General features: G+C 39.6%; 2 protein-coding genes across 2 annotated transcripts in view; one reads left to right on the top strand and one right to left on the bottom strand.

The window, feature by feature from the left end:
- Window positions 1-34,448: 34,448 nt before the first annotated feature.
- On the bottom strand, window positions 34,449-67,912 carry hsf2bp (heat shock transcription factor 2 binding protein). The gene is made up of 8 exons (XM_056476774.1): window positions 67,862-67,912; window positions 67,342-67,489; window positions 66,452-66,552; window positions 65,871-66,020; window positions 46,808-46,949; window positions 46,581-46,698; window positions 44,894-44,997; window positions 34,449-34,690 (listed from the first exon to the last, which is right to left on the bottom strand). Exons 1-8 carry the CDS (start codon window positions 67,910-67,912, stop codon window positions 34,449-34,451), a joined length of 1,056 nt encoding a protein of 351 aa, XP_056332749.1.
- Window positions 67,913-70,265: 2,353 nt separating this feature from the next.
- LOC130220959 (ankyrin repeat domain-containing protein 10-like) overlaps window positions 70,266-72,089 on the top strand; it is a 26,645-nt gene continuing 24,821 nt past the window's right edge. Inside the window, exons 1-2 of the mRNA XM_056453245.1 lie at window positions 70,266-70,596; window positions 71,984-72,089. The exon at window positions 71,984-72,089 is cut by the window's right edge and continues 47 nt beyond it. Coding sequence (XP_056309220.1) covers window positions 70,399-70,596; window positions 71,984-72,089 — 304 coding nt within the window. The 5' untranslated portion in view covers window positions 70,266-70,398. The remainder of the gene's footprint in view (window positions 70,597-71,983) is intronic.

The following is a 72,089-nucleotide window of genomic DNA, read 5'->3' as shown; positions in this document are numbered from 1 at the left end:
ACTTTAACAACTCTGCTGTCCTGTGTTTCACGGAAACCTGGCTAAACGAAGCCATTCCGGACAGCGCATAAAACTTACCGGACTTTCAGCTGTACAGAGCAGATCGCGATACGGAGTCAACGGGCAAACGCGCGGTGGTGGGACATGCTTTACATCAACAGAAGGTGGTGTACGCATGTAACTGTGTTAAAGAAGATGTGCTGTCCTGATGTGGAAGTGCTTTTCATTAACTGCAAGCCGTTTTATTCACCAAGAGAGTTTTCCTCGTTCATTCTCGTCTGTGTTTACATTCCACCGCAAGCACACGTGAGTACTGCGCTGCAACAGCTGGCTGATCTGATCACAGAGACAGAACTACAACACCCGGACTCTGTTTTTATCATACTTGGGGACTTTAATCAGGCAAAACTCACACATGAGCTGCCTAAATTCAAACAGCACATTACATGCCCCACCAGAGGCAATAAGATTCTGGACCATTGCTACACCACAATAAAGGATGCATATCGCTCCGTCGCCAGAGCAGCTCTAGGACTCTCCGATCACTGCCTGGTTCATCTTATATCAACTTACAGGCAAAAACTTAAAACTACTAAGCCAGTATTAAGGACTGTCAAGAGATGGACCAACGACACAGAGCAGGTCTTACAAGCCTGTTTTGAATGCACTGACTGGAATGTTTTTGAAGCTGCAGCCACAGATCTGGACGAGCTCACAGAGACTGTAACATCATACATCAGTTTCTGTGAGGAGTTATGCATCCCTACCAGGACCTACTTGTCATTTTACAATGATAAACCATGGTTCACACCAAAACTCAGACAGCTTCGTCAGGCCAAAGAGGATGCTTACAGGAGTGTTGACAGGATCTTGTACAATCAGGCCAGGAACACATTGTCAAAGGAGATTGGTGTGGCTAAGAAAAGCTATGCCAAAAAGCTGCAAAACCAGTTTTCAGCTAACGACCCTGCATCAGTGTGGTAAGGCTTTAAAGATTTCACTAATTACAAGACACCGTCCCCCAGTATCGACAGCAATAAACATATTGCAAACGAGCTGAATATGTTCTACTGTAGATTTGACACCTCTGACCAGACACCTCACACCCGCCTGGACCATCTCCCTACACAGCCATCAACACCACATCAACACAGCCTGGACCATCTCCCTACACAGCCATCAACACCACATCAACACAGCCTGGACCATCTCCCTACACGGCCATCAATACCACATCAACACAGCCCGGACCATCTCCCTACACAGCCATCAACATCTCCAGCCATCTTCCTCTCCCCCCCTGCACTTCAGATCAGTGAGGATAATGTTCGTCAGATCTTCAGTAAACAGAAGAGAAGGAAAGCACCAGGTCCAGATGGTGTCTCACAGCCTGTCTGAGAACCTGCGCTGACCAGCTGGCTCCCATTTTCTCACATATCTTCAATAGATCACTGGAACAGCGCAAAATTCCATCCTGCTTTAAGCGCTCTACTATCATCCCAATCCCGAAGAAGCCAAAGATCACAGGACTCAATGACTACAGACCTGTGGCCTTAACATCTGTGGCCATGAAGTCATTCGAAAGACTGGTGCTATTGGTTTGCCTATAGAGCAAACCGGTCTGTGGATGATGCAGTCAACATGGGACTGCATTATACCCTACAACATCTGGACAAACCAGGGAACTACGCAAGGATTCTGTTTGTGGACTTCAGTTCTGCCTTTAACACCATCGTCCCATCACTGCTTGAGTACAAACTGGCCCAGCTCTCTGTTCCTAGCTCTGTCTGTCAATGGATCACCAGCTTTCAGACAGATAGACAGCAGCTAGTCAGAATGGGCAAAATCACATCCGACAGCCGCACCATCAGCACTGGTGCCCCCCAGGGATGTGTTCTTTCTCCACTGCTCTTCTCCCTGTACACCAACGACTGCACTGCAAAAGACCCCTTCATCAAACTCATTAAGTTTGCAGACGACACTACTGTTATCGGCCTCATCCAGAACGGTGACGAGTCTGCATACAGACAGGAAGTGGAGCGGCTGGCGTTATGGTGCAGATACAACAACCTGGATGTGAACACGCTCAAAACAGTGGAGATGATAGTGGACTTCAGGAGAAACCCCCCTGCTCTCCCCCCACTCACCATCATGAACAGCACTGTGGCTGCAGTAGAGTCATTCAGGTTCCTGGGCACCACCATCTCTCAGGATTTGAAGTGGGACATTCATATTAGGGGTGTCACGATTCTCCAAATCCTCGATTCGATTACATTTTCGATTCTAAAGTCACGATACGATTCGATTCTCGATTTTTAACAAAAAAATTTTTTTAAAGCACAAGCTATGCCATTTTAAGACGTATATGCAATATAATAACATCTGACCTTTGTTCACAATGTACCACACACAACATTGTCAAATATAAAATGTTTATTAACAATATAATGTAACAATAACTTATATCTGCAGTCAATTGGAAACTTAAACAAAATAACATGCCATCTAAAATTTCTTTTGTAACTGATGACACTTTTTGTAACTTTCTTCACAGATGACATTCAAGTTCACGAAAAAAAGCTGTTTCAAATTCTAGTTAAAGAGGAATATAAAAGAGAACTGTCAAAATAAAAGTAAAATACTGTCAAAAATATTAACTATTTACATTTCTGTGGGCAGATTTTTTTTTTTAAAGTTTCATGTTCTTCTTTAAGAAAATGAGAATGTCCACATTTTCTGAGGAGAGGACTGCTCTTTGAGATGTCACAATGTCCCCAGCTGTTGAGAATACTCTTTCACTTGCCACACTTGTTGCTTGTACAGCAAGATAATGTTTGGCAAGCTTGGACAAATTTGGGTACAGGTACTCATTATCTTTCCACCATTTCAGTGGATTTGAATCCACAGAAATTACTCTAACCATTTTGTATAGCTGAATTTCGTCTTTTACAACATCAGGCCATGGTTTGGTTTCTGATGATGATGCAGTGGAGGCTGTGTTGAAAAAAATCACCAAACAGTTCACTGAGTGCTGTTCTCTTTGTTGGGGGGCTGCCTTCACTGGTTGCTACAGTGTCTGTATCCTCTGCAGGGTTTTGGCTGGATCCTTCTCCTGAGGCATGAGACTGAAAGAGTCACACACAAAACACTGTTGTTTAAAATAATAAACAGGCAGAAATTATATTTAAGTGAAAACAACAAACAGAAAGGATTTGTGATTAGTCATATTAATGAAATATAATGAAGGTTAAAATATGTAAATTCAAAAAACAAACTACTTTAACTTAATCACATTAGCATCGCATACCTGTGTGGAGTGCTCTTTCAAGATTTTCTCCTCCAGACAATTGAAGATCTCATTCCGAGATATGTCATCCAGGTGGGGTAGAGTTTTAGGATCCAATGCAGTGCTCTCATTCAGGAACTGCTGAAGACTTGGGTCTGAATACCTCTCTTCAAAATTTGCCTCTATAGCAGATTTAACATCCTTTACAATTGTTGAATCTGTGTCACTGTGTTTCAAAGATGTCAGGATGGTGTGTTGTAGGGGCATGACCATAGACACAGTGGGCTGCTGTTCGGAACTCATCAAGGTTGTAACTGTTTTCAGGGGCTTCAGTACCTGACATACATCTTCCAGAACAGTCACATCTTGATCAGAGAGTGTAATAAGGTCCTTAGCATTTTTTAATGTCTTTTTCTGCAAGTGCAGAATAGATAGCAGTTTGTTGCTCTAAATAGCGTGTGATCATGTCATAGCTGGAGTTCCACCTTGTAATGACATCTTGAATTAGCTTGTGAGGAGGAAGCTGAAGCATGTTTTGTTTTGACTTTAAGACGGCTGCTGCACCGGTGCTTCTGTGGAAAAAAGTGACCACCCTCCTGAGTCTGCCCAAAACACTGGAAATCTGGTTTACTCCCAAACCCTTCTGGGAGGCCAGATTCACAGTGTGAGCAAAACATCCAATATGTGGAGACAATCCAGCTGTATGTGAGGCATTAACAATGTTCCTTGCATTATCAGTTGTCACAGGAATTGTTGCATTTTGTCTGTTCAACTTCCATTCCAGTACCACTTCCCTCAGCACTTCTGCTAAATGTTCACTTGTGTGAGCTTCATATATGGGGCGAGTTTGAAGTACTGGATTTTGAATTTCCCAGTCATCATTAATGTAATGAGCTATGACAGTCATGAAGCTCTGTGTTGCTCTAGAGGTCCAGCAATCTGTAGTCAAGGCTACTAAATGTGCACTGCTAAGACCTTTAATAACGTTCTGCTTCACATTATTGTACATGGTGGGCATCACCGTAGCTGTGAGATGCGTTCTACATGGTATTTCGTAGCGCGGTTCTAGCACGTTAATTAAATGCTGAAAACCAGAGTTTTCTATCACTGAATAAGGTCGCATGTCCGCGGCTATAAATACTCCTATCGCGCTTGTAATTGCCTTTGCACGTGTTGAGTTGCTTGGAAGTTTTATTCCAAATGAAGACGGGAGAGTAGTTTGTGTTACACTTGTCGGTTTAACAGATACATCTATGTTTTTGTGGTGCCTGCGGAGATGCCCGGCCATGTTAGTCGTGCTGCCGGTGGAATAATGTGGTATATGCACATTGCAGAGCTTGCAAACTGTGTTTTTTCTGTCGACAACACGAACGTTGTCAACATAACTCACTGGAAATCCAAAATACTTCCACACCGGCGACTTCAGTGAAAGAGGAGGGGGTTCAATTTCTTTCGATGGGTCTCCTGCGTCTGCAGTTGCCATGCTGTCTCGTGGCTGTTGTAGCTGTTAGGTTGACGCGCATGCGGGAGTTTTTTTCCACTTGGCAAGTCAAGCTGCTGCTGACGTGACATAGGGGCGGGGCAGCATCGACGATTCCATTTTTTGATTTGATAATCCAGATTAAGCATGAATTTCGATCGATTTCGATTAAAAATCGAAATCGTGACACCCTTAATTCATATAGACTCTATTGTGAAGAAAGCCCAGCAGAGACTGTACTTCCTTCGTCAGCTGAGGAAGTTCAACCTGCCACAGAAGCTGCTCGTACAGTTCTACTCAGCTGTCATCCAATCCATCCTCTGCACTTCAATCACTGTCTGGTTCGGCTCAGCTGCCAAAACCGACCTCCGTAGACTACAGCGAATAGTCCGGACTGCTGAACGAATCACTGGCACAACCCTTCCTACACTTCCAGAACTGTACTCTTCCAGAGTGAGTAAAAGGGCTCGCAAAATCACTCTGGACCCCTCACACCCAGCACACTACCTGTTCGAACTGTTACCGTCTGGTCGGCGCTTCAGAGCACCAAGCACAAAAACAGCCCGACACAGGAAAAGTTTCTTTCCTCAGGCTGTCTACCTTATGAACAGTTAAATATTCCCCTACTGTGCAATAAATATGTGCAATACTTTATCATACGCACTTGTACACAGCACCTTATATCAATATACAATGCAATACCTTCTACATTCGCACTTGTACACTTATAACCTGTATATTTATAACAATCTGTACATACAACTCAACATCCAGGTTTCTTGACTAACCGCATCTGTTTAATGTTTATCTTTTTTATTTTTCATATTTATTTTGTGTTGTCACTTGTCACTTTATGTACACTGGAAGCTTCTGTAGCCAAAACAAATTCCTTGTGTGTGTGAAGCACACTTGGCAATAAAACTGATTCTGATTCTGATGTTGTGGTCCGCCATTTCGCTTACCGGAACCAGGAAGTGTGAAAAATGCCTATTGTCCTCATCTTCATACCCAGATCCTGCCATCATGTCCCATTCACTAACCGGCTCATGCCAACCGCCTCCTTCTTTCCACTTTCCGTCTCGATCCAGCTTGTCTTTCTGAATCTTCAGTTCAAATAAAGTCCAGATAACCAATCTTTAATTTAAGAAAAAAAAAAACTACAGTTTTTGAGCCCGAAACCATGCGTTTTCCGTCCCGCAAGACGTCTACTCGGACATCCACATGTGACGTCCCACCCCGCCAGTATGGTCTTCTCCCGGGCAATCAAAAAGTTTTAAAACGTCACAATCTTCATAAGCTCACCACTGCTGTCACAACTCGCCTTTTTTCTCTCCCCTCACTCTCTGTGCCTGCCCGCGTTCGTCACACACACACACACGCACACACGCACTCGCACACACACACCGGAGAAAGTAATGGCGGCGCCCATGTCAAATTTCAAAATTAAAGTTCTCTCATAATCGAATTTGTAGATCCCCTACATTATCTATACCTTTTAGTTATTCAGTAGCTTTTATATATGTTGTATGTGCGAAGTCCAAATACTGTTATATAATTTCTATATGGGGCATTGTGTTTCTTTGTCAGTTTCATGTTTTGTAACATAGAAATAAAATGTATAATAAATAATATTCTACAAACTTAACAAATAACAATTTTTTATGATTGTAAAACCTCTACAACATACTGTCTTCTGAAAACTCAAAAGCCTACATTATTTATGCATTTATAAATAATACTGTATAAATACAAAAAATTTGCTTGCTTTATTTTTTTAGATTAATGAAGAAAACGTTCACAATATTTTCCCACAAAAGAGGAGCGATTTAATATGGCAGATTTTGATAAAGAGAATGGGTGCCATACAGCAAATATTTTCAATGTTATATGTTCAGTATTATTATTAGGCAATATTACTAATTTCTACACTTTTGTTGCATTAGACCTCACATCAAATCAGAGACTAGACTAGAGCTGTTGTCCTCTGCTGCTGGTCTATTTGTATGAAAAAGAAGACGAGCTTATCAACGAGTACAATGTAAGTGTCTTAAACCAGCTAAAATACTTAGTTTTCAGAAAACGGCATTTTATATTTTTGCATTTTTTTTTACAAAAATACAGCTCAATAACTACATTGTTGAATGCACTCTTGCTTGTATGAACAAGGTTTTTTTCATAAACCTGTTTGTAGGAGCCATACATTGTATATTGGCGATTGGCCACAAGGTGTCATTACGAGAGTATATAACTGTGGCTTCACTGCATGGAGGAAGAGAGCGTTGGTAGGAAGCACACAGTTTTTGACCGTAACTCAACGTAACGTAACAACTTAAAGTAACAGAGAAGTATGCATTATAGAGTAAGGAAAATTGGTGAAGGAATTCTGTTGATTGGAAAATTAAGACATTTTTATTTGCATCTATTTTGCCTATGGACTTTACGCGTAAAAAACTTGCTCTACCAACAATAGCAGCAATGGAATGCTGCTACAAAAAAATCAAAAACTTTGCTTCGTGGGACAGTTGAGATGCTGCTGGAGTGGACAGCAAGGCATGATGTTTTGACGAACAAGGGCGATGACAACGTTCGTTTGGTTTAAGGCTTTCTTTGCTGCACATGAGAACAGCGTTTCTTCAACACTTGAATAAGTTCGTTTGGAACTGCTTTCTTCAGGTTTCCTGCATTAAGGTAAATCTACACTGCGTTCATCTCTTCATGTCTGATAAACAGCACAATAGGTATGTTTGTTGCAACAACATAGTCATCATTATGGCCATATGGAAACTATATGTGCGCACAATAAGGTTTTAAGCGTAAATCCAATGCATTGGTTGCTCATGACTGACTGAACTTTTCTTATGTGTGTTTATTGGTTTTTTACAATTTGCTAAATGGAAAATGAAATTAATATGAATGTTGAAATGATGAATGTGACTAATCAAGGTTTAACTTCAGTTGAAAACAAGTCTGAAAGGGAAAAAAATAAACAGCTAAAGCTTTAGTTGGAAAACTAAACACTTTACAGAAGTTAAGAAAAGTAAAGCTAAACAAAGCACAAAAGCTAAAAGAAACAATTAACAAGTTAATGTGTGATGACAATAAATACAAACCTGAGGTACGTTTGGTCTTTGAGGATTTTAAGAGGTTGTGTTCAGAGACTAAAAACACTCATGAGTCACTTTTGGTTATTTTACAGGTTGAAGAGTTTGAAAAACATGATATCTGGTTTAAAGCAAAAATGATATCAAACAATGAGTTTTTGGACCGTACAAATAAATGGTTATCAGATAAACCAGAAGGTCACAAAATATCTGAAGTGGATAATCCAGAGAGTGATTTTGGTCATGGACATAGTGTGTCAAATGTATCACATGCTACCTCCAAACACAGTAAACGCAGTGCACGCAGCAACAGTAGTTCATCCATATCATCAGCATGTATTCAAGCAGAGGCAGAAAAGGCTGCACTCATGGCACGTGCTGCTGCATTAAAGGCTAAGCATGATATTGAAGTCCAGGAGGAAGAACAGAGAAGAAAAAAAGAGCAGTTGGACTTGGATGCTCAAATAGAGCTTCCACAGCAAGAATCGTGTTGCAGAAATTTGATCATCAAAGTAAATGTTCAAGCAGCACAAGTTGATCTTCTAAGAAGAGTAAAAAGGTTGTGGTCACAGTAAATTATTCTTCTCAAACAACATATTTAAACCCCAATGCAAATGATTATGTCCCGGTAAATTCAATGCCACTGGATTTGGAAGGATACACTGGTGTTTCTGCATCCCAAGCTGCAATACAGGATTACAGGAATGGATGGATCGATCAACAAATATCACAAACATCGGAACATGCTAATGGTAACTGTTCTGCTCAAACACATGGTTCCATAATTCAGCATGCTACAAATACGTTACCTGCACTGGGTGAGCATTTGCTTGAATTTCTGAAAAAACAAGAGGAATTAACAGCGCATCTTGTTCAACAGCAAGCAAGTACTTGTATTCTACCAAAGAAGGAAATTACTACATTTGATGGTGACCCATTGTAGTATATTCCATTCATTAGAGCATTTGAGCATGGCATTGAGCAAAAAAACAACCAATGTAAAGGATCAGTTGTATTTCCTTGAGCAGTTCACAAAGGGGCAGCCTAAAGATCTGGTTCGCAGTTGCCAATATATGTCTTCAGAAAAGGGCTATGCAATGACCAAGAAGTTGCTGAAAGATAATTGTGGTAATGAGTTTAAGGTATCTACAGCCTATATGGAGAAACCCCTGGGGTGTTTTAATACAATGGATGAGCTCTCATATATGCAAGAACTTAACATGCCTAGCAACATGGAATCAGTTGTTATGAAGCTGCTTTACAAACTGAGGGAGCAATAGAGAGCTAAAGCCTGTGAGATAATGTAGTATGTTCATGGCAGGCCAAAGTTCTGTGACATTGTTGAATTTATTGAAAAACAGGTTAAGATAGCATCTGATCCTGTTTTTTGGTGACATTCAAGACAAGCATGGTGCAAGTAAACTTTAGGTTTAAACACACAAACCTTTTACAAGAAGTATTTTTGGCACTGACATTGGACAAGTCCAGTGATGCTTTAGCACAACCATAATCTTGTCATGTGTCTAAATCTAATGGAGACTGTTTGTTTTGCAAAAATCAACATCTATTGGAAAAGTGCTTTGCATTAAAGAAAAGAACACAACAAGACAAGATTGAATTCCTGAAGGCCAAGGAAATTTGTTTTGGCTGTTTAAAAACTGGGCATATGAGTGAAGAATGTGAGAATCGACTGAAATGTGACATTTGTGAAGAAACACACCCCACAATGCTCCATATAATGCTCCATATAGCGGGTGACATCACTGTCACTGGATGGTAGCCTCGCTGCATGTGTTTGGAGTTTAGACTCGCAATTTGCATTTTTATCATAAAATACCTCCTCATTCGCTAAATATTTGTCTCTCCTACTTTGGGTGAACAATCCCTTAACACACGCGGTTCGCCCAGGCGTCGTTCACGCCGACACCCGGCTACCACGGCCCCTGGGTGCAGCCGCGTAAGGTGCTTGCTGGGTCCCGGGGCAGAATGTCTCCTCCTCCGGTGTTCGAGATGCCCACAGAGAACCGCTTCGCCCCTCTCCCCGAGACGGGTCGCAATGTGGCCATCATCGGTGACTCAATCGTGCGCCACGTCCGCTCCGCTTCCTCCAAAGGTAGCAAAGTATGCACTTTCTGCTTCCCTGGTGCCAGAGTTAAGAATATTTCTGCTCAGATATCTACTATCCTGAACGCTGCCGAGAGCCTCAGTGCCGTTGTCCTCGACGTGGGGACGAACGACCTGGGCTCCGGCAGACGGAGATCCTGAAGAAGGACTTCAGGAGCCTGATCGAGACGGTTGGACGCACCTCACCCGCCACGCAGATCATCGTTTCTGGACCGCTTCCTACCTACCGCCGAGGAAATGAAAGGTTCAGTAGACTTTTTGCTCTGAATGAATGGCTATTAACATGGTGTGAAGAACAGAAATTGATCTTTGCTAATAACTGGAATCTTTTCTGGGAGCGTCCTAGGCTTTTCCGCACTGACGGGCTGCACCCCAGTCGAGCTAAAGCTGAACTCCTGTTGGACAACATCTCCAGAATACTTCGCTCTATCTGACTAGTAAGTAAAAATTCACAAAATTCACAATTTAGCCATACAGACTCCTATTCGTCCCACATAAATGTCAGTAATGCATATCTGGCTAACCCCATAGAGACTGTGTCTGTTCCTCGTATTATTAGATCAAGAAATAAACGTACTGTGTGCTCCAGAAATAATCGATTAAGAATTATACCAGAAAAACCACTAAAAAGTGGATACAAATTTCATAAAGCTTGGTCTCCTAAACATCAGGTCACTAGCAACTAAAGCACTTATCATAAATGAAATAATAACAGATAACAATCTTAATGCACTCTGTCTCACTGAAACCTGGCTCAAACAAAATGACAATATTAGTTTAAATGAAGCAACTCCTCCAGGATTCTTATATAAACATGAGGCTCGTCAAACTGGTCGTGGTGGTGAAGTTGCATCAATCTTTAGTGATATTCTTAATGTTAATCAGAGAAACGGACTTATGTTTAACTCCTTTGAAGTATTAGCGCTTAATGTTATGCTTCCAGACACTATGCAAAAACCTATGTTATCTCTCGCTCTAATCACCATAAATAGACCCCCAGGACCCTATGTCAATTTTCTAAAAGAGTTTTCTGATTTTATCTCTGACTAACTAGTTAAAACTGATAAAATATTAATTGTAGGAGACTTTAACATCCATATAGATGACGTTAACGACACATTAGGGCTCGCGTTTATGGATTTACTACATTCACTAGGGATAAAGCAAAAGGTTATTGGTCCAACTCATCGCTTAAAGCATACACTAGATCTAATTCTGTCTTATGGAATTGAGGTCATTGATGTAGACATTATACCACAAAGTGATGATATTACAGACCACTACCTCTTACTTATAAGTTGTGTTTACCTGAAATTAGCAGATCCGCTCCGACATATCGCCCTAGTTGTTATTGTTCCATCCATCAAAGATGAATTTATAAATAACTTACCTGATCTTTCTCTATTTCGAAATGCAAACGCAAATGACCTTGATGTAGTAACCAGAAGAATAGATGCCATCTTTACTAGCACTCTAAATACTGTGGCACCCATCAAACTAAAAAATGCTAGAGAGAATAAAACTACACCATGGTATAATAGTCATGACCGCGCTCTCAAAACAGCAACCCGTGCCCTAGAACGTAAATGGAAAAAAATTATTTAGAAGTTTTTAGAATTGCGTACAAAGACAGTATGTCCAGCTATAGGAGGGCTCTAAAATCTGCCAGGGCTGAGCACCTCGACAAACTGATTGAAAATAATAATTAAAATAATAATAAAATAGATTCTTATTTAACACCATTGCTAAATTAACAAATAATCGGCCATCTTTGGAACAAAATGTTTCACCGCAAATTAGTAGTGATGACTTCATGAATTTTTTCAGTAAAAAAATAGAAGGCTATAGACAGAAAATAGGAGATATTAAACTTTCTGCACCGCCTTATACTTCAGATCCAGTAAACATCTCACCGAATCAAAATAACCTACAGTGCTTCAAAATCTTCTGTTTATGTCTAAAATGCTAGAAAAAGTAGTTTCTGCTCAATTATGCTGATTCTGCAGACAAACAATGTTTTTTAAGTGTTTGAGTCAGGTTTCAGAGCTCATCACAGTACAGAAACTGCATTAGTGAAAATAACCAACGATTTACTCTTAGCTGCTGACCAAGGGTGCACCTCGCTATTAGTTTTACTCAATCTTAGTGCGGAATTTGACACCATTGACCACGGTATCCTCATAAATCGCTTAAAGTCTACAGGTGTCCAGGACAGGCTCTACAATGGTTTAAGTCATACTTAGCTGACTAGTTACCAGTTTGTTGCGTTACCAGTTTGTGAATATTAATGGACAGCCTTCACAAGTCAGCCCAGTAAAATACGGGGTGCCTAAAGGATCAGTTTTAGGCCCTTTGCTGTTTGCAATATACATGCTACCCCTGGGAGACATTATTAGAAGACATGGGATCAGCTTTCACTGCTATGCAGATGATACTCAATTATATATTTCAACTAAGCCTGACGAGATGTCCTAACTGTCCAAGCTAACTGAGTGTATTAAAGATGTTAAAGACTGGATGACCAACAATTATCTTTTCTTAAACTCAGACAAAACAGAATTATTACTAATTGGGCCTAAATCACTGTTACATATTTGTGTTATTTGTGCTCTGTTTGTGTTTTCTCTCTCTCGCTCTGCTCTCCCATATCTGCTTTCATTATTCACAGGTTCCGTTCATTGGTCTCTTCAGCTGTCAGTCATTTCTCCCCCGGTTACGTCATCCATACGTCACATCCAATAAGCAAAGACCACCCTCCATAAAAGCGCACGCCAGACCACTCACCAGCCTCTCTCTCTTTTCCCTTTCTTGTCTTGTTTTCTTGTTGCGTTGCTTCACGAAAAAACCCGTCTAACTGTGTATTTTGTTGTTGCCCGTTTCTGTGTGCACGTTATCCGTCCGTTATTTGTAGATCCCTCCATTTCTCTGTTTAAACATTGTTTACGAGGCTTGGACGAAGCGGACAGGTAAGAAGGTCACGTGACATACATTTTGCAACACTTAGGACTACTCTTCTGTATAGTACATTAGGTTAGGGGCGAGCGCCACCCCTTGTACTTTTGGATAGATAGATAGAGTAGACAGTCAGGACTCGGAAGACTCTTCGCGTGCTAATTATTTTGTTTCACATAGTTAGTTAGCTAGATGCTTCTGGGAAGTTAGATTTAGTTTGGGTTTTGTTCTTTTCGTTTCTTTAGCGCCGCACACGTCCCTTCTGCCAGCTCTCCTGTCTTTGTATTTGTTTCAGTGTTGTAAATATTGTAAATAGTATATTTTGCCTTAATTTATTTTCTTTATTTTGGATTTATTCGTTGTTTTTGTTCACGTTGGGATATATAAATAAAAATCACAATTTTGGTATTATTTTGGTTGTCTTTGGCACTTATTTACTGTTGGTATAAATATATTTTAATTACAAATAAATGTCAAACCCCACCATCCCCTGGACTAACATCAGGGGTTTGTAACATTTATGGGGGCTCGTCCGGGATTAATTAACCCATTTTAAAACAGTTAAAAATATTTATATTGATAGTTTGAGTGCAAAAGCAACCAACTAATTTACAAAGGCCCATAGTAGGCCCAATCCGCGGGACGCGCTGCTCAGGTAAACACACGTACACACTTCTCTCTGTATTATTTCTGGTACAAGGATAAACAGGATGGCATTGTTTGATTTACAGACATTTATTAATAATCCAACTGTAGAACAATTCGATCGCTGTAGAAAAGATGATTTATTGCAAATAGCGGATCATTTTAAAATTAAAATTGTGAAACAAGCTCTTAAGAAAAATATTAAGAGTGCATTATATGAAAGATTGGTTGAGTTAAAGGTTCTCATAATGCCTGTTGTGGAAGAAGAAGAAACTGAGTTTCTTGGTGCTGGCGCGCATAGCTCAAGTGCAGATGAGCCGGATGAAGGGCAAAATGAGAGCGGTGCTGCGGCTGTGGACACTGAAGTCAAGCCAGCACTGTCGCCTTTCGATCCGTTTTCCCCCGTTTATTCTGGGTCTAAAGAGGATGGACGTTTAAAAGTCCGCCTGGCCCGTTTACAGTTTGAGGCACAGGAAAGGGCACAAGCGCGTCAGGCTGGGATGGACTTGAGGCTCGAAATCCGCAGGCTTGAAGTTGCGGCCGAAAAAGAGGTGAAGCTGCGTCAGCTGGAGTTGGAGGCCTTGAAAACTCCTAAAGTGGCTGCGCAGCCCACCCGTGCTGAGACCTCTGTTGCTCCGGTGGGCGATCCAACCTCAACCACTTTCGATATAAGCAAATATGTTTCTATCGTAACCAAATATTTAGGGAATCCGAAGTCGATTCATATTTTAGCGCTTTCGAACGTATCGCGGCTTCTTTTCGTTGGCCTAAAGAGTCATGGTCCCTATTTCTTCAGTGCAAATTGGTTGGAAAGGCACAGGAGGTTTTTGCTACTCTGTCCTTAGAGGAAAGCCTTAATTATGATACTGCAAAATCAGCAATCCTCCGCGCTTATGAACTCGTACCTGAAGCATACAGACAGAAATTTAGAAATCATAAAAAGCTTTCTAGCCAAACTTTTGTTGAGTATGCGAGAGAAAAAGGCGTTCTTTTTGATAAATGGTGTAATGCGAGCAAGGCAACTGACTTTAATTCGTTAAGAGAATTAATTTTACTTGAGGAATTTAAAGATAGATTGCCTGAACGTGTGGTGGTATACCTTAATGAACAAAAAATTATGTCGTTGTCGCAAGCAGCTGTGTTGGCAGATGAATTTGTGCTTACGCACAAAAATGTGTTCTATCCAGCCCGATCAGATAAAAATCCCACTGTTCAGTCTGTCCAGTCCAATTTCCCATGTAATCCGACTGCTACTTCCCGACCTAAAGAGGCAAGGGAGTGTTATTACTGCCATAAACAGGGGCATGTAATAGCTGATTGTCCCATGTTGAAGCGAAAAAATCCGCAACAACCATCTAAAAGTGTAGGTTTTGCTAAATCTATTCTAACTAACAGCAATGACGAGAATACTGATCCGAGCTATAAACCATTCTTGCTCAAGGGTTTAATTTCATTATCTGGCAACCCTGAAGATCAGTGCGAGATTGTGCTGCTGCGTGATACAGGTGCTTCTCACTCGTTCATGGTAGAAAATGCATTATCCCTACCTGAACACTCATCTTGTGGATCTAATATTTTAGTCCAAGGCATTGAGATGGGTTTTGTTAATGTGCCATTATATCGCGTTCATTTACAGTGCGATTTGTTCACTGGGTTTGTGTCAGTTGGTATTCGTCCTTCTCTTCCAGTTAAAGGCGTTTCATTTATTCTAGGCAATGATTTGGCCGGTGGTAAAGTAATGCCTATTTTAGAAGTTACTGATCACCCCAATCTTACCTCTTGTCCAGACGAATTGTCTGTAAACCACCCAGATGCTTTTCCAGCATGCGTAATGACGCGCGCAATGTCACGGAGAGATGATTCTGTTGACTTATCAGACTCCTTTATTGCACCCGTATTTTCTGATAATGTACTTTCAGCTCCAGACACAAAAGCTACGCAGAAACAACAGGAAAAATCAGAATATTTTAATTTTGATGGTGATGCTCTGAGTTTGCCCGTAACTCGTCTACAGATTATTGCTGCGCAGAAAACGGATGATACTTTGGTAAAGTGCTTCGACTCCATTATTAATTCAGATCAGATTGATTCAAAGAAAACTGCGTATTTTTGTCGAAAATGACTTGCTTATGCGCAAATGGTGCTCTAACATTGAGACTGATGGTGACTGGAATAATGTATACCAAATTGTCGTTCCCTCTGTTTACCGCCAGCATGTTTTATGTTTAACACACGATCATGTGATGTCAGGTCATTTAGGTATCACGAAAACATACAATCGGATACTTAAACATTTCTTTTGGCCATGTTTAAAGAAGGATGTCGTGCAGTTTTGTCGCACCTGCCATACGTGCCAATGCATGGGGAAGCCAAACCAGGTAATTCCACCTGCTCCTCTTTTTCCCATCCCAGTCATAGGAGAGCCATTTGAACATGTAATTATTGATTGTGTGGGTCCATCACCTAAAACCAAAACAGGTAATCAGTTTCTACTTACAATAATGTGTACAGCTACTCGATTTCCTGAGGCAATACCGCTCCGCAGAATTACAGCTCCTCTTATAATCAAATCATTGATCAAATTTTTCTCCACATTCGGCTTACCAAAAATCATACAAACTGACCAGGGATCAAATTTCATGTCTAAAATGTTTTCTCAAGTTTTAAAATCATTGTCCATCACCCACCGAGTATCAAGTGCTTACCACCCACAAAGTCAAGATGCTCTCGAGCGATTTCACCAGACGCTTAAGTCTATGTTAAAGAAATACTGTGCGGATACCTGCAAGGAATGGGATGAGGGCGTTCCATTAGTACTATTTGCGGTGAGAGAAACGATCCAAGAGTCTCTCGGGTTTGCCCCGGCTCAGCTCGTATTCGGACACGATTTTCGAAGTCCTCTTAAACTCCTAAAAGAGAACATTCTGGAAATTGAAGAAAGTCCAAAAATGAACGTTCTTAGTTATGTCAGCCGTTTCAGAGAACGTTTACATGATGCGTGTAAATTGGCAAAGGAATCACTTAAAGCTACGCAGAACGTCATGAAGCGCCAGTATGACACCCGAGCGGTTGCGCGCTCCTTTCAGCCCGGCGATCAGGTGCTCGTACTGTTGCCAATGCCTGGTTCTGCTCTCTCTGCCCGTTTTTCTTGACCCTATGTGGTGCAGAAAAAGTTAAGCGAGACAGATTACGTAATTGATACACCTGATAGAAAACGCAAGTCGCGCGTATGTCATATTAACATGTTAAAAACGTACCATGTTAAAGAGAAAACTCAGATCACCACCCCTGTTCTTCCTGCTGTTGCAATTGTGAGCGATGTTACGCATTCTGAAACTGATGATGATGGCCTGGTGTTACGAAATGCTCCTCAGCAGTGCGCTCGTTTATCTAATTCAGAAATGCTGAAAAATCTGAATTCACATCTCAAGTATTTATCTGACTCACAAAAGCAAGATATCATTGATTTAATTCAGAAATTCCCCAATCTTTTCAGTGACACCCCAACGCAAACATCAGTAATTAAACATGACATCAATGTTCAAAATTCTTCCCCAATAAAGCAACATCCTTACCGTGTGAACTCACACAAGCGTGCTATTATGAGGAAGGAGGTTGAATATTTGATAGAAAATGATCTTGCAGTTCCTAGTTGCAGTCCATGGAGCTCGCCGTGCATTCTGGTACCCAAACCAGACGGAACATTCAGATTCTGCACAGATTACCGTAAGGTTAATGCTGTCACTGTGCCAGATTGCTTCCCTCTACCCAGTATGGAAGACTGTATTGACAACCTCGGTTCAGCTCGTTTTGTCACTAAACTTGATTTGTTAAAGGGTTACTGGCAAATTCCCTTAAGTCCGCAAGCTTCTGCTATCTCAGCCTTTGTTACACCAGATCACTTCATGCAATATTCAGTTATGGCTTTCGGATTGCGAAACGCACCTGCTACATTTCAAAGACTGGTTAATACTGTGTTATTCGGCGTTCCAAATTGCAATGCATATCTGGATGTTTTAGTGGTCTACTCATCTGACTGGTCTGAACACATTTCTTTGCTACACACTGTTTTTGAAAAACTGTCCAACGCCACATTAACATTAAATCTGGCAAAATGTGAATTTGCTAGGGCGACAGTCACATACCTTGGTAAGGAAGTGGGTCAAGGTCAAGTTCGGCCAGTGGCTGCGAAAGTCTCCGCCATAACCGAATTTCCCGTACCTAAAGCCAGGCGAGAGTTGCGCCGGTTTTTGGGCATGTCGGGGTACCATCGTAGTTTCTGCCGAAACTTTTCCAGTGTGGCTTCACCCCTAACGAATTTACTTAGTCCCTCGAAGCAGTTTATTTGGTCAGCTGAGTGTCAGCATGCTTTTGAGAGCATAAAAGCTTTGCTCTGCTGCGCTCCTGTCCTCGCGGCCCCAGATTTCGCAACCCCTTTTAAACTGGAAGTAGACGCGAGTGCTTTAGGTGCTGGTGCGGTACTTATTCAGGAGGACCGTAATGGCATCGAGCACCCGGTCTGTTATTTTTCCAGGAAATTCAACAGACACCAAATTAATTACTCCACTATAGAAAAAGAAGCACTTGCCTTACTATTGGCATTACAATACTTTGAAGTTTACCTTGGTTCCAGTTCTTTTCCAATCATTGTTTACACCGATCACAATCCGCTAGTTTTTCTCTCCCGTATGTACAATCAAAATCAGCGCCTCATGCGCTGGGCTTTAATTGTACAGAATTACAACCTGGAAATCTATCACAAGAAAGGCACCGACAATATAGTGGCCGATGCTCTTTCCAGGTGTGTGTAGTTGGTAATTAAACCACATGGTTTGTTTTGCGAGTTTTTTTTCTATTTCACAATATTTTTTTCAAACAAACAATATAATATGTTTGTTCTTATGGGTGGAAGTGTTACATATTTGTGTTATTTGTGCTCTGTTTGTGTTTTCTCTCTCTCGCTCTGCTCTCCCATATCTGCTTTCATTATTCACAGGTTCCGTTCATTGGTCTCTTCAGCTGTCAGTCATTTCTCCCCCGGTTACGTCATCCATACGTCACATCCAATAAGCAAAGACCACCCTCCATAAAAGCGCGCGCCAGACCACTCACCAGCCTCTCTCTCTTTTCCCTTTCTTGTCTTGTTTTCTTGTTGCGTTGCTTCACGAAAAAACCCGTCTAACTGTGTATTTTGTTGTTGCCCGTTTCTGTGTGCACGTTATCCGTCCGTTATTTGTAGATCCCTCCATTTCTCTGTTTAAACGTTGTTTACGAGGCTTGGACGAAGCGGACAGGTAAGAAGGTCACGTGACATACAATTTGCAACACTTAGGACTACTCTTCTGTATAGTACATTAGGTTAGGGGCGAGCGCCACCCCTTGTACTTTTGGATAGATAGATAGAGTAGACAGTCAGGACTCGGAAGACTCTTCGCGTGCTAATTATTTTGTTTCACATAGTTAGTTAGCTAGATGCTTCTGGGAAGTTAGATTTAGTTTGGGTTTTGTTCTTTTCGTTTCTTTAGCGCCGCCCACGTCCCTTCTGCCAGCTCTCCTGTCTTTGTATTTGTTTCAGTGTTGTAAATATTGTAAATAGTATATTTTGCCTTAATTTATTTTCTTTATTTTGGATTTATTCGTTGTTTTTGTTCACGTTGGGATATATAAATAAAAATCACAATTTTGGTATTATTTTGGTTGTCTTTGGCACTTATTTACTGTTGGTATAAATATATTTTAATTACAAATAAATGTCAAACCCCACCATCCCCTGGACTAACATCAGGGGTTTGTAACAATCACTATAAAAGATCTGGGTGTCATATTAGACAGCAATTTAACTTTTAAAAATCATATATCCCATGTCACAAAAACTGCTTTCTTTCAGCTGAGAAATATTGATAAGTTACGAAGTATGCTATCCATCTCAGATGCAGAAAGCTAGTCCATGCTTTTATGACTTCTAGGCTGGACTACTGTAATGCACTGTTTGCTGGCTGCCCAGCATCCCCTATTAACAAACTTCAAGTAGTACAAAATGCAGCTGCCAGCGTTTTTACCAGGTCTAGAAAATTTGATCACATCACCCCAATTTTATCCTCCTTACACTGGCTGCCTGTTAAGTTTCGTATTGAATTTAAAATATTGCTTCTTACCTACAAAGCTTTAAATAATCTAGCTCCTGTTTATCTATCCAACCTTCTGTCTCGCTACAATCCAACTCGCTCTTTAAGATCTCAAAACTCAGGGCTTCTGGTAGTACCTAGAATAGCTAAGTCGAGTAAAGGAGGTGGAGCCTTCTCATTTATAGCTCCCAAACTCTGGAATAGCAGAGGTTTCCACACAGGTTCTGCATCTTGTTTATATACACTATGAACAGCAGCTACACTAATTATTCTCTTTATTCTCCATTTCCACCTGGGGATACTCTTCCCGAGGCTCTCAGACTATGCAGAGTCACTGAGTCGATCCAAGACCAACGACGAGATGATCCCAAGGTTTCCATATCCTGGACAAGGCCGTATCCTTAGCAGCTACAATGGTGGTCATGGAGGAGTGGAGAACATGAGACTGATTCCAGAGACAGACGAGTCTTCGCTGAGGCCAGCTTCCAGCCTCCGCCGCTGAGACTGCAGCTCTGCACAAGACGTTTGGCCAGCGGAGAAATTAAAATGGTCATGCCCAACTGAGTCTGGTTTCTCTCAAGGTTTTTTTCTTCACTTTCGCCAATTAGTGAAGTTTTTTTCCCTCTCCGCTGTCGCCACTGGCTTGCATGGTTCGGGATCTGTAGAGCTGCGCATCGTTGGATTTGCTCTTCAGTGTTTGGACTCTCAGTAGTGATTATTAAACAACACTGAACTGAGCTAAATTGAACTGAATTTAAACACTAAAAACTGAACTACACTGTTCCTATTTGCTATGACCTTTTATGTGAAGCTGCTTCTAAAGAACTTTGATGTCAATAATACTAGTTCAAGTCAAGGCCATTAAAAGTAACAAGGTGATGCAGACATATGATGTTTTGGACCCAGGCAGTTCGGCCACTTTCTGTTCTGAACACTTGCAGGAGGAGCTGAATTTCAATGGAAAGAAGATTAATATTCTGCTTCGTACTATGGGTCAGGAAAAGTCTGTGTCTTGCAGTGCTATCGATGGACTGGAAATCAGTGGTGTAAACAGTAATAATTTCTTCTTACTTTCTGCTGTTTACACACAACACAAAATGCCTGTGTGTTCTCAGAACATCATAACTCAAGAGGAGTTATCCAAGTGGTCATATTTGGATAAGGTGAAGATACCATGCATTCAAGCAGGAGTTGATTTACTGACTGGAATTAATGCAGCTAATGTGATGGAGCCACGTAAGATAATTAACAGTCAAGGTAATGGGCCTTTTGCCATTAAGACCCTATTGGGATGGGTTGTCAATGGGACTGTGGACGGAAACAGTGAACTAAGAATGAAGTTGGACATTCTGATGTAACTGTTAAAAGAATTTCTGTCGTTAGATTGGAGGAGCTGCTTAACAACCAGTTTAATCATGATTTCAGCAAAAAAAAATAAAAAACTTGATGAAAAGGAAATGTCAAGGGAAGATTTTCGGTTCATGAGTATAATGAACAGTACAGTCAAGCATCAGGATGGACATTACAGCTTAAGATTACCATTTAAGTCTGATGTCACATTACCAAATAATCTTTGTGTTGCTAAGCAACAGTTGCTTTGTTAAAAAGAAAATTGGAAATATCCAAGAATTTCATGAGAAGTATACTTACTTTCTTGAAGATGTCATAAACAGGGGCTATGTTAAGAAGGTACCTGATTACCAGCTTGATCGAGTGGATGGTAAAGTTTGGTACATGCCTCATCACGGGGTGTTTCATCCTAAGAAGGGATCAATGAGAGTGGTTTTCGACTGTAGGGCAGCTTATAAAGGAACATCACTTAATGATCATTTATTGCAAGGTCCTAATCTTACCAGTTCTCTGGCTGGAGTATTACTTGCTGAAATTCAGACAGGAGCCAGTAGCCTTCATGGCTGACAAAGAAGCGATGTTTCATTAGAGTCAAAGTAGCAGCAGAAGATGTAGATTTTCTTCGTTTCTTGTGGTGGCCTGGTGGAGAACTCAATAAGGAACCCATTACTTACAGGATGACAGTTCATCTTTTTGGTGCAGTGTCCTCTCTGAGTTGCGCATCCTATGCTTTAAAGCAAACAGCAAAGGACAATGAAGGTGACTTTTCATTAGAAGTAATTGAAACAATCAACAATAACTTCTATGTGGATGATTGTTTGAAGAGTGTCTCTTGTGAAGAGAAGGCCATATCTATGGCAAAAGATCTCACTTCTGTTTGTCAGAAAGGAGGCTTTCGTTTGACAAAGAGGATCAGTAATTGCCGGGAGGTGTTACAATCAGTCTCTAAGGAAAATCGTGCCAAGGACATACAGCAGTTGGATTTGGATCAAGACAAGTTGAAAGAGCATTAGGTCTCCAGTGGAGTGTGGAAGCTGACACTTTTTTGAAAACTCAACCTTGTACAATACGAGGCATTCTTTCTGTGGTAAGCTCGGTGTATGTTCCTTTGGGTTTTCTTGCACCTCTTACTCTGCCTGCAAAAGTCATCTTGCAAGAGTTGTGCAGAAAAACATTGGGCTGGGTTGATACCATACCATCAGCCTTCCAGAAGCAATGGAATCATTGGATTGTTGAGCTGGACAATGTTGCAGAATTTCAGGTAAACACATGTTTCAAACCTGTAGATTAAGGACTGCCCAGTCATGCTTTTTTTTTTACATCATTTTTTTTTACATTTACATCACTTTGCAGATGCATGTGAAACTGGGTATGGCACAGTTTCTTATCTGAAGATGCTAAACAGTGCAGACAAGGTTCATGTGTAATTTTTGATGGGTAAGTCCCGAGTAACACCATTGAAACCTGTCACCATACCACATTTAGAACTTACAGCAGCTGTCTTTGCTGTCAAGATGGACATCATGTTAAAGAAGATGCTGCAACTACCATTGGAGGATTCTGTCTTTGGAGCAATAGTACAACTGTTCTCAATTAAATAAAGAATGAGAACAAATGTTTCCATTCATTTGTCACTAATAGAGTGTCATTTATAAGAGACACAACATAGCCTCAACAGTGGAAGTACGTACCAACTAAAGAAAATCCAGCAGACTATCCATCACATGGCTCTAACGTGGAGTCTTTTTTTAACAATAAACGGTGGCTAAAGGGGCCTAGTCAATAAACGGTGTCTAAAGGGGACTAGTTAACTAACTGGCTAACTGGGTCATGTGGCAGAAATCAAATACTTTCTAAGCTTCGTTGTAAGTATTGTATAACAAATGCCAACTCTGTTTCAAGAAAGATTCGTTCGAAGTGTGTCATTTGTAGATGCTTTAAGGGAAAGCTGGGTGAACAAAGAATGGCAGACCTTCCATTGGAAAGAATCACTCCTGATTTACCACCATTTACTAATGTAGGAGTGGATTTCTATGCCCCCATAGAAGTTAAAAGAGGACGTGGTACAGTGAAACTCTATGGAGTGCTATTTACTTGTATGGCAAGTAGAGCGATTCACTTGGAAATGGCATACTCACTTGATACAGACTCGTATATCAATGCTTTACGCAGATTTATCTGTCATCGTGGACAAGTTTCTTCTTTGAGATCTGATAATGGGACTAATTTCATCAGTGCTGAGTGGGAGCTAAGAGAGGCACTCGGTGCACTAAACAAAGAGAAGATTCAACGAGCCCTGTTACAGAAGGGAGTAGACTGGAGTTTTAACCCACCTTCAAGACTGTCTTGTGTGAAGCTGAGACAATTCTAAATGATCGACTCATTTCTAACCTCTCCAACAACCCTAATGATTTGAAAGCTCTAACACCTAACCACCTTCTGCTTTTGAAAGGAAACCCTGCACTGCCTCCTGGTTTGTTTGAAAGGTCCGATTTATATGACAAACTAAGATGGAGACAAGTGCAATATATTTCAGACCTCTTCTGGAAAAGATGGGTACGCGAAGACCTACCCTTGTTGCAGAAGCAACAAAAATGGAACAAGCAACATAGAAATCTTACTGTTGGAGACATTGTGATCATTGCAGATTCTACAGCACCACATGGATCATGGGTTATGGAAAGAGTGATTGAGACTTTTGCAGACAGTAGAGGTTTAGTTCGATCTGTAAAAGTTCAAACCAAATGCAACATATTGGAACGTTCAATTAGTAAGCTTTGCCTTCTTTTAGAAGCAACACAGGAAAATGTATGGGATAAGCAGTTAAATAGATTAGATTAGATTCAACTTAATTGTCATTACACATGTACAAGTACAAGGCAACGAAATGCAAGTAAATTGAACCCCCCCGACCATACACAAACATCACAATTCCAGGGGAAGACAGGTCACAGGAGGTGGAACAGGAAATAAGATACATTTCAGGAGAGAGAGGCAAAAAAAAACTCCCTCTCACCTTGCTCTTGAGTTAGAGCAGTGTGAGATCAGGGAGAAAGAAAAAGCCCCAGTAATCTAGCACAAAAAGCACACCAACAAGGCATAACATTGCCACAGGGGATGGGAACAGGGGGTGTGGATATAGTCTGGCAAGGGCGGGCAGCCATCTGGTCCTGCAGCCATGGAGGCGCTGGTCACAGACCAGCCTACCCCCTCCAGTGGGTGAAAGCACACGAATGCGTTGGGTATGGGGGTAGGGAGTGTCTATTTGTCTGTGTGTGTGTGTGTGTGTGTGTGTGTGTGTGTGTGTGTGTGTGTAAGCCTGTAGAGTCCAACAGGTGTCCTTGACAGGGAGCAGGAATTTCAGAGCGTCATCTTGCTATCCGGGAGAAGTTGTTTTCCTCCAGCCGAGGCTGTCTGGCAGGAGAAAAGAAAACACAGGGAAGCCGAAAGAGTAGAAAGATACTTGAATGTCCATCACTCGTCTCCAGATCTGGCCAAATCTTGTTGCAAAGCTGCTAACTTCACCCCGATGTTTTCCAGTTTGCGATCTAATATTGCAGTCTGATTATTAGCAAGCGCTTCAATCAAGCCGGCCAGCCTGGTGGGGTTTTGAGCAGCACTGACCGCTTTCATCAATCGTCGATACGCCAGGGCCCCACATAAGCCCATCAGCAGAAACCCTGTTATCAAAGTTCCGAATAGGTAAATGTCTTCAATATCCTCCAGAGACAGAGCAAGCCAGGGCACATGACGCGCCACTTTCTCCCACCCGTCTATCACGTATTCAGCTGCAAACGTCCCCACAGGACAGGTAGGCTCTCCCGAGCCCCAAACTTCTCGTCGAGAAGATTGGTGTCAATCGCAATTCAGAGACCAGTTGATCAAATCCATAATTCCTTATTTGTTTGGATAGCAGGCCACGGAGAGCCTCAGAGATAGATCTAGACAAAGACAAGAGGAGCTAGCGAGGAGAGATATGGGACGGAGAGGGAAAAAGTGCGACCGCCTTCGCCGAGAGCCAAACAGAAAAGGAAATAGGTGTTTAAACTGAGGTTCTGCATGTATATTTGAGATCATTTGAGTTCATGTGTAAGGCCAGGCACAGAACGCGCCACTTCTCCCACCGGTCCATCACGTATCCAGCTGCAAACGTCCCCGCAGGACAGGTGGGCTCTCCCGAGCCCAAACTTCTCGTCTAGAAGATGGTGTCAATCGCATTCAGAGACCAGTTGATCAAATCTATAATTCCTTATTCGTTTGGATAGCAGGCCACGGAGAGCCTCAGAGATAGAATAAGACAAAGACAAGAGGAGCTAGCGAGGAGAGATATGGGACGGAGAGGGAAAAAGTGCGACCGCCTTCGCCGAGAGCCAAAGAGAGAAGGAAATAGGTGTTTAAACTGAGGTTCTGCATGTATATTTGATATCATTTGAGTTCATGTGTAAGGCTCCATATTGTATGAATTTGTAATTGTTATGCCATTTTGTCATAAACAATTAAGGGGCCGGTATGTAGGAGCCATACATTGTATATTGGTGATTGGTCACAAGGTGTCAGTACGAGAGTAAATAACTGTGGCTTCACTGCAAGGGGGAAGAGAGCGTTGGTAGGAAGCACAAAGTTTTTGACTGTAACTCAACGTAACGTAACAACTTAAGGTAACAGAGAAGTGTACATTATAAATTAAAGAAAATTGGTGAAGGAATTCTGTTGATTGGAAAATAAAGACGCTTTTATTTGCATCTATTTTGCCTATGAACTCTGACTTTACTCATAAAAAACTTGCTTGCTCTACCAACAATAGCGGCAATAGAACACCAATACACTGTGTCTTTACTTTTTTACTAGGATACATTTTGAAAACACCCTGTCCATTATTAGTCAAAATACTTGATTTTGTCATAGTGTCAGTCAGCACAATCTACTCAAACATTATGGAGAATTACTGTTCACAGAGATACAAATGGTTTATTTCCCCATGTCTTTGCTATGGTAAGGAAACCTTAAACACATGAAATGTATAATTGCATGATAATAAATGTAAAGTTTGTTTTACAGTGTGAGACTGCAAATGCACAGACAGCTGCTGCCGTGTTGGATGACCAACCACAAGGACTTCTGCATTGTCTTGCAAGATGAGCGAGTCATAGCTGGCTTGGAAAATCTTTTTAGAAATGCTGAACTGGATTTATACAAATATTCCCCAAATTAAAACCACCCAAAACAAACTTATATTAAGTTTCTGACACAAATCCACTGTTACAAGCTTTTGGTGAAATTTTAGTACCATTTTATATGTTATACAATTCTGTCAGATTTTGTCTGAAATGTGACTATTCCTATTTCCTACAAAAGAAAGTTTGAATGAACTTTTTCCATGACACGGATAAAGCACTTTTTTCAGAACTTAAAACTTCTGTAAATTCTAAATAGATTTGTTTAACTAAGGGTATGTACCGTTTTGTTATCAGTGGAATGTGTAATAAAATGTTTTGCAAAAAAATGCGGTAATGCTTTATTTTGATGGTCCATTTGAGTATTAGTAGGCTCTCTGTCACATCCTTGGTCTGATCACCGGTTCATTCCTTGTGTTTGTTAGTCTTTCCCTTTCACTCATTTTGTTTTGATCACTCACTTTATGCTTTGTTTACTTCTCGCTTCCCCACCCATTCGCTCTAAATACTTTTCATTATTCTATCTAGCTAATTTCACTCACCTGTTTATTGATTTCTCTCTTTATTTCCTCCTCCCTTGATTGAAGTTCCGTGTCAGATCGTTGTTTCCCCCTTCCTGCATGTCTGGCAATCTCTCAGTCTAGTCCTGTTCCTTTAAGTCCTGTGAGTTTTGTCGTGTCTGGCGTCATCTTGTTGATATATCCTAAAGTTGTATTTCTCCGGATGTCTTTCAGCCTGTTCTCGTCAATTTTTGTATTGCTGTCCTCTCACTCTTCAGCCAGGAGGGAGGACTCTTGTTCCCATTCCACCACTACTCTTCCATCGGATCCTGAGCCAATGCAAGTAGGTCGTCTCCATCTCACATCTCAGGAGAAACAGCAGCGACTGGCTCGGGGTCTATGTCTATACTGTGGCAAGCCAGGACATTTTGCTGCGATGTGCTCAGTAAAAGCCAAGGCTCACCAGTGAGACGAGGGATCCTGGTGGGCACTATTCCTTTCTCTTCCCCCTCCTTCCCGTTATTGTCCAGTATAAAGGCTTTTCCAGTTCCTGTTCTGCTCTCATTGACTGCAGGGCAGATCGCAATTTCATGGACCGCTCTGTGGCCGCCCAGTGGGGAATCCCGACCATCTCTTTTGCTGAACCTATTTCTGCCCATTCCCTTGATGGTACTCTAATCGCCACTGTCTCTCACATAATCCTTTGTGTAAGTCTTATCGTCTCCGGCAATCACAGTGAGATTACCACGCTGTACCTTCTAGACTCACCCAGTGCACCTATAATTTTAAGGCATTCTTGGTTGGTACAGCATGACCCTCACATAGATTGGTCTGGAAATTCTGTCTTGTCTTGGAGTCAATCATGTCTTAAGTCTTGTCTTGGTCCTATTTCTGTGTCTTCTGTGTTAAAGGTGGAGTCGGTGAATCTGACTGGGTTTCTGGCGGAGTACCACGACCTGCACCTGGTCTTCAGAACGTCCCGGGCCACCTCCTTGCCTTCGCACCGACCTTACAATTGTGACATTGAACTCCTCCCAGGCACTTCTCCACCTAAGGGACGTTTGAGAGAGAGGCCATGGACAAGTATATCAATGAATCTGTTAAAGCCTGCCTCATCCGCTCCTCCTCATTCCCTGCGGGAGCTGGGTTCTTCTTCATCAAGGACGAATCCCTCCATCCCTGTATTGATTATCGAGGGCTGAATGACATCACAGTTAAGAACAGGTACCCCTTACCTCTTATGTCCTTAGACTTTGAACTCTTGCAGGGAGCCCAAGTCTTCACCAAGTTGGACCTCCGTAATGCTTATCATTTGGTTCGCATTCGGGAGGGGGATGAGTGGAAGACAGCCTTCAACACACCCACGGAACACGTTGAATCCTTTCGGGTCCTTCCTTTTGGTCTGACCAACGCCCCGGCTGTCTTCCAGGCCCTGGTTAATGACGTCTTGAGAGACATGGTAAATCAATTTGTTTTCGTGTACCTGGGTGATATCCTAATATTCTCTCCCTCTCTGCAGGTACACACTCAGCATGTTCGCCAGGTGCTGCAATGACTTTTAGAGAACCAACTGTTCATTAAGGCGGAGAAGTGTGTCTTCCACACCCAGTCAGTATCGTTCCTGGGGTTTCTGATTTCGGTGGGTGAGATCAGTGCTGATCCTTCGAAGGTAAGGGCTGTTGCTGAGTGGCCAACTCTTGACTCTCGCAAGGCGCTGCAGCGGTTTCTGGCATTCGCCAACTTTTATTGCCGTTTCATCAGGAAATTTGGCAAGATTGCTGCACCATTAACAGCACTCACCTCCTGTTCAGTACTGTTCAGTTGGGGGGATAAGGGTCAGGAGGGCTTTAATAAACTCTAATTCTGTTTTATCTCTGCTCCTGTCTTATCTATTCCAGATCCTAAACAGCAGTTCATAGTCGAGGTAGATGCTTCTGAGGTCGAAGTAGGCGCAGTCCCTACTCACAACGATCACTTTAGGATGGGAAAGTACACCCCTGTGCTTTCTTCTCCCACCACTAGACTGCCACAGAGCGAAACTATGACACAGGCAATCGGGAGATGTTGACAGTCAGGCTTGCTTTGGGTGAGTGGTGCCACTGGCTGGAGGGCGCAGAGCAGCCTTTTGTGGTCTGGACAGACCACAAGAACATGGAATACTTAAATTCTGCCAAGAGGTTTAATGCAAGACAAGCCCGCTGGTCTCCCTTCTTCAGCCGGTTTAATTTGACTCTCTCGTACAAGCCTGGGTCTAAAAATGTCAAACCCGACTCTCTCTCGCCTGTTTGAGGCCACAGAGAGGGGGGTCTCAAGGGACACCATCCTGCCCAGGGGCGTGGTGGTGGCCTTCCTCTCTTGGGAAATCGAGAGTCTGGTTCTGAAGGCCTTACGAGAGTCCCAACCTCCTCAGAGAGTTCCAGCGGGCAAATTATTTGTTGCTCCTGCTCTGCATTCACAGGTCATTCAGTGGGGACACTCATCCAAATTAGTCTGTCATCCAGGGGTTCGGAGATCGCTGTCAGCCATCCGGCAGTGGTTTTGGTGGCCATCCATGGCCAGGGATGTCAGGCATTTCGTGGTTGCCTGCTCAGTTTGCGCCCAGAACAAGAGTTTTATCTTGCCCCCACCGGTCTGCTCCTCCCCCTGCCCATCCCTTCCTGTCCCTGGTCACACCTTGCCCTTGATTTTGTAACTGGTTTACCAGTATCGAAGGGGAACACTGTCATCCTTACAGTGGTGGATCGATTTTCCAAGGCGGCCAACTTCATTCCTCTACCTAAATAGACCTCAGCAAAGGAGACTGCTAAGGCAGCGGTGGACCACGTTTTTCGGATTCATGGTCTTCCGGTCAACGTGGTTTCTGATAGGGGTCCCCAGTTTGTCTCCTGGTTCTGGAAGGAATTTTGTCGACAGATTGGGGCCTCTATGAGTCTGTCGTCGAGATTTCATTCTCAGATCAATGGGTAGAATATGCTCATAAGACTCTACCAGTCTCCTCCACAAGAATGTCACCATTTCAGTGCTCTGTTGGTTACCAACCACCCCTGTTTCCCTCACAGGAACCCGATGACAGGGCTTCTAGGTGGACCAAAACAGCATCTGACCGTCATCGGACTCCAGCCCCCTGCTATGTATGTGGTCAAAGGGTATGGCTCTCTACCAAGGACCTGCCTCTCAGGGTAGCCTCACGTTAATTGGCTTCCAGGTTCATTGGCCCATACCGGATCACCAAGGTGTTGAGTCCCGTGGCAGTTCGGCTCAAGCTCCCTCCTACGCTTGGTTGGGTACACCCAGTCTTTTTAGGGTTAAACCTGTTTTGTACTCCCCCTTGTTCCCACTGTCCTGACCCCTTCCCCCTACCCCCGTCTAGTGGATGTTTCCCCAGCATATACTGTCAGGAGATTACTGGACATCAGACGTAGGGGTCATGGTTTCCAATACCTATTGAACTGGGAGGGCTATGACCCAGAGGAGAGGAGCTGGATCCCAGCCCGAGATATCCTGGACCGGGGGTTGGTCGAGGAATTTCGGGGCACGGGGTGGGGGTGGGGGGTGTTGGGGTTAACTGTCACATCCTCGGTCTGATCACCGGTTCATTCCTTGTGTTTGTTAGTCTTTCCCTTTCACTCGTTTTGTTTTGATCACTCACTTTGTGCTTTGTTTACTTCTCACTTCCCCACCCATCCGCTCTAATTACTTTCCATTATTCTATCAAGCTATCTATCAAGCATATTTTCCTTGATATCTCTCTTTATTTCCTCCTTCCTTGATTAAAGTTCCATGTCAGATCGTTGTTCCCCTCTTTCTTCATGTCTGCCGACCTCTTGGTTTAGTCCTGTTTCTTTGAGTCCTGTGAGTTTTGTTGTGTCTGGCATCATCTTGTTGATATATCCTAAAGTTGTTTTTCCTCCCTGCCTGTCTCCAAGCCTGTTGCTGTCAATTTTTGTATTGCTGCCCATCAGACTCTCCATCTCTATCCAGCCGGCCCTCTTCTCGCTCTCGCCGGCCTTAAAGCCTCAGTCTTTTTCGTGGCTGCTTTGGTTCCTTCAGCAGCGGCCTGAGTCATCGCCCCCTGTCGGGTATCCAGGAATTGCACCCTCTTGAAGACCGTTCTCTAGCCTTTTCAGAGTAGTTTCATTTAATTATTTTTTTTTAAGGACTTCCTAACCTATCGTCTCAGTTTTGTTTTTTTGTGAACTTTAGGCCTCAATGCCAGCTCCTTTGATGGAGGAATTTTTAGTTTTTTGAATTTAAGGTTTTTGAGTTGTTTGAATTTTTCTCTTTTTGCCCCTTGAGTTATCTGGGCTTACATAATAAACTTTGTTGAGACCTGCACCTGTGTCTGACTAGTTTTCCCTTTTATCCAGACCTTGACACTCTTTGCTTAATATCTGTTGATACTGCTGCTAAACAGGCCTTTAACTGACTATAAGAAACTTTGTACATTCAAGTACATGTTAACTTACCCTAACCCTAACCAAGCAGTCTACTTATAATCTAATGAGAACTATTTGGCATGTAGATGCAATGTAACTTAAATTCAACAAATAGACCATCAAAATAAAGTGTGACCAAAAACGCAATGTGTATGTATTTCATTATAATAAATTATATGATTAATTTTGATGAATAAATATGCGTAAATTGTGGTTGATTGGCTTAAATTATAAAAGCACTTTCCACTAATAATATTAAAATAATCATCTATCACTCAAAAAAAATTTACTAATTTGTCTTGAAAACTACTTGAAAATATTGCATGCAATTGTAACACGGGGAGTGACACTGACAGAGGTGAGGATCCACATGCAGGTTTATTAGAACAATCAGACAAGCAGTGGTCAATACAGGAACAAACAGATGTATAAGGGCAATCCAGAGTCATAGTCAAAAGGCAGGCAGATGATCAGAAGGCAGGCAGTAAACAGGATGAAACAAATAAACAAGGCAAAGGATCAAAAACACGGCAAAGGCAGACAAAGGAAACGCGTTGTAATGTCACTGTAGCAGATAACAAGACTCGGCAATTGGAATGAGTGTGTGTGCTGCTTAAGTAGTGCGTGTAATCAGTCTGACAATCCTCAGGTGGTGCGAGTGTAATCAGTAGAGACTTGGAGCAGGTGTGTGTGTGTGTGTGTTGCATGGCTGAATATGTAGTCCATTTACAAGCACATTTGCAGTCCATAAGGTTTGTAAGTAAGATCCAGTGATCTAATAAGTTACGATCGCTGGTAATCGTGACAGAGCCCCCCCCTTTAAGGAGTGGCTTCCAGACACTCCTAATACTGTTCAGGCGGGAGGTGGAGCGGAGGCTGAAAAGGGGGAGGGATGGAGGGCCAGGACCATGCAGCAGAGGCGTACCTGAAGCATGGGGCTGAGGAGGACCTGAAGCGTGGGGCTGCGGAGGGCCTGGAGCATGGATCTGCGGAGGGCCTGGAGCGTGGAGCTGCGGATCTGGCGCCCACCATTCAGGAAGCTCAGGCGGCGGCCATTCAGGAAGCTCAGGCGGCGGTGGCGGCCATTCAGGAAGCTCAGGCGGCGGTGGCGGCAGCTCTTGCAGCAGTGGCTCTGGCAGCTCTGGCAGTACTGGTGGCGGTGGCAGCTCTGGCAGTACTGGTGGCGGCGGCGTCGACTCTGGCGGTGACTGAGGATCTGGCAGCTCTGGAGGATCTGACAGCTCTGGCAGTGACTGAGGATCTGACAGCAACTGAGGATCTGGCAGCTCTGGCAGTGACTGAGGCTCTGGCAGCGACTGAGGATCTAGTAGCTCTGGAGGATCTGACAGTGACTGAGGATCTGGCAGTTCTGGAGGATTTGGCAGCTCTGGAGGTGGCGGCTCTGGCAGAAACAGCTCTGGTGGTGGCAGCAGCTCTGGCAACTCAGGTGGTGGTGGACACTCTGGTGGCTCAGGTGATGGCATTTCAGGAACTGGAACAAAAACTATGGCAGGAACAGGAAGCCATCTTGTGAGCCGGAGGGCTGGTTGTAGCCACTCTATGAGCTGGAGGCAGCCATCTTGTGAGCTGGAGGACTAGAGGCGGCCATTTTGTGAACTGGCAGACAGGATGTGGCCGTCTTGTGAGCTGGAGGATTGAAAGCGGCCATCTTGTGAGCTGGAGAACTGGAGTCAGCCATTTTGTGAACTGGCAGGCTGGAGGTGGTCATCTTGTGAGCTGGAGGACTGGAGGCAGCCATTTTGAGCCAAGACTGTGTGGTGGTGGACTGATCAACTGGAGACAGGAGTAAGGGTGACGCCAGCATTATATAGTGTGAGCAGCAAGCCCCGTCGCCAACACGGTGAGTGACACTGACAACAGAGGTGAGGATCCACATGCAGGTTTATTAGAATGGTCAGACAACCAGTGGTCAATACGGGAGCAAACAGATGTATAAGGGCAATCCAGAGTCATAGTCAAAAGGCAGGCAGATGTCAGAAGGCAGGCAGTAAACAGGATGAAACAAATAAACAAGGCAAAGGATCAGAAACACGGCAAAGGCAGAAAAAGGAAACGCGTTGTAATGTCACTGTAGCAGATAACAAGACTCGGCAATTGGAATGAGTGTGTGTGCTGCTTAAGTAGTGTGTGTATGACAATCCTCAGGTGGTGCGAGTGTAATCACTAGAGACTTGGAGCAGGTGTGTGTGTGTGTGTGTGTGTGTGGCATGACTGAATATGTAGTCCATAAGGTTTGTGAGTGAGATCCAGCGATCTAATAAGTTACGATCGCTGGTGATCGTGACAGCAATAATGTTACCACAATTTTTAAAGTAAATAGCACATAAGATTTTTAACAGTGTATGCTGGTGCTTAATTGCATTGATTTAATGCATTTCTTCTTGCACTGAACCAATCACAACAGACTGGAATATCAGAACAATCAACACAGATTAACGTCACGCCAAAGGAGGAGTTTAGAAAAAATGAATTGCAGAATAAATCATATAGAAGTTGTTGGGTTAATTAAGTAAAAATAAATGCATATTTTGTGAAAATAAAAGTGTTTTTTTGGCATTGTATGCATATCAGCATGTTGTTGGAAAACCAAAACCAAAATACAACCTTTTATAATGCACAATAAAGGCTCTTTGATTAGCAGTAGTTTGGTTGTTTTATTAATTTATTTTTTGCATAAGTATGAACATTTATACAAATATAGCCTCTATTTGTAGTGGTAAAATCTTAACTGACAAGGAGACTAGAGATACCTACTTTCGCCATAGCAAAAAATTTATCTTGTCAAAAATCAATGGTATATATTTTTTGTCTTCTCTATTAAAGACCCTATGTTCATGTCTCATAAAATGTTCTTTGACCTCAGATTTATCTCAAAAGAATTACCTAATTTCACTATCAGTTATTTCCCAAAATTTTATACACAACAGTATTATGTAATTTGCAGTCAAGTTTTATTAAAATATACAGAAGAACTTTGTACTAATTGATTTCACTTAGTTGATTATCAGAGTAAAGAAAAAAACTTTTTGTGTATAACCTGAAAGATAATGTACCAACATGGAAAAGACATAGTATGTAGATTGAAAACTAGTTATTTGTCAACAAAATAAGCTTAAAAATGCTTCAGTTTCATTGCAAACCCCAACTTGGTTTCTTTGGTTGATTACACCCAGAACCTGGGCAACTGTCATGGCATGGACAAGTAATCTAATCTAGACCTATAGGGTCTAAATTAAATTAAATTACTGCCTTTTTTAATCCAAACACTGCTCCTTCTCTGTGAATGTAGTTTGGGAGTTTGTTAAACTAGCCAGATCTTCCAGTGTCTCCTGGGCTGTTTGTTTGAGAGTGGGATGGCAGCTTGAAACTAGATGGTTGATACGACTGAGGGGGAAAGAGCGCCGAAAGTCAGTAGCCATGCCAGGCATGATTTCTCTTTCCAGTATTAAAGACTGAATGAGCCTCAATGACTGCAGGCACACTTCTGGATCAGGGTCTGTGAGAGGAAGAGAACGCATTTCTTTTTATCTCAAGAGGCTAGAGAGCATTATAGACTGCTGTAGCCACGACATCAAACCCGAAACTGTGTTCTTACCAGACAATGCTACATCATGCGATAAAACATATTTATGTCCTCTTTCCTAATCAGCGACTTTGAGCTACTGATTATGTGCTTTATTTAATATTAATTGTTACATATAAAGCTGGACATTTTGAACAATGCAGAATATGAACAAACAAGAGCAACAATCATAGTCACCAAGTAAGCTACTGTATGCATTCAATAATAACCACTTTGTTAAAATGAACAACATGGTTTTATGGAGTATAACAATGAAAAATTTTTACATGAAAAATACACTTACTATATTTTGAGAGCTGAGGTGCTTATATTAGTTTTCTCAGACATATCAAAGTAAGTGTGCAAATGTGTGCAAAAATCTCTCTCTCTCTCTCTCTCTCACACACACACACACACACACGCACACACACACACACACACACACACACTATACCACATAAAAAAGCCATATAAAAGCCAAAAACTGAACTTTTTAAATTTTGTGTATTGTTGAGTTTTTGAAAAATTTCAAAACATTTTCCCAAAATATGTCAAAAGTTTTATTATGCACCAATGCTAGCTAAAATTATCAGCCGAATATGGCATTTTTGATTTTGATTGTACCTCTATGACAATTGTCATGGCCACACAGGTAAACAGACACCTCTTGACTCATGGGACACTGGACCACAAAACCAGCCCTAAATCATATGCCAGTCATACTTTGGCCAAGATAAAACTTATATAGGTGCACACACACAGAGTATATATATATATATATATATATATATATATATATATATATATATATATATATATATATATATATATATATATATATATTAGTGCTGTCAAAATTAGTGCATTAACGCATGCGAATAATTTGAAATATTTAACGCGTTAAAAAAATTAACACAATTAATGCAGTTGCAGTTGTCCCCCGAATAATGTCAACAGACTGGACTGTTTTAGCAACTAGCTGAATGTAAAGGAGTAATAAGCTAAATTGTTTCTACTTTATAATTAATGTTCTCAACTCACAGCAATACAACCTTACAATGAGTACATTGGTTTGTATTCAATTCTTTATTGTTATTATAATTTTCTATTTTCAATATTTGCAATGCCTGTATTTTGGCATTTTTTTGCAGTCCACTTAGAATCCACCTTGGAAATCAATTTTTTTCTTTATTGGCATTGATTGTTTTAAATTCAAATGGCATTAATATGCCTGTGTTTTTATTTCTGTAATAAATATGGCTGTCAAGCCAGGATCTTGATGGTTTATTGTGGGTGTGTTGTTTACATATAGAAATCTGTGTTACAAGTTAAACAGAAATTCTAATGAACAATAATATTTTGAATTTAAATATTTTTTGTCTTGCGTTGACATTAATTTTACATTTTAATAGCCACAATTACAAGTTTCAGTCTTTTAAATGTGATTAATCTCTATTAAATCGATAATAATTTTAATCGATTGACAGCACTAATATATATATATATATATATATATATATATATATATATATATATATATATATATTCATGAATTTAACGCTATCTAGATTAAGTGTTTGGCAATATACACTAATATATTACATATATTACTATTTAAAAATGTAGATTTATGGTAAAAGTCTCATGAAGGAGCACTGGATTTTAAAAGGAGGAGAGACAGCAGTGAAAGATGAGAGAGGACCAGGCCTGGACACTAGTGTTTTGTTTTCAGTATTTGTCGGTAGTCACTGTCAGGTACTGTTGCCTGTTTGTTTGTTTTTTTGTTTTTATTATTAAACCGATTTAAAATCTGACGATTCTCTGTCTCTTTCTTCCCGATGGCCAGGGGTCCATCAACTTACAACAGATTATATGTTTATTCAACACCACCTAAAATGCATAAGGTTAACTTTAACTGTATTTTTTGTTAATTTAACATGTACTGCACATTGTAAATTTTCTCTGTATGCTTGTAACAAGGCACCAGACTTGACATGCTGAATCAGTGTTTAATGAATGTTTATACATTGTTTCATATCATTTGGCTCTTACTGTGATTATTCTAGAGTGAAAGGACACCGAAAAAATCATCTATTTTATGTGTAGGTTGACAATAAATCTATCCTGTGCACATACACAATAAATCCACAAAATACAACTCGAAATACATCTCTGTTGGCCACTTATGTGAGTATAATTATTAACCTATGAATTCATCCACAACACAACTCAGAAGCAGTTATTGATAGTTTTCACATGTCGTCACACCATTAGGGAAACACCCTTCTGGTGGGCAAAATATTACTATCTCCAACTTACTGCCAAGTCAAGGGCTGAGTAATTTTTTTTTAGCCAAATCTTTATAATCTTTTTTAGGAAAAAAAAAATTATTGTTTTACAATAAGATTTAACGTTACTAACCAACGAAATGACATGCCTGAGTTGTGCTTTCACAGAATTCTTTCATGGAAAAAACTGCCAGAAAGGAGAAATATATGGATTTTAGCCAAATGGTAGCATCACTGACCCATCTACCAATGGTACCTATAAATTTCAGTGTGTTTGTATGGTTTTTGCACAATTTCTATTATCATTTGCAGGTCAAGTGCAATTAAAGTATAAAATAAAATGCAAAGTCAAAGTATAAATAGCAGAAGTGAATAAATGGATTTTCCCTACCCGCAAGTAATCGACACCAAACATAAAAGCAGACACTTACATACCATAGCGATGTCACTACAGGAATATCTAAATGATAACGTTAGATGTAAAAATTGAAGCTCTGACTGGGACATGATGGTGTTAAATTGCTGAAAAATGGTTTTGGCTGTGGTATATGGATCGCCAGTGCCCACAATTTACAGCTGTGATCTCGGTTCTGTTCTGTTGATATGTGATCCAAATATTCTTAGCTTGGAACAAATGAAAATATGACTAGTTTGTGCTGGGTGTCCATGGAAGTGGGGGTCGGAGTCATATAGAGAGCTTAGTTCTCTGATGGAAGCATGAGAGCAGAGAGTATTAATATTCTCAACCCTTCCAAATAAGGTAAAAACAGATCTTTTCATTCTAGAGTTCTAACTGGGCTAGTGAAACGGTTTCTGGAGATCTCTTTGTACTTACCTAAACCACAAAGCTTCTATCAAGATATCAGGGAACAATTTAAACAACGTATCAATATATTCCATGGAACCTTTAAAATAGCACTCTATCATTTTTGTGTAGTCGTGTTTATAGCTGAGCCTCATATGTTTCATAATTGTGGAATTTTGCACTAGAGCTGTCAATTTTTTTTGAGGATTTCTAATATTCATTGAATTTAGCTGAAAAAAATGGCCTTCTTAGGGCAAAAACCTATAATCAAAAGTTTGGTTTGTCAAGAGGCACGAGAGACATAACATGGTAACAGACATGTTTTTTTTTTTTTTTGTTAACTTATGCTGTGTTCAAGTCAACTCATAATTCAGAGTTTTCCTGCTTTCTACTTGAAAACAAACATCTAGAATGCCACTAGAAGTCAGACATCTGACCTGTGAACTTGGAGCAGATGGAAGAAGCCTGACCTCAGCAAAATGTGCCATTTGGCATCATTTTCACTTCACAGATGATGACTAGTTATCTGTCTAGTTGTCAGATTAGTCACCTTATGACTTTATTATTACCTTTTTTAATGCTAAGACACATTCTTTGTGAATGGCCAAACTCTGCCAAACTCCAGTGACTGCACATCTGAACTAACTGTATTTGTGGGAGTGCGTAAACTGAATCGTGACCCATGTATTGTGACGATTCAGCATGAATACATATATTATTATAGCCCTATTTTAAACAGAAAGAATGGCAAATGCAACTTATCCTTTTACAGTTTTTCTTGATTGATAAAACACTATAACCAGTCTTTTAAACTCCAATTTCAAAACCACAATGCCCTTTTTGAAAAACTTTAAACACTATTCCCTTCTTTTACACAAGCTGTATTTTGTGAACTGTTATTGCAAAACTCTATACACAAATTTTTCAGATTTCTCAGATTGAGTTCAGTTAGCACACAATTTACCAAGTGTAAACACTAGGAGTCAAAATTTATCACACATTATTCAGAAACTTCGATGGATAGACAAAAGGGCCAAAGTCAACTCATTTAGGTTTGAAACAATGGATCCAAAGAGACATGAGGAAAGAATGGTGGTGGAAGAGGAGGAAAAGAAAAAAAGATGAAGAATGAGAAGAAGAAAAGGTCAAAGTCAACAGAGTGGTGGCATAAAAGGGGAAGAAGAAGAAAAGGAAGAGGAAGAAGAGGTCAAAGACAACAGAGTGGTGGTGGAAAAGGAGGAAAAGAAGAAGAAGAGGAGGGATAGGCAGAAGATGAAGAAGAAAAAGAAGAAGAAAAGAGGTCAAGCACACCAGAGAGATGGTGGAAAAGAAGTAGAAGAAAAAGAGGATGAAGAAGGTGGAGGAAGAGGAGGAAAAGAAGTAGAAGAAGAAGAAGAGTTGGAAGACACCGGAGTGGTGGCAGAAGAAGAAGAGGTCAAGGACACTAGAGTGATGGTGGAAAAGGAGGAAGAGAATAAGAAGATAAAGAACGAGAAGAAGAAAAGGTGAAAGACACCAAAGTGGTGGTAGAAGAGGAGAAGAAGAAGAAGAAGAAGTAGAGGAGGAAGAGTATTAAGAAAAAGAGGTCAAGGACTCCACAGTGATAGTGGAAGAGGACGAGAAGAAGAAAGTGAAGAAGAAGAGAGGAAGAAGAGGAAGAAGAATAAGAAGAGTTCAAGGACACCAGTGATGGTGGAAGAGGAGGAAAAGAAGAAGAGGAAGAGGAGAAAGAGGCAAAAGATGAAGAAAAAGAGGTCAAGGACACCATAGTGGTGTTGGAAGAGGGAAAGAAGAAGAAGAAGAAGAAGAAGAAGAAGAAGAGGTCAAAGACACCAGAATGGTGGCAGAAGAGGAGAAGAAGAAAAAGAGGAGGAAGAGAAAGAAAAAAAGAGGTCAAGGACACCAGAGTGGTGGTGGAAGAGAAGGAAGAGAAGAAGGAGGAGAAGAAGAAGAGGTCAACGACATCAGAGTGGTGGCGAAAAGGAGAAGAAGAAGAGGAAGAAAAAGAAGCAGAGTTCAAGGACACCTGAAAGAGGAGGAATAAAAGAAGAGGATGAGGAGAAAGTGGCAGAAGAAGAAAAAAAAGAAGAAAAAGAAGTCAAGGACACCAGAGTGGTGGTGGAAGAGGAGGAAAAGAAGATGATGCAGAAGAAAGAGCAGGAGAAAAGGTCAAAGACACCAGAGTGGTGGTGGAAGAGAAGAAGAGGAGGAGGAGGAGGAGGAAGAGGAAGAAGAGGTCAAGGGCACCATAGTGGTGGTGGAAGAGGAGGAGGAAGAGAAGAAAAAGAAGCAGAGGTCAAGGAAACTAGAGTGTAGGTGGAAGAGGAGGAATAGAAGAAGAGGAAGATGAGAAGGAGGCAAAAGAAGCCGGACCCGGATGACTTACTACTTCTGGCGAAATTCTGAAGTGCGCATCTCATGCATGCTGCGCTATCCCATGATGCCCTGCGAGAGAATTCATGAATGGGAGTAAAGCGACGCAACTGATGCAGGTAGGCCACGTGACCATGACAAAATGGCGGATGTAGTACGTTCAAATTCCATTCATACTTCTCACATTCATACTGTATAGTACTTTTCTAACGGCCGAGTAGTAAGTTTAAATTCATATGCAGTACCTACTGAGTAGTAGGAGGTTTCGAACGCAGCTAAGGTCAAAGACACCAGAGTCGTGGTAGAAGAGGAGAAAAAGAAGAAAATAAAGAGGAAGAAGCAGCAGCAGCAGAAGAAGAAGATGAGAGAGGGGAAGAAGAAGAGGTCAAGGACAGCAGAGTGGTGGTGGAAGAGGAGGAAGAGAAGAAGTGGAGGAAGAAGGAAAATAAGAGGTCAAAGACACCAGGGTGGTGGTGAAAGAGGAGGAGGAAGAAGAAGAAGAGTTGGAAGAGGAAGAAAAAGAAGAGGTCAAGGACACCAGAGTGGTGGTGGAAGAGGAGGAAGAGAAGAGAAGGAAGAAGAAGAAGAGTAGGAAGAGGAAGAAAAAGAAGAGGTCAAGGATACCTGAGTGGTGGTGGAAGAGGAGGAAGAGAAGAAGAAGAGGTCAAAGACACCAGGGTGGTGGTGGAAGAGGAGGAATAAGCAGAAAAAAGTGGTCAAAGACACCAGAGTGGTTGCGGAAGAAGAGAAGAAGAAGAGGAGGAAGGGAAGAAGAAGAGGTCAAGGACACCCAAGTGGTGAAGGAGGAGGGGGACGAAGAAGTCAAAGACACCACAATGGTGGTGGAAGAGCAGGAGTAGAATAAGAGGAGGAGGAAGAGAAAGAAGAGGTCAAAGACATTAGCGTGGTGGCACAAGAGAAGAATATGAGAAGGAAGAAGAATAAGAGGAGGAGGAAGAAAAAGAAAAAGAAGAGGGCAAATACACCAGAGAGATGGTGGAAGAGGAGAAGAAAAAGAAGGAGAGGGGAAGAAGATTAAGAAGAAGAGGTCAAGGACACCAGAGTGGTGATGAAGGAGGAGTAAAAAAGAAGATGAAGAAAGAAAAGACACACGAGTGGTGGTGGAAGAGGAGGAAGAGAAGAAGAAGAGGAAGAGATCAAGGACATCAGAGTGGTGGTGGAAAAGGAGAAAGAGAAGAAGAGGAAGAAAAAGAAGAAGAGGTCAAGTGGAGTAGGTGGAGGAAGACGAAGGAGAAAAAGTCAAAGACACCACAGTAGTGGTGGAAGAGGAAGAGGGGTAGAAAAAGAAGTCAAAGACATCAGAATGGACTACCACCATGCCATTCTAGGACCCTATAACACACTCTGCCCCTCCTTGCTTTCGTTGATAGTCTAAGAGAGCATATGTTCCAACTGGATTACAGGAAACCAGCACAGCCTCACTACATTGCTGTTTGAGATAGCGTTAGCTTTTTTCGCACTGCTCTGGTTATGACTGGTTCCTTAATAACCCAAGGTTTTCTGCCTGCATACTCTCACTTTCTAAACCTGAAAGGAGATTTTTTTTCGCCATGGCAGTGGAAAGTGTATGACAGAACCTTACGTCCATGTTCACCTCCTCCAGACCATGGAAAAAGCCTGACAAGACATATCAGTAGATGCATGCCCAGGGGTGGATCAGGCATGCAGAGGATTTTACCTCCACTCCCTGTCTAGGGCCAATATAGCCTGTGAGGTGGAGGAGAGTCTTTGGCCTGACCCAAGACCCAGACCGAAGAGAATGCTTAGGTGGAATAATTTTATGTGTGTGTGTGTGCGTGTGTGTGTGCTGTACTGTAACATACATAAATAAAAATGTGTCAATGTATATACATTGGTTGCTTCTTTTGTGATTTTTTTCTGAGAGGAAGAACTACAAGCAACATTCGGTAACTAGCCAGTTTTGGTTTTCTTACAACATAAGACTATGGTGTAGTGTGTGTATGTGTGTGTGTTTTTTGGCTCATTTCCACTGACTGGTATGGTACGGTACGGTTCGGTTTGGTACGGGTCACCTTTATCAGGCTTGCGTTTCCACTAACAAGGGTACCCTTTTGGTGGGCGTGGTGTATGACAGAAAGTTTCAGTCGATGTCATTCTCACTCGAGGAAATGTCTACTGTAAAGCTGTACGGGTCACTTACATATCATATGAAAAGCACTTCTCACAAAACAGATGCTTCATACACATAAATACTTGTGTAGAAATGTTTATTACTAACTTTTCTATGAACATGAGTTGATTATAACTGCAAATCAATGACAGTGTGAAACAGCCTACTGTAACGTCTGTAATTATATTAAATAAATAAATAAATGAACATATATAAACACATATAGCCCCTTACAGTATCTGATATGTTACCAACTACAGAAGAACTACATATAGCAGACATTTTCGTCCGTATTTAGGTTCAAAACAACACAAAATATAGCCCAGTGAAAACCTCTTATCTGTGTATGTAATCTTCAGCAGCACATGTAGCCATGAGTAATTCCGTCATTCCCAGTTCATATTAGTCCAAAAGGTGAAGATAATAAGTTAGTTATACATGGCATTTTGTTCATGTTTGCTGAATAATAATGTGCTCCTTTTTTTCCGGCTTCTCCTTTGTTTCTTCATGCTTTACTCTTACGTTTGTCAGTGTCTGACAGGATCGGGTTTCAAAAGCACGTCAATAATCAAGCGCAGGTTATTATCATCAGCTCAAGAAGTTTGTTATTTCAGATATAGTGTTAGACGCGCGCGAGCGCTAGCAAGAAAGCGAAACCGCTCGCGCCTCAGTCTGGCTCGTAAAAAACTACGGGGCACAGGGTGAATCTGCTCTTCTTCTTGGCTTTGTGGCTGTTCATCCAGACGACGACAAGGTTTGTTTGAGCCCAGATCGACCATGGCTCGTTATTATATGTATATATCATTCCGCTGTAATGTCTCGGCTCGTCGGCTGTGTATTTCAAACATGGTGGGTTTTTTGTTTTCATTCTGGCTTGTTGCGTAAGCGAATGACGTATCTCTGTAAACCAATAGCGTTCAGCTGCGCGTCTAGCTCCGCCTTTTGGTACCCTTTCTCATGTTTGGTACCCTTTCGAAAGGGTGCCGAAAAAGTGGTACGGTATGGTTCGGTTCGGTACGCTTTTTGACAGTGGAAACGGGCATAAAAGCGTACCGAACTGTACCGTACCACTCAGTGGAAACGGGCCTTTTGAGGCCTTATGTGTGATGTCTGAAGCCGTTTTTCACTGCACCTGACATTTGGACATGACTGTCGGAATACGCCCCCTTGTGGCAGTCGCACAGAATTTTCTGTGTTTTCGTGTCCCATGAGAGAGAAGCTGATTCTCGTAGTGTCCGAAATAAAGTGCAAAAAGAGCCTTTATTCTCCGTCTGTTTACAATGGTTGAATGAATGAATAGATGAATACTATAAACTCATAGACCGCAAAAAAATTAGAGGGAATGTGGAGACTACATAATTTTTTTTAAATTTATTACTCATTTAGGAATAGAAAGGTTTTTTTTAAAATACCTTTTATTTTTTATACCTTTATCTAAAGTAAAAAAATAATGGAAAAAAACTACTATTTCTCATCTTGCATGTACGGACCTGCTTGGACAACACTGGAATACATTACATCCAGTTGGCCGGTCGCATACGGTCTAGTTGCAGGAGTTGAAATATTTTAATGGATCTGCAGCTCAAATCGGATCTGAATTTTATGTATACGGAGATGATTGGAGCTCCACGCAGCTCCCACATTACTCTCCATTGGAAATGAATGATACCCGGTCTGTCGCTTGTCATTTTTCGAATGCAGTGGAAAAGCGGCTTGAGAACAAAATTAGTTTTTTTTTCCAGAAAGATTGAAGGGTTTTGAATGCAGAGCTTCATTTTGACCTAAAAATAGGATGTTTGGAAAATCAAGTGAGAGGTTATGGATTTGTGTTGACTGTTTTGAGAATACGAGGTACAGTTTCAAGAAATGTTTTAAGCAACCAAGAAAAACTATAATACAGCTTACGAAAAACAAAAGGAACATTATCTAGTACACTATAAAGAAATCTCAGAAATAGCTTTTATTAGTAGGGTTCACGCTAAATTTATGCTGTAAACATACTCCACATAAAAAATATATGTGCTCAACTCTGTGTTGTGAATTATTTGTTGTTTATTTCATATATTTATAATATTTCATATTAAGGAAATTATATTTTTAGCACAGTTGTTTATGCATTTTAAAAAGTGAGTGTCATTTCATGTCAATAAAAAATTTGATGCTTGATTTGGTTTTTATTTGCTTATTGTGCTAACGTGCACACTCTTGTGGGCATAGCAGACATTAGCATACTTTCAATGCTTTTTACAAATTTAATTAGAATTTTGCTTATATTTAAGAAACCACCCTAATTTGCACCATCAACACTTATTGAACTGAATTTAATAATCTTTCAACTGACTTGAGCTGATTAATGACACTATTGTTTTTTTATATTTGCTTGATAACAGAATAAAGAATTGCCTCCAAATTTATGAAGTTTGCTTGATTAATCCCCGTTTTACCCAGTTATGATTTTAAAAGTTTCTTTGAAAGAATGAATACAAAACAAATACAAACTGTTTGTAACAAACACTTACCTTCCAGAAGGTGGCACATCAGAGGAAGAAGTTCAGGCCTCTCACTAATAAATTTCAGTCCATTTACATTGATAGTGGTGTTATAGAGAGCCATTAACATCAACCTGTACAAGCACACAAAAAATAATCAGATACTTAAATTAGAAGCACATATACTGACTTTACAAGTTGCCATTTCAAAACAAACCAGAAGTTCCCAAGTACAGATATGTTCATTTCACCTATTTATGTTCTGGGTTTTCACTCGTATCAGTCATCAATCTAAATGGATCTAAAGTTCTATGTACTTACTTTGTAGCTGTTTTTAAAATATTTTTTCATGATCTTCATCTGGAAATTATGCTTTTGTCCAGATGTTATTAAAATGCTCTTCTTCCCTCAATTCATTCTGACTGACATGAGCAAATCTAGGCTGTGTCCGAAACCTCATACTACTCAGTGGGTACTGCATTTGAATTTAAATGTACCACTTGGCCATTAGAAAAGTGCGTTCTATACAGTATAAATGTAAAAAGTATGAATGGGATTAGAACGTACTACATCCGCCATTTTGTCATGATCACGTGACCTACCCACGTCAGTTCACTCCCATTCATGAATTCTCTCGCGGGGCATCATGGGATAGTGCAGCGTGCATGGGATGCGCACTTCAGAATCTTGCCGGTTGTAGTAAGTCATCCGGGTACTTCTCACATTCTGATTTTCGAAATCTATGAATTCGGACATACTACTCGGCTCACATACTGATTTTAGCGTACTGTATAGTATGGAAGTATGCGGTTTCAGATGCAGCCCTAATGTTTCTATTTTCACACTGTGAATGTGATGACTCATCATATGAATCAGTCTTGCTGAAATTTCCACACTGGATTCATCTTCATCATGCTGGTAATGTAGGTCTTAGACCAAAGAAGCTAATATTAATTTACAATGGCGAAGCGCAGTGGGTGGCTTTCTAACTACTGGGAAATTTCAGCTGCTGTCTGGACTTTGACTGCCTTTCTACACCTCCCTTTCTTCATCTGTTCAATACTTTAACCCTGTATCATTTCATTTTATTACATAAAACTCAATTTGTAAATTAATTAGTTTTGTTTTCTTTGAATATAAATCAAGTAAACAGCACCTTTAGAAATATGTTTTCTATGTTCCATACTTATTTCCCCCACTGTATACAGTTAAAGTCAGAATTATTAGCCCCCCTTTGAATTTTTTGTTCTTTTTTAAATATTTCCCAAATGATGTTTAAAAGAGCAAGGAAATTTTCACAGTATGTCTGATAATATTTGTTTTATTTACAACAAACCATTGTTATACAATAACTTGCCTAATTACCCTATCCTGCCTAGTTAACCTAATTAACCTAGTTAAGCCTTTAAATGTCACTTTAAGTTGTATACAAGTGTCTTGAAAATATCTAGTAAAATATTATTTACTGTCATCATGGCAAAGATAAAATAAATCAGTTATTAGAAATGAGTTATTAAAACTATTATCTTTAGAAATGTGTTGAAAAAAAATTCTCTCCAATAAACAGAAATTAGGGGAAAAATAAACGGGGGCTAATAATACAGGGGAGCTAATAATTCTGACTTCAACTGTATATAATTTAAGTTATTTACTATTTTTAATGTAAAAACCTTTTTAAATATACAGTAATGCTTATGGTTGTGTATATACAACATACACTTTGAGTTTTGGAAATACTCCTGGTTTCATTAGACCCAGCAGCTGCAACATAGTACCCAAGAGGATGTGGGCAGAAGAGGATAGGAAGTCACGTCCACATGACACAGCAGCTATATCTAAAAGCAATAAATAAATAAAATTATCTTTCCTTACATTTGAGACAATAACATTTAAATATGGCATGACAGTTAGAGTGAACTAGTAGTGCAAACGCTATGCCCTCACTGGTAATAACACCAGCCAATGCCAGAACAAAATTATGCTCATGTGAGTTGTAACTCTGTTGTGGCTTTGCCTCATCATCCAGAAACTTGATAAAAGTCTCCAAGGTTTGACCAGCTATGCTCAGAAAGACCTCCAGTTTGCCCTGTGGACAAAAAAAAACATATAATCAGAACAAACATAGCAGTTCTTAGATTAATACTGGTTGGAGTAAAAACAAATTAATATCCTACATATTTTAAAACAACCTGGCTCACATAAAGGGAATTTAAGGGAAGAAGACAAACTGGAAGAGATTAACATTTTAACAACTTTAATAAAGAAATAAACACAATAAACTTGCGGTGACACCTAAACAAAATCCAAAACCAAACATAAAGTATCCCAGTCCTGGTCCTCTTGCATCTCCCTTTGTCATCCCTCCTCATTTCATCCGTCTTATACTTGTTAACACTCGTGCCACTGGCTTCACATCCATGGCAAAAAATGTTCAACATAAGAGATGGCAATTGGTATAAATGGTAGTCTAGACATTGAATGAGCCTAGTAGTATAAATATACAGTGACACAATAATGGCTTCATCATATGACAAGTTATGTTGTCATAGCAATGTCAGATTATCATAACATATCTTTTCTGCTTCGATATCGCAATGTGTGAATTTGCAATAGTCAATTCGCAGGACCTGCAATGTCCAGTTGGGATTACAGTTAACCAAAACACATATTTTAGGACAAAATTTAACCCTGAAAAAATGACAGATTTTTATTAATGTACAGTGCATCCGGAAAGTATTCATTGCACTTCATTTTTTCCACATTTTTTTGTTACAGCCTTATTCCAAAGATGAAATAAATTCAAATTAATTTCCTCAAAATTCTACACACAATACCCCATAATGACAATGTAATTAATTTTTTTAATTGTTGCAAATTTGTAAAAAAAAAAAAACATACTGAAAAATCTAATGTACATAAGTATTCACAGCCTTTGCTCAATACTTTGTTGATGCACCTTTGGCAGCGTTTACAGCCTCAAGTTTTTTTGAATATGATGCCACAAGCTTGGCACACCTGTCTTTGGGACTTTTTGCCCATGCCTCTATGCAGTACGGTGTACATTTTCAGATCTCTATAGAGATGTTCAATAGGATTTAAGTCCGGGCTCCGGCTAGCCCACTCAAGGACATTCACCAAGGTGTTGTGAAGCCCCTCGATTTATATTTTGGTAGTATGTTTTGGGTCATTGTCCTGCTGGAAGATGAACCATCGCCCCAGTCTGAGGTCAAGAGCACTCTGAAGCAGGTTCATTCAGGATGTCTATGTACATTGCTGCATTCATCTTTGCCTCTATCCTGAGTAGTCTTCCAGTCACTGCTGCTGAAAAATATCCCCACAGCATAATGCTGCCACCACTATGCTGAGAATCAGAGAATTTTGTCTCTAATGGTCTGAGAATCCTTCAGATGCCTTCAGATTGCCAAATTTTAGGCATAGAGTGGCTTCTGTCTGGCCACTTTACCATACAGGCGTAATTGTTAGATTGCTGCACAGATGGTTGTCCTTCTGTAAGGTTCTCCTCTCTCCACAGAAGAATGCTGGGGCTCAGACAGAGTGACCATAGGGTTATTGACCACCTTCCTGACTAAAGCCCTTCTCCCCCGATCACTCAGCTTAGATGGCCGGCCAGCTCTAGGAAGAGTCCTGGTGGTTCCAAACATCTTCCACATATGGATGATGGAGGCCACTGTACTCATTGGAACTTTCAGAGCAGCAGAAATTTTACTGTAACCTTCCCAAGCCTTGTGCCTCGAGATAATCCTGTCTTGGAGGTCTGCAGACAATTCCTTTGTATTCATGCTTGGTTTGTGCTTTGGCATGCACGGTCAACCCTGGGACCTTATATAGACAGGAGTATGCCTTTTCAAATCATGTCCAATCAACTGAATTTACCACAGGTGAACTCCACTTAAGCTGTTGAAACACCTCAAGAAAGATCAGTGGAAACATGATTTTTCAGGTTTTTTATTTTTAATAAATTTGCTACAATTTTTTTTTACAAAAAAATCTTTTTTTTAACACTTATAACACTGTCATTGCAGGGTATTGTGTGTAGAATTTTGAGGAAATAAATTAATTTGATCTATTTTGGAATAAGGTGAAAAAATGTGGAAAAAGTGAAGCGCTATGAATACTTTCCGCATGCACAGTCCTGTATGTGATTATGTACAATCTTTGAGCGAATTTAAACCATTTGGGTACTAGCAATTATAACATTTGTTCAACAATTAACAAAGATTAACTGTATTTAATCATTTATATGATGAAGACTATAGTAACATGTAAAGCAGATCAATTTTCTCTAGACAGTGGTTGTTGTCAAATAGTTTTAGGCCAACTTTAAAGAAAACTTTTATCCTTTCAAATGTTGACTGCATATTGTGTTATTTTACATATGATTATTTAATAGGGCGGCGAGGTGGCGCAGTGGGTAGCGATGTCACCTCACAGCAAGAAGGCCGCTGGTTCGAACCTTGTTCACGTAGGTTTCCTCCAGGTGCTACGGTTTCCCCCACAGTCTAAAGACATGCGCTAGGTGAATTGAGTAAGCTAAATTGTCTGTAGTGTATGTGTGTGAATGAGAGTGTATGGGTGTTTCCCAGTGATGTGTTGCAGCTGGAAGGGTATCAGCTGCGTAAAACATATACTGGACAGGTTGGCGGTTCATTCCGCTGTGACGACACCTGATTAATAAAGGGAATAAACCGAAAAGAAAATGAATGAATGAATGATTATTTTTATTCAATATTGTGCAACCCCTGTTACAGACATCAAAATCAATTTGTTTACTAAAAAACAATTGCATTTTTTCCTATTATTCATTTACAAAAACAGTTAAATTACATATTTTTATTTGTTTTATATTTTACTTATTGAATGTAGTTTCAAATTTAATTTATTACTTTGACTCAAATCTAAATTTATCATCATTACTCCAGTTTGCTGTGTCACGATCCTTCAGAAATCATTATGATATGATGATTTGGTGTTTTTTTATGGCCATTTAATATTGGCACAGATTCACTAATGATGATTCTTACAATTATCAGTGCTGAAAATATTTTATCTTGCTTCTTATTATCTTAGAAATAGTTTTGTTAATGATTAATTAGATTAATTAGAAATAAAGCACAGAGTATATTTCATAAAAGATATTTTTGTAACATTTTTTAAATACAATTTTGACAACATATAAATACAATTTTGTCAACATATAAATAATAATTTTTTGTAGAATATTTATATTCTTGCATTGTTTTATATACTTTAGAAACTTGGTGCACAGTTTGTATGCTACTTTTTCTTGTGTTTTTGAGTTTATTAGAGTAAAAACATAACAGTACCTATATAAATCAAACCACATTCCAAATAGCTTTTCCAGATTTATTTACAATTTTGGTCTTGCAACAAAACCAATGAAGGAAAAAAAAAAACAACAACAGTTCTTCAAAGTAATTTAAAAAATAAAATTAAAAAAATAGAATAAAAGGGCTGGAAAAGTCATCCGCCCCTTGACAATACTTTGTAGAGCCACCTTTTGTTTAATTACAGCCCCCAGTCTTTTTGGATATGTCTGTTCTAGCTTTGCACATCTTGACTAGGGTTGGGTATCGTTTTTTTTTTTTTTCGATACCGGTGCTAAATCGATATTTTTAAAATGGCACCGGTGCCAAAACGGTGCCTGAACCGATACTTTTTAGCCATAAAATTTTGGTGGATGACTTATCCTTAACATATATATAACAAAATACTTAAAAAATTATTCGAAGTAATTTTTTTCATGCATCACTCTGCAGTCTTCATAAACAAGATAATTAAATAACTTAAACTAAAGATAATCTTCCTTGTTAATTTATTTGACAAGTAACTTTGTATTGGTGTAGGATAGCACATTTCTAACATTCAGGTACATCAAAGCACATTGTTGCACCTGTTAACTTTAACAGATAGGCCTACAGTTGAAGTCAATTTGTTTTGCCCTCCCATTCGTTTAAAATAATGTTTCTGAAAATTTGCAGTGTTTCCTAAAAAAATTATTATTATAGAGTCATAATAAGTCCTATTTCTTATTGTTTATTTTGTAAATAAAAAATTTTAATAAAAATGTAATTTTTAATTTAAATAAAAATAAGGTCAGTATTATTAGCCTCCTATATATTTACTGTATATTTTTGATATACACATCAAATCAGTTACAAAATAATTTGACTAATTATTTCAACTTTCGTAGTTAACTGATTAACTCTTTAAATTACACTTTAATCTGAATAAAAGACTATAAAATACTGTAAAGAGACTTTGTCTGAATACAACTGTCTTGCAAAATAACTAGTAAAATGTTATGCACTCACTGTCACCATGGGGAAGATAAAGTAGATATTAGAAAGAGTTAGTTAAACTATTATGTTTAAAAATGTGTTCTAAATAAATCATGTGTTGAGGACGAAAATCAAAATGAATGAAGGCAAAACTAAACGAGGTGACTATGACTTGCATGACTACATTTGATCAATGTGTTACATCTGTTCTTTGGTATTTGCCGACTGTTTGTAAATTAAATACTGCATTTCCTAATGTAAAACTATGTACACTAGATTTCTGATTAATAATGGTCTCTGCATAGCCGAGCACTTCCTATATTAAAATTGTTAAAATCGCTATTGAAAACAGAAGTCTAATATCATCAACAGTGGACATTTTGATAGTGTTTCACAGCATGAACATGACTGAAGTTTAATCTTTTCATTACCTGTGTCAATTTGTGACAACCTGTGCATCCCCTTGTTGGGCTCCGAGGTGGAAGAGGAGTAAGAGTGATGAATCTGAAATCAGACTAAAATGGCAAATAAACAAAACCCAAACAGAAAATTATCGGATCAGGACTGATTGTAACTTTGGAAATGGCATCAGTCTACTCCCCAAAAGTGAAAACTGGCAGAGATTTATACTTCTAGAATCTCTACAATCTGAAATGCCACTCTCTAAATTGTCTCCTTTTGCTATTCAAAAAGGCATCTCTGGGATTGCAGGAACAGTCAAAGATGTTAAAAAACTAAGATCTGGACAAATTCTTGTTGAATGCTCCAAAAAGATCCAGGCAGAAAACCTACTACGTGCAAATGTGCTTGCTGGTGTTGCTATGAAAACTTTTCACTATGCAACTTTAAAGAGCCCATATTATGGGTTTTTGAAAATGCCCTTCCATGTAGTGTGTAACACAGCTCTAAGTGAAGTGAAATATCCAGCTAAGGCTTAAATCTGTAAGTGTACAGTGTTTAAAACTATTGATTCATCTATAAAAGAGTCGACTCATAGTGCTTCAAACAAGTCGCCTTGATAACGAGTCATTAGGTGTTTCGCGATGACGCAGCCACGAAACACAAGCCTCGCCAGTAGTTACGCGCGCAAACCAGGGAGATTTGAAACCTGCGGCCCCGCCCACTAATACAGAAAAAACACTAGACACACACACACAGACGCCGCCGGTCGAATGAAGTCACGCTGTGCTCAGATGGATAATATTGACAGTCTCTACCCAAAGATGAGTTGTTAACCTGGTACAGTACACGCGGTTACTCTTTATATTCTCTTATCACATGTAAGCCACGTTAAAAACGCGACGCGTGCCGCTTTGTTTACGGATTTAACGTTAAAGGCTTTTGTGAGCTCGCGTTCCACTGCCGTTTGTCGTTGCTATGGCGATCGATCGTAAGCTAGGAGACTTGTGTCACTTTCCCTAGTTCTTCTGAGGAGCGTTGTGTGTGTGTGTGTGTGTGTGTGTGTGTGTGTGTGTGTGTGTGTGTGTGAGTGTGTGAGAGAGAGAGAGAGAGAGAGAGAGAGAGAGAGAGAGAGGAGAGAGAGAGAGAGAGAGAGAGAGAGAGAGAGAGAGAGAGAGAGAGAGAAAGAGAGAGAGAGACTCGCGTCGCTTTCCCTAGTTCTTCTGAGGAGCGTTGTGTGTGTGTGTGAGAGAGAGAGAGAGAGGGAGAGAGAGAGAGAGAGAGAGAGAGACTCGCGTCGATCTCCCCAGTTCTTCTGAGGAGGGTTGTGTGTGTGTGTGAAAAAAGCCTTACACTATGAAGCGCGTGTGCACTGTGACTACTTTTATATAGTTGATTACCAGCTGGGCATTTCACTCTGTCTCGTGCTGAAGCCTGTCACTGTCGACCAATCGCAGCAGGCTGTCATCGGTCCAATCAGCGCAGATTAGCTTCGCGCTGAGGAGGGGGTTGGGAACAAATGAATCGCTGAACGATTCATATGGGAGTCGTTGGGATAATTAGGTAAAAATAAATGCAGGTTATAAGACCATCAAAGTGTTTTATGACCTTGCATGCATATTAGACTGTTGTTGGAGACCCTTACAACCTAAATATGACCCTATTTCATGTATAATATGGGCTCTTTAAATCATAGCAAAGGAGTAATCCGTACCAGAGAGCTAGAAGTCATGGAAGAGACGGATATTACTACAGAGTTAATTCCTCAAGGTGTAATACATGTTAAAAGAATCACAATCAGGAGAGAAGATCGTATCATAAAAATAGGAACTTATATCTTAACTTTCAGTAGACCTCTACCTCCAGAAAAGATTCGAATAGGATATTTGAGTGTCAATGTAGACATTTTTACACCTAATCCACTCAGGTGTTTTAACTGCCAAAAGTTTGGACATGGATCGACTGCTTGCAAAAACAGATCTACTTGTGTAAACTGTGGAGAGGAAAAACATGGTGAGCAATGTAAAAAAACACCAAAGTGCAGCAACTGTGCAGGAGAACATCCAAGCTCATCCAAAGACTGTCCTACCTGGATTAAAGAAAAAGAAATCCAGAAAATCAAGTGCTCTAAGAAGGTGAGCTATTTGAAAGCTCGAAAACTTGTAGAGAATTCCCCATTCTTTAAATTGGAAAAGACTTTTGCAGCTGCGATGAAACCACAACTACAGTCTGTCGAGGTTCAGACAGATTTGACATGGATAAATGAAAAATTTGAAGAAATAAAACCTCAAACTCCAGTAAATACAAAGTTTGTTGATCATCAAAGTCAGACTGTGCTCCATCAAACTCAAGTAAATCACAAAGAAAATTCATTTACAGGACAAAACTCATCAAAAAGTAAAAATTACAAAAAGCTAAATCCTCAAGAAAAAACAAGCCAAGAGCATAAAGAAATGAAGACCAGCAGCTCAAAAGACATTGAAATGTCAAATGACAAAAAACCACGTAGCCGGACCACTTCTCCTAAAACTAGAACCAAAGGGCACTTGCATGTTTTACCAACTTGACAGTGGAAAGTCATATTATTCAGTGGAATTGCCGTGGCATGAGAGCCAATTTTTCTGAATTACAACGTCTTGCTTGCATTTATAATCCTCTGGCTTTCTGTCTCCAAGAGACCCATCTTACTCCAGAGACAAATATATCTCTGAAACATTTTACATGCTTAAATGCATATGGCCCAAATCTTCAACGTCCATGTGGTGGAACATCAATATTACTAAGAGATGATGTTATTCATAGTAATGTGGAAATAAATACAAACTTACAAGTAGTGGCAGTCCATGTAACTTTGCAAAAGACTATTACCTTGTGTTCTGTTTATATTCCCCAAGATGCTACTGTATCACAACAAGATTTGGAAAATCTGGTGGAACAAATCCCCCCTCCATTTATTCTTATGGGAGATTTTAATGCTCATAATCCTCTGTGGGGAGAAAAACAACTTGATGCAAAGGGAAAGAAGATAGAAAAACTAATTAATGAAAATGACCTGTGTCTTTTAAATGATGGTTCATACACATACTTACACCCAGGACATGGATCCTTCTCTGCCATTGACTTAATTTATGATGCAACTTTAACTACTGATTTCTCATGGTATGTCTCCGATGATCTTTGTGGAAGTGATCACTTTCCTCTGATTATAATCAACACAGCGGCAGATACACAACAGAGACCTCAAAAATGGAAACTTGAAAAAGCTAATTGGTACTCATTTCAAACCCTTTGCTATGAGAGACTTGATGGCAAGGAACAGGATAAAGAAAATCTAATCAAATGGTTCACAGAAAAAATTATTGAAATAGCAGATGAATCGGTACCAAAAACATCAACAAAACAGAGCAAGAGACGGAATCGGTTTGATGACCAATGTAAAGAACTTATTAAAGCACGGAAAAATGCAGTAAGATCTTTTCAGAAACATTCAACGTCTGAAAACCTTATCAAGATTAAAATTTTCAGAGCACAGGCACGGAGATATATAAGAGAAGCAAAGAGACAAAGCTGGAATAAATTTGTGTCGAGCTTGACAATAAATACACCATCAAAGAAAATATGGGATGCGATTCGGAAAATGAAAGGAAGAGGCGGACCACAAGTAAAACACATTGACAATCACGGCACTCTGCTGACTAATAAATATGACATTGCCAATATACTTGCAGAAACCTTTGCAAGGAATTCCTCCACAGAAAATTATCAGCCAAATTTTCAAAAAATCAGAACTAACCAAGAAACAATTAAATTAAATTTCATATCCCAAAACACAGAGATCTACAATCAATTTTTTTCTATGAAGGAACTTTTAAACTCTCTAAAGTGTTGTCATGACACAGCAGTCGGACCAGATAAGGTACATTATCAGTTTCTAAAACATCTTTCCCAATAGAGTCTTTCCCTCCTCCTGGAAAATTTCAATGAAATTTGGAAATAAGGAAATATCCCACCATCATGGCAAGAAGCCACTATTATTCCTGTACCAAAACCTGGGAAGGAACATAAAGATCCCAACAATTACAGACCTATAGCTTTGACAAGCTGTGTATGTAAAACTATGGAGAGGATGGTAAATAATCGACTTGTATGGAAGCTTGAGTCTGATCATCAGATAAGTGATTTTCAATGTGGTTTCAGAAGAGGAAGGAGTACAGTAGATCATCTCATCAATCTGGAGTCTTACATCCGAAATGGATTCATCAAAAAAGAGCATGTTGTAGCTGTATTCTTTGACCTAGAAAAAGCATGACACTACCTGGAAATACGGCATTCTTAAAGATTTGCATAAAATGGGATTCAGGGGAAATCTACCCATCTTCATTTCAAAGTTTTTGTCAAATAGATCTTTCCGAGTTCAAGTAGGAACCATTATGTCAGACCCTCAAGTACAACAGCAAGGAGTTCCTCAAGGCAGCATCCTTTCAGTGACTCTTTTCATGATCAAAATTAATAGCATCACAGATGTCATTGGAAGAAACATGATGCGCAGTCTTTATGTGGATGACATTTGTATATGCTACCGAGGAAAAAACATGAATTTAATTGAAAGACAGCTACAGTTATGCATCAACAAAGTGAGTAATTGGTCTACAGAAAATGGTTTCAAATTTTCTAAAACCAAAACTGTATGTGTACATTTCTGTCTTTTATGATCTCTACACCATGATCCAGAACTCTTTTTGGATGAAGAGCCCATTAAGATTGTTAAAGAAACGAAATTCCTTGGACTCCATTTCAATAGTAAAATGACCTTCATTCCACATATAAAAGCTCTAAAAAACAAATGCTTGAAGAACTTGGATCTAATTAAAGTTCTTGCAAAAACAAAATGGGGAGCAGATTCTACTGTTTTAATGAGACTGTATAGACTTTTGGTGCGTTCACGACTGGACTATGGGAGTATAGTTTACAGCTCTGCTAGAAAAATCTTATTTACAAATGCTGGATACTGTACACCACCAAGGGCTTAGACTAGCCCTTGGAGCTTTTAGAACTTCACCTGCTCAAAGCCTATACACTGAAGCTAATGAACCACCTCTTTAAATTAGATGCTTAGAACTGTCTCTCCAGTATGCATTGAAAATAAAGACAAATCAACACAACCCAGCTTTTAAACCTATCTTCCAACCTCAATATCTGTATTTGTATGAGGCAAGACCCAGCTATATTCAGCCATATGGTGTACGGATCAAAACACGCATAAACAACCTAAATGTAAATCTTGATTCCATCCCCCAGACTCTCATTTGCCCGGTCCCACCATGGAGATTAAATAAATTGCATATAAATCTGGATCTGAGCCAGCATAAAAAGGCTGATACTTTTCCACATACATATCAACAAGCAGTTGCTGACATAAGACATTTTTATCCTACTCATAAACCAATATACACAGATGGATCAAAAAAGGACAGTCATGTTTCTGCAGCAATAGTAATAGGTCAATCACACTACGGCATTCACATTCCAGATCAAAGCTCAATTTTTACAGCGAAAGCAAAGGCTCTCGTTTTAGCTCTGGAACACATTGAAAATGCTGAAGGACACAATTTTATTATTTTTTCTGACTCAAAATCTTGTCTACAGACATTGAATTCTTTTAAACTGGAGCATCCCATTATTATCGCCATTTTTATCAAAGTGAACGAACTACAGAGAAGGTTTTATAAAATAGTCTTCTGCTGAATCCCAGGACAAAAAAGCCGACAATGAACAAGCCGACAAAGCCGCCAAAACAGCCCTAGCAGGAAAGCTGAAGGAGTGTAAAATCCCACCTTCGGATCTAAAGCCATTAATAAAAGGCTATATTCTCGACAAATGGCAAACCGAATGGGATCAGTGCCCAGATAGTAAGTTTTTGAAATTCAGCCAGAAATAGGAAGAAAATCTCATTTATTTTTTAAGTCAAGACATGATGAGATTGTTTATACAAGATGCCTCATTGGACACACGAGACTCACACATGAACATTTACTGAAAGGAGAAGAACTACCAAAATGTCAATATTGCAACAGAAACCAAACTGTTAAACATATTCTTGTGGAGTGCCCCATTTTTAAGGTTATCAGACAACAATTTTTATCTGGACAGACTTTAAATAAAATATTTTTTAAATGTGAATCCATCTAAAATTTTACAATTTTTATCAAAAGGAAACCTTAAAAAACTGTTTCAGATTTTTATCTTATATATTATCGTTTTTATTTATGTATTTTACCTTGTATATTATTTATTGCTTTTGATTACTTTTAATTGCTAGAATATTTTTATAATTATAGAAAATTGGTATTTATAAAACGTGGTAAAATTTTATCTATTTTTATGTTTTGCCATGACATTAAATTAAATTACTTAAATTAAAGTTTTGACTTGGCCACTCAATGACATTTACCTTCTTATCCTGGAGCCATTTTGTTGTTGTTTTGGCAGTATGCTTCAGGTTACTATTTTGTTTAAAGATGAATGACCTGCCCAGCTTTCGTTGTTTAGCAGAGGGACGTAAGTTTTCCTCTAGAATTTAGATGTACTTGGCAGCATCTGTTTTCCCTTCAATACTGACCAATTGCCCAGTTCCAGCAGAAGAAAAATACCCCAACAACATAATGCTGCCACCATCATGCTTCACAGTAGGTTTGGTGTGTTTGGGTGGTGTGCTATGTTTGTTTTTCACCAAACATAGTGCTTGCAGTTCAGTTCAATAAGTCCAATTTTGGTCTCATCAGACCATAGCACCTTTTGTCAGAAGGTATCAGACTCATCAAAATGTTTTATCGTATAGCTCAAGCGAGACTGGGTGTGACATTTTTAGGAAAGGTTTCTTTTTTGCCACTTTGCCATACAGGCCAGCTTAGTATAAAGCTTGGAAGAAAGTTGCCACATGCACAGGATGACCAGACCCAGCCGTAAAACCTTGCAAGTCCTTCAAAGTTGCCTTTGGCCTCCTGGTAGCTTCTCTTACCAATGTTCTTTGTCATTTAATTTGGATGGGCGCCCTGATCTAGGCAATGTGCTGGTGATGCCATGCACATCTTAATGATGCCTTGAACAGTATGCACTCCAAGGGATAGATAAAGCCTAAAATGTTTTGCACTATCCCAACCATGATGTATTCTTTTTAGTCAAACAATTATAAGGTGAATGCTTGCACCTGAGCATGCTTATAATGTTTTACTCCAAGGGGCTGATCACTTTACCAAACCAGGCATTTCAGTGATTAATTCGGATTAATCCTTTAGCATTTAAGTTATATTTTTAGACTAATGATTAGGATTATAATTTCTAAATGCAGTTAAAAAGTTAGACTTCATTTATTTTATTTTCATGGACATAATTTAAGAAAATGTATAGGTTTCATAGGGTATGATGATTTTTTATAGGCACTGTAGTGTATGCCACTTTTACATGTTATTTATTTATTTATTTTTATTTTGGACTTATAAATTCATATTTTCTAGTTCTTTTCGCAATTTAAGGAGTGTTCCGGTGCTTACAGAGTTACAAGACACATTGTTATTTAACTGTTTATTGTAATAACCGAACCTTCAGTTATTTTAGGCCCAATCCCAATTCTATTTTTGTATCCCTACCCTTTCCCCTTGGCCCTTAAAACAGACTGTGAAGGGGAAGGGCTTCAAAATTTACCCGTAAGAAATGGGACACTACTACAGCACCTGCACACACCATCATATGTCATCGTGATCTCTTGCTTAATATGAGATAGACGATCACGACTGCTGGAAATCACTGAAGGCAACGATATCATGTTCTCATAACTATATAAATGTGGCAATAAGATCGTAACTGTACACAGACAAAAAAGTTACATTATATCACACTGTAAAAAGCTCATTCTCAGCCACTAGACTTTTCTGACAGGGTATTCGAGTGTCATCAAGCAGTGTTGTGGGACTAGTATACGGGAGTTAATATTATGCATTATAGATAGCGAAATTTTGCTGTTTTTATTTTAGCGTTTTTTTTTTTTTAAAACAAACATGAATGTGGTTATCAATATGTTAAAACATATGCTTGTTTATTGTAAAAATTCATAATACTGACAAAAAATACTAATTTGTGCACCTTTACTTCCATGTGCAGCCATGCTGTCGCTGTAGCTGGTGTATTTCGGGAAATTTTCTTACCCCTTTGTTTCGAGTGTGGTCCTGAAAAATCTGTTTTGAGGTGTATCTAGCCCTTTCCCTTAGCCCTACACCTTCAAGCTAAAGAGAATTGGGACACCCCTACCCCTTCAAGTGAACGTGCAAAACGAGGGGTAGAGATAAGGGCTAAGGGGTAGAATTGGGATTTGGCCTTAATATATAAAGTGGTACAGAATTAAATCATTTGCATTCTGACTTTTTTGGGGGGTTCACAATACCAATCCATTGCCCTTATTTTCACTCTAGCACATGTAGTGGAAATGGTTCTTGCAGTTTGCTCAGTCAATCATCATCCCAAACTCTGGCCTTTGGCATTGTCAGTAAACTGTAGAAGCTAAACACTCTGTTAGAAGAACACTTCAGCTTTAGGCAGGATTGCTTGTAGCATTTCTTCATCTCTGGTGATGTGGTTGATTATAACACCTTGCTTTGTCCAAACTACAAGATCGCAGTACAAGACACTCCATACAAACATGAGTAGCTGAACTTGATGGTAGTATTCATCACTATTTTTAAGTGTAGTGCTTTGTCTAAGCAGAACTGTGACTCTTCGCTACTCCTGGTCTGACCATTCTGGTATTTGTATGGACACTTAATCTCTACAGTTGCTTTTCCACAGCAGGCAGTTTGCCATTCCACCCAGCGATGGCCTAAGGTGTGGACTGTCTGGCTCTACAACAAGACCACAGAGCTCCACATCAAAGTTCTGATGATTTGATTTCATAATTTCTGTGTACTGTTTTCTTGCTCTGTCCTCCATATCTCTTCCCCGAAGTACTGGTGGATATGGTCAGCTCTTTGCTGTAGTGCTTTTTTTTTTGTTTTAGCACATATACAGTAATACAGTGCATACACGATGTAGGATTGTGCTTGTGATCCTTCCAGTTCGGTGTGTGTACCATGCCTGAGACTGGGCCTGATTTCTTGTTGTAACCTCAAGGTTTACACACTGTATTAGTTATCTCTTTCCCCAGTCTTTCAAATGTTTTTTACACACTTCTTATTGGCAGAGGCATCTAAGATGGCATCATAAAGAGCTACCAGTCACTCTGGAAAGTCTCTGTGTCACATTGTGATGTGGAATCTGTCCTGACACTATAGTCCATGCTACAGTAGTGTTCACAGCTGCTAGTACATTCAACTCGGCAATGAATTCATCTGTGAGTTCTGAATACACAAAATAGATAGCATTTTAATACAAATTGCAAGCAAACCTGATTATATGTCATTTTTGTCATTCTTATTATTACATGGCACTAATTACAACCTGTTTTTACAATAAAGGGCTACTTCACGAAAATTAAAATTACATAATCATTTAAAACCCCAAATCAGAAAAAGTTGGGAGAGTATAGAAAATGCAAATAAAAAAAATAAACATTTATTCCAGTTTTGGTTGTTGCAACACATTTACAAAAAAAGTTGAACAGTAAAGCATTTACCACTTTGTAATGTTGCCATTCCTTTTTACAACACTTGTGTTGTAAAACACTTGTGTTGAAATATGTTTAGGAACTGAATACACCAAGTGATGAGGTGTTTCAAGAATAATTTTATCCCATTCTTTCTGCAAACATGTCTTAAGTTGGGCAACAGTATGGGGTCTTCGTTATTGCATTTTGCGTTTCAAAATGCACCACACATTCTCTATTGGAGACAAGTTGGTACTGCAGGCAGGCCAGTCAAGTACCTGTACCATTTTCCTCCACAGTCAGGACTTTGTAATGTGTGCAGAATGTGGTTTTGCATTATCCTGTTGAAATACGAATGGGTGTCTCTGGAAAAGAAGGCAGCATATTGTGCACCAAAATCTCTATGTACTTTTCAGCATTATTGGCATAAGTTACCTTGCCAAGGGCACTGACACAACCTCAAACCATGACAGACCCTGGCTTTTGGACTTGTTGCCAAATATCCAAACATCTTCCTATCTTTCCTTGAGGAACATTGTTTTTTCAACATTTCGATAATTTTCTTACATATTTTTTGGTAAACTGGCAATCCTCTGCCCATCTTAGTCTCCAGGACTAGACCTTTCTTGGATGCTGCTTTTGTACTAAACCATAATTTCAATCACCTGTTGACACCACCCATTTCAAATTACATTATTATTTAACCAATTTACCTGATTACTAACCCTAAATTGGTCCTGTTGCAACTTTTTTAGAATGTGTTTAGGTCTGAATGACAAGTAAGGATGTTTATTTATAAATGAAATGAAATTGACCAGACAAAAACATAAAATATTTTGTGTTCATATTGTTTGCAATGAAATACAAGTCAAAGTAAATATGAAAATCGCTAAAAAAAATTTTATTAGCATTTTTGATAATGCCCCAACTTTTTCTGTTGGGCTTGTACTCTCCCTCGAGTTGTTTCAATCATTTACGAGTTTGTTTCTGCTGTTGAACACAAAAGAAGATATTTAGAAGAAGCTGAAAGGTGTAAATATTGACTTCCAAAGTATGAAAAACAAATATTACAGAGGTCAATGTTTACAGGTTTCCAACATTTTTCAAAATATGTTTTGTGTTCAACAGAGGAAAGGAACCTATAAAAGCTTAAAACAAGTACAGGGTGAGCAAATGATTATACTTTTTTTTTTTTTTGGAGGAGGAACTATCATCTTTAATACGCTTATTTCACGCGGCCGCCATTTTAAAAAACCAAAGCGAGGCTGCGGTGGGAAGAAACCCGGAAGTATAGGACAAGGACTGTACACATTACAGTAACATGATGTGGAGTACACACCTCCAGCTGTTGCCGAAATTTCAAAATGCAGAACTGGTGTAAACATCACTTTAATATCATTCAGTAAGTTTAATTTAGAAAATTAAAAGCAATTTAGCATCAAACAACATCACAATCTCTTTAAGAGTAATATGCTCAAGTGTCCTCCTAGGCTTCAGATCATAGCAGCAGGTAAACACCGTGGGGACGCTTCCCTGCTTCAGTCTATGTTACCCAGTGAGCGATAAAACACTGTAGCACACCCTCGTGTTGTCTGTAGTAGTGTTGTCCCGGTACTGAAGTTTTAAAACCATCTATTTCCCGCTGAGTTAACATTGAAGCGCCGCTGAGCACAGATGACTCGACTGATCTTCACGGCTGCTTCGCGTTCCAGTCTCCTTGTATCTGTGTTTGCACTCAGTTTACTGCCCTTCACCCAGTGCAAACACAGATACACGGAGACGCGAGCGCGAAGCAGCCATGAAGATCAGTCGAGTCATCAAGCAGATCGCTCGGCTCGTCTGTGTTTGTACTCGGTAAACAGCGGAGGGTGAACTGATGACCTTCTCGGCCAATCACAAGCTATTCTGTTGATCAAGTGAACACAATGGCAAATCAGCGCTGTTTTAAGAAAGCCATCAACAGTGCCTTAAATGTTAGCGGGAAATTGATGGTTTTTCTTTTAATTCAGTATCGTGACAAGTCTAATATAGTGAAAGAATAAGTTCATTAACTCGCGTTTGATAAATGGCGTCTAAAACGTGTGTTTGGGAAAGAAAATGCTAGCTAACTAGTGCCATTTCCCTTAACTTAGCTGAAAATGAGCTCTGATATCCCTTTTTATTTTCACCATTCATTCAGAACGGACCTTCGGGTCACTCGGAAGGCGGTGAAATGATAAATTTGTGTCACTTTCTCTTCGCTGATAAGATATACAGCAAGCTACCCAACGTTCCAATGTAACTCCCAACAATACTTCCGGGTTTCTTCCCACCGCAGCCTCGATTTCGCTTTTAAAAATGGCGGCCGCGTGAAATCAGTCTATACCTACCTACTTGCTACATTTACATGACCTGATCTTGTCTACATTCTTTCTTTGCTTTTCTCTGACTGGCTGCAATTGGGTCCTTAGCCTCTTAGCCTTTCTGAAGCTGATCTTACTCAGTCTTGCTGGTGTCACCTCTTTCATGGATGGGTTAATCCACATATTTGTCCCTGAAGTAAAACACTTCTCCATTTTTCCTATTCAGACCCACAGCTCAACTTTAAACATAAGCGCAGCTGCATGGCCCTAACCTGCATAAAATGGTATATTGTATGTCACACATTGGTTTGTACCTTAGGCTATACATAAAACAATAGTTGTGTGATTTTAGCAAAAACAGATAAGTATGGTTAATTAAACTGCAGACTTGGAATGCTAAGAATGAAATGTAAAATGTAAGTCCACATACCCTGCCATGCAGGTGCAGTTCCCTGTCAGGATGCAGTTATTTTGCTTGTCGATGATTACCCAGGCTTTGTACAGTTCAGTCTTCTATCCTTGTGTTTGGCTAGGCAGAACCTCTGTCTTTAGCACTACAAAGCTTCGAACCAGGTAATCATGGAACATTATTTCTTGCATATGACCACACACAACAAATTTGTAGGCATGCAAAGACATGTAGGATTTGAACTTCTCTCTTGTACAAACACTTGGAGTTTCCATGAGATAGTTATATATTTCTGGCCACTGGATGCCTGGCCATTTCGTCTCATCTGATATCCATTGGGAGGGTGCTATCGCATACGAATCTGTCAGACGAATGCCACTTACTAACATAATTTTGCTGAATAACTGTGCTTATCACTGGGTGACAAGCTGTTATAATATACTGAAAACGTTACATAAATTATATGTAATCAATAGAACTTATTTAAAACAACAACAAATTTTGTACAATATCGGTGTCAATCCCTCGCTGTAAATGCTAGTGCTTCTGTTTTTTTTTTGCAGACATGATGCGTGCCATGTTAAATATTTTCAAGTAGGAGAGTTACTGTTCAATTATTGATATTAAATCGCTTTAGTAAAGGACTTTTGGTTCATTGCTAATCAAATCAAATCTGAAGTTCCGACAGGGACATACTAAGTGGATTAAAAATAGATCAAGAAAAAATATCAGAAAATATAAGTAGCTAATAAACTAAGTAGCATATTTGCAGACAGAAGACTTTATCCATGCAGCAATTTCATTCATTCATTCATTCTCTTTTCGCTTAGTCCCTTTATTAATAAGGAGTTGCCACAGCGGAATGAACCGCCAACTTATCCAGCATATGTTCTACACAGATGTCCTTCCAGCTGCAACCCATCACTGAGAAACACTTGTACACTCTCATTCACACACATACACTATGAACAATTCAAGGCCGTAACACACCGTATGCGCCGTGGCACGGCGTGCACATGACAGTTGAAAGTATCGCACACCAGACGCGCACATTCGCATGCTATTTTAAACGGAACTATTTAGATGGTGCTCTGTGGCGTGGCAGAAAAATGAACAGTGTCCTGAGTCATAGTTGGGCGCTACGGACAGCCGCCGACTTGCAGCGCCGGTGTGTGTACCCTGATAGAAACCTATGTTTAGAATTCTGAAATGTATGCCGCTGCCTGGCGCTACGTGGCTCGCCGCCAAGCGGCGCTTCTGGTGTGCGACCTACTTTAGCTTACCCAATACACCAATAGCGCATGTCTTTGGAATGTGGAAAACCTGAGCACTCGGAGGAAACCTACACGAACACGGGGAGAACATGCAAACTCCACACAGAAATGCCAAATGACCAAGCCGAGGCTCAAACCAGCGTTCTTCTTGCTGTGAGGTGACAGCGCTACCCACTGCGCCACTGCGCTGCCAGCATTATATTCATTAATTTTATTTACATTTTATTTTATTTACAAAAATTTACATCTGTCCATATCAACCATTCTTGATCAGCCATTCTTATTTTTATTAAAAGAGGGAATTAACTAATTTAAACAATAAGTATCAATAATAATATAATTAACCCAACTATAAGACTATAAAACAAGCCTATCTAGATTTGTGCATATAGTAAAGCTGGATTTACTGACGACTCATTTCAGTCAGTTCAAAATCAAGTAGTTTTTTGAGGGGGGATGAACACTTAATTTTTCATGCAATTTGATTTTTTTTTTTTTACTTTTTTTCATTCATATACAGCTACATGTCTGACTACATTAAATCTAATACTAGAAAAACCATAATGGTGCACTTTAAACTATCTGGATAACAACTGTTAATTGTGTTCAATCAAACTCAAACTTAAACTCACATCAGCCAATATGTCTCTGATTGCTTCCTCCTTCTGAGATGAACTCCATAGCAACGTGCAACATGAAGCACCCAGCTCAGTACAAAAGTCTTTCTGCTGCTGAAGCTGTCCTCTGCATTCCCATAACTGCTGCTTAAGAACCAGCTTCTCCTACAAATATATATGAGAAGACATAAACATACACACACATAAGCATTTATATATTTAACGATTTTAACCATTTCCATTAGATCTAGACAACTTGAAAAACAAATCTCTCATATATGCACGTTTCTAAGAGCATGACAATCCAATAATACAGTACAGATTACAAATGAGTTTTGCAGAGTTCAAATGATGGATACTTATGGATACAAGTGATGAATACAAATGATGGATTTACCTATATTTAAAGTCTTGTTTTAACTCATTTTAGATGCTCTATATAGACACCTTCTGTGTGATGATTAAAAGTAGTTTATAGAAAAAAATTTAAATAGTATGTAAAATTATTTGTGTATAACCTTTTCTAGAATCTTAAAGTAAATTATGCTTCATTTCAGTGTGGTCTCTGCAGTCTCTCCTCCCTTCTATTTTAGTACCTGTTTCTCATTCTGACACTCATTCAGGGCAGCATCTAGTCTGGTGTGAATATGTAGACAATTCTCTCTTTCTTGCTTCTCATGATCACAGTGTTCTTTAACTATATTAAAGTCAAAAACAATTTAAAACAGTAAGTCACCAGTCAGAATTATTAAATGACTACATCTTATTAGCCTTTTAGTATACAGCACTTTATCAATTTTAAATTGTCCTTTTTAAAAGTGATTTTTAAAAATTAGTTGTAACCAGTTTCAAATTCAAATACCTTGAATTTCAATTTTGAGGTTGTAAACATGTAGGCATTGTTTCCCATTTAGTTATGTAATTGTTTTATTGTTTATTATAATTATTTATATATTTAGGCTGTTTACTTTGTTTTTGGTATACATAAGTTTGGGTTTTTTCTTCTTTTTTTCCCTTTCCATGTCTGTGTTTGATGTCCGCTATTGTTACCCAATAGTATCTGGATGCAGCATTTATGATGCAATCTGAGATTGCATCACTCAGCGATGCCATGTCAGACACAATGCACTCAATAGAGCTAGTGGTAGGGTTTGGTGAGCCCATTAAAAATCAGTGGATGCAGCTCAGATTGAACTGCATCAGGTCTGCATCCAGACCTCACTTATTGTTACTGTGTAAATCTGAACTTGCATTGTTCTACAATCTGGATGAATGTAAACTGAATACAGAAAATTTAATTCAATTGCAATTTTTAACTAGAAAAGCAAAGTTTGCTTAGACAAACTTAGAATTTTGGTTTAGCCAGTGATGGCTTAAAGTCAACATCTATATTAATGTTTATATCTTTTATATGTGCAAATCAGTGTAGAAAGATGTTGTTCGCTGTGTCATCATAACTGATGTTCGCTATGCTACGTGTGCTTACATGCGTCCAGAGACCGTCCTTCATGGATAGCATCGATCAAGTCACTATTGATTACTTTTGGCATAAGTTCTCGTAGAGTCCTGACTTCAGCCTCTAGTCTCTCCAAGTCTCGCTTTCTGACTTGAACAAAGCCGTCTGATCCAACATCCTTTAAACACATTAGTTAGAAAATGCTTGCTTACTGTTAAAGATGAACAAACGCAACGACATTGGACATCGTATTGATGGTCTTATCTGTGAGACAGTGACATCTTGTGGTAATGCTGGTGTTCCCGTTTGGCTTTCTTTTTCAAACTAAATGAGTTCTTATGAGACTTGTTAAAATTCGACTAAAATGATTTCGCGGTAAAACAATACAAAAGTCTTTCTACGGTTAAAGTAGCACAGAAATGCCAAACATTTAATTAGCATATTAGCCTGCTAAACACTTGCAGTGAGCATTCATCCACCTAATTATATGGTTGCTCAAGCGCAAACTTAAAGTCTGCGAAAATGAATAAAAACAGTAGGTAAAACTTACCTGTACTACAGATGATGAAGACGGAACGTTAACTGAGTCGACGGTCTTCATTTTGAAAGCGCTGCTTAACTGTTTAAAAGATCTCATAGTCATATAGCGCCCCCCTATGTTCGGATGTACATGTACATCCTATGTACATCGCAATCTTCCAAATTGTAGGCTATTCAACCAGTCTCAAAATATTACATTTTAATAATTCTACTTTAATTACTTAAGAGTTTATTAATATTCTTAAATCACTTAATACCTAATAAGTAAATCACATTTGGACAAAGCATCTGCTAAATGATTATCAGGCCTACAGGTAAATTGGGCCAACACTCTCAAAAGTCTAACCGACCTTTATTACACAATATATTTTTGTCCATATTTTTTAGATTTACTTTTTATTAATTTGTAATTGAAAACCAGCTACATTGTGTAATTTTCATAGGTAGGCAGAGCTTTTCTTGCACAACTTTTCTCCTCATTTATTATTTAATCTGGAATAACAGGTATTCTTTATTAAAGAAAATGTTGGTTGAAGCAAAGATTTCACCCTCTGGTCAACTGTTTAATGAAAATATAAATTGATGTGTGTCACTATATGGTTCTTCATGTGAATCTCTGGTGAAATCAAAATAGAAAAAAATACAACAACGTGGAAGTCACAGTTATGTTTAGTAGTGCTAAAAGTATTTCTGCACGCATGCAAACGGAACTCAAGGAATTGGGACTAAACAGCTGTGTAGCCTTAAGAAAGCCTTGTATGGCTAATTGGGGAAAAACATGTTTCAGTGCTTCAATTCTATAGCGAGCATAAAGATTGAGCTCTAATAGAGGAAGGCCATGTGATTTTGATGAGTCCAGAACTATTCCAGAGTGATGGTTATCAGAATCAGAAGAGAGGTGGATAAAATGATATCAATGTGGTGCCCCCAGATTGTATAGGCAGTATATAGGCATGGTATAACTTTATGCTGTGCTACGATCTGGGGATGCTGCAGTAACTTGTCAGCAATTACATGTGCCCAAAGAATTAAGTTATTTGACTACGTGAATATACACTGAATAAACAGTTATTCCATCACTGTTTTTTCATAGCGACACAGGCATCTTCCAAGATAACAGATCCATGATTTAAAGGATTCATTGAGCTCAAATAGTTAAAGAGTGGTTCAGAGAGCCTGAGACAATTTTTGACATGAATTGGCCACCACAGAGCCAGACCCTAGAGAAGACACTGTGCAGCAGTCCGACCCTCCCATCATCAATTCAAGATCTTGGCATATAAAAAAATGCCACTGCTGTAATTAAAGTTGGTCTAACGAAATGGTAAAGTGTGTGACTTTTTTGTGAATTGGCAGTGTATATGTATATATATATATATATATATATATATAGAGAGAGAGAGAGAGAGAGAGAGAGAGAGAGAGAGAGAGAGAGAGAGAGAGGCTATAGGCCTACTTTTTTATCTAAGTGGAAGAAAGCTTATTGTAAGCTAATAACATATTTGTTTGATACTTCTGTAACTGTATGGACATTTTTTTAATGTCTAGTCTATGGGATTCAAATAGGCCTCATAATAATATTAATTATACACTCCAAATTTTTTTTTTACTTGTTCAAACAACTGAAACAACACAATTCTTGATATTTCATTGGGACAACCAATTTTTTTGTTCAATCCACATAAATTGGTTAAAAGTGTTAAGTTAACTTAATAGGTTTGTGTTGGGACAACATGAATGAATTGTGTAGAACCCTGCATTTTTTACAGTGCACATTTCAATCTCCTTTGTGTGCATTCAGTTCTTTTTGAAATCTAAGATGCATAGTAATAAAGAAAAAAATAACCTAAATAAATAATATAATTGTTAATAATAATTAGTCAATAATAATTTTCCTTCGGCTTAGTCCCTTATTTATCAGGGGTCGGGTCGCCACAGTGGAATGAACATCCAACTATTCTAGAATTTCCAGCATGTGTTTTCCACAGCACATCACACACGCACACATACATACATACATACATACACTAAGGCCAATTTAGTTCATCCAATAGCGCATGTTTGGACTGTGGGGGAAACCGAAGTACCCAGAGGAAACCCACGCAAACACTGGGAGAACATACAAACTTAACACAGAAATGCCAACTGGCCCAGCCGGGACTCGAACCAGCGACCTTCAGCGACCATGCCGCCGTTAATAACAATAATAATGATAATAATAACTGTTATTATTATCAATAATAATATTAATAAATTTTCTTAGCCGTAAATTCCCTTAACACGCGTTTTAAAAATCCATGGCGTGTTTTTCTATACGTCATTGCGTTTTTTAGGTCAAACCTAATCCACAGCCCTAGAAATATTCCAGTCCTGGATTTCCAAACAGCCATTAAATTACACTTCAGAGAGCTCACTACTTCGCAGTGTTCAGGTCAGTTCCACTGCCTCCTTTGTGTGCGTGGTTGGTGTTTTCTAAGCACGCACGCAAGCTTTCTCACCGGTGGGCTAGCATAAGCCTAATATATTGGGGTTTCCAAGATACAGACCATGTCTGTAGGAGTGGAGTCCGGTTTCTCCTACGACGAAGTGCTCAACATACGTTACCCGCTTCATCGCGCATGCAGGGATGGAGATGTCGGCGCACTGTGCTCGCTGCTTCAGCACTCCACCAACCAGGCAGACTTGGTTGCCGAAGACTCTTTTTACGGCTGGACCCCTGTTCATTGGGCAGCGCACTTCGGGAAGGTATTGGAAGTACATTATTCTTTTAGAGTTATGTTTTCTTTTATAGTCCTATTCTAAGCACCGTAGCTTCCGGAGACAGAGGTGTGTGTCCGCTGATTTAAGGAATAACAAACGCAGACAGGCGCCCTGTCAGTGAGAACCGAACGACAGCGCGTGGACAAAGAAATCTTTAACATGTTAACAAACATATCAGCTATATAAAAAGGGTTACTGTATCGCCTGTACAACGTTACGACAAGTCCATCAGCGGAAAGCAGGTCATATCATTCGCTGTGAATGCTTGCAAACTCGCATGATGGGCAAGGGCAGAGGTTAATTGCTTAATGCATGTTTCAGTTGAGAGTATTAAGTTATAATTTTTTACTTAAATGTACTCATCTGAACGCTGTAGCCTGCCTCGTTCGTGTTTGAGCGTTTAACGTTAGCATAAGTAACAGATATACGTTGCTCGTTAAATTGACTAGAATAAAAATAGTTATGCATTAATTGCTGCTGCTTTGTGCTTTGATCACATTTTTGTTTCGGATCGCTTCGAAGTTGGAAGAATCAACTAACATTTACAGCAGCCAGAGAACAGCAACATCAGGCGCGCGAGTGCACCGATTCATTCATTGGCTGGATGAAAACCAATAAAACGCCACGCGCCAAAACAACGAATTTAAAATCTAAACCGTTCTCTCTTGTTGAAACAAAAGTGTTTGATTGTATATCGTAGTGTTATCCATCATCCGCATAGTGTATTGATGTATTGACATCCGTGTTCGATATTATTATTTACAGCTATATTGAACTAAATTCCACAAAGTGCACGTAGTGGCAACTATAATTTTATGTTATCGTCATTATGCCATATATGTTAAGTCTATAATTTATTTTAGGTATAAACCATAATGAGTTCATTTTTGTTTGCATGACTTACATTTGAGATGTTAATTAAAATACATGAAACTTTAGACCGTTTTGTTGTTGCTCCAGGAAATGTGCATTTTTTTATTCTTCCATTTGTTTTCTAATTTCCCAAATATTGGGAAACAGGAGTGTTCTGCCAATGTTTTGGCTGTGAAAGTAGTTTGATATAGCCAAACAATGGTGGTAGGACTTTTTTACTCTTAATGAAGAGTCTGTTTTGTGTCATAAATGGGAAACAGCCAGAGAACAGGGTAATGAGTTATCCAACGGTGTATTCCAAAACTTCAACTCAGCTGCTGGTCCCTAACAGCAGAACATGAGCCTCAAATAGTTATTCCGTGAGAAATGGTTAAATATCTAACTGTTCACAGCTGTGAAATCTTCACTGACTAATTATTCTGCAAGAAACGGAAAATGTGCAAATCATGCAAAGGTTGATTGTTGATTTTTTTTTATGTTTCTGTCTGTCAAAAAACAGCTGGACTGTGTTATAAGGCTGGTGCAGGTGGGATGTGAAGTGAACACACTGACGACTCGATTTGCCCAGACTCCAGCTCACATTGCTGCATTTGGAGGACATCCAG

The sequence above is a fragment of the Danio aesculapii genome, chromosome 1, assembly GCF_903798145.1.
Source record: "Danio aesculapii chromosome 1, fDanAes4.1, whole genome shotgun sequence".
NCBI classification, from domain to species: domain Eukaryota; kingdom Metazoa; phylum Chordata; class Actinopteri; order Cypriniformes; family Danionidae; genus Danio; species Danio aesculapii.
The sequence above is the reverse complement of the archived record's forward strand: the minus strand, read 5'-3'. Positions and strand labels throughout refer to the sequence as shown.

Excerpts from the sequence above, each read along its gene's own strand:
- hsf2bp (XM_056476774.1), bottom strand. The coding sequence starts at position 67,912 with ATGAAGACCGTCGACTCAGTTAACGTTCCGTCTTCATCATCTGTAGTA. Across the intron at positions 44,998-46,580 it reads GTATTTCCAAAACTCAAAGT|GTTGATGTTAATGGCTCTCT; the intron begins GTATGTTGTATA and ends GTGCTTGTACAG. Across the intron at positions 34,691-44,893 it reads GATGTGCCACCTTCTGGAAG|ACCCTGATCCAGAAGTGTGC; the intron begins GTAAGTGTTTGT and ends TTCCTCTCACAG.